Here is a 72,089-nt window from a genome sequence, read left to right as displayed (position 1 = left end):
GCAAGAACATCACTGCAATGTTCCAAAGAAGTCTGACATTTAAGAAGCTTTAACTGCCAAACAGCTGCAGAACAAAGACGGGATGCAGCACCGCTGACGTACAGTGCTTCAACTGAAGATGAAATCCACTCCACCGTGACTGCAGTGCTGCTGTCACTGTCATTTAAGAATCACACAGCTTGATAGACCATTAACTCAATGAACAGAAAACAGAAGTCCTTGTTTGTGCCACCATCAGATTTATACCTCTAGTTCCCCTTGCCACATTTGCTAAATCTTCCGTCGGGAACCTTGGGGTGGCTTTTGGGTGCTCACGTTAAATCTTGCACTTGCTTTTATCATTTAAGAAATATTGCCAAGTTCCATTGTGTCACACTCTGAATTGGAAATTTTTATTCATTTCATCATGTCTGGATTATTGTAATTCATTGTTCACTTGTCTTAACAAAACCTCCCTGGAACATCTGGACATTGTTCAGGCCACTGCTACAAGGCTTCAAAGTTTTCTAAATATTCATATGTCATACTGTTGCTAATTCATTTACACTGGCTCCCCATGAACTTCGGAGTCCACTTTAAGATTCTGGTTTTGACTTTCATGCATGGACAAGCACCAGTGTACATCAGAGATCACCAGATCCCTGATGTCTGTGCAGCATACAAGGCTGAAAGCTAAAGGCGAGAGAGCTGTGACCCCCAAACCCTGGAACATCCTCTGATCTTTAGAGATGTGGACTACGAGGTCTCTTTGAAAAAGCAGCTAAAAACTCATCATTTTAAACTTTCTTTGGGTTGCTTTGTGTTTTAATACTTTAGCATTTTTTGTCTGTATTACACTGAGCAATAGTTCTATCAGGCTAAAAGACTAAATGGAAGTTGAGTGGAAAAGTACATCCCATCCTAACATAACTAATTATGACGGAATGTCGTTATATAATTTGTTGTATAATGATTAATTTCGTTGTATGTATAATGATAATAAAGTTCTATTCTATTCTATTCTATTCTATTCTATTCTATTCTATTCTATTCTATGTCAAAGATTTTCCTTCCAAGTAGAGGAAGTTAAATTATGGTTTTCAATTAAAATGGACTATTTTCTAAAAGATGAAAATAGCTAATCCACTGTTGTTTACAATTCCATAATTACATTTGATATGTGGTATGCCTAAAAACATGCTCTATTTTAAATTCAGGATCGTAATGGCTGCTGTAGAGTGAAAGACAGGATACACCCCTGACAGGTCGCCAGTCATCACCGGGTTAACTCAGAGACAGACAACCAGTTTCACTCACATTCAAACCTACAGCCAATTCAGAATCATCAGTAAACAAACATTTCTTTGGAGGTGCTATGAAGTGACAGTGCTAACCACTGCACCAGTCATATATGTTCTGTTCTAGTGATGGATGTTCATGTTAAACATGAACTACACTGATCAAGAATAATATTATGACCACCTGTCTAATATTGTGTTGGTCCCTCTTTTGCTGCCAAAACAACCCTGACCCATCAAAGAATGGACTCCACTAGACCCCGGAAGGTTTGGGCGCTCCTGATAACTTTCATGATTTTCTTTTACAAATCATTGGTTACACAGTGATATCTGAGAAGTGAAATGAAGTTTATAGGATTTACAGAAAGTGTGCAATAATTATTTAAACAAAATTAGGCAGGTGCATAAGTTTGGGCACCCTTGTTGTTTTATTGATTTGAATACCTTTAGCACTAATTATTGGAACACAAAATTTGTTTGCTCAATGACCCTTGAACTACATACACAGGTGAATCCAATTATAAGAAAGGGTTTCTCCTCTTTGCATCTTCTCAGAACAGAGTAGCAACATGGGAGCCTCAAAACAACTCTCAGATGAGCTGAAAACAAAGATTGTTCAACATCATGGTTTAGGGGAAGGATACAAAAAGCTATCTCTGAGATTTCAGCTGTCAGTTTCCACTGTGAGGAACATAGTGAGGAAATGGAAGAGCACAGGCACAGTTCTAGTTAAGGCCTGAAGTGGCAGGCCAAGAAAAACCTCAGATAGGCAGAGTGAAGGATGGTGAGAACAGTCATAGTCAACCCACAGAGCAGCTCCAAAGATCTACAACATCATCTTGCTGCAGATGGTGTCACTGTGCATCGTTCAACTATTCAGTGCACTTTGCACAAGGAGAGGCTGTATGGGAGAGTAATGCAGAAGAAGCCTTTTCTGCACACACGCCACAAACAGAGTCGTTGAGGTATGCTAAAGCACATTTAAAGCCAGCTTCATTTTGGAATAAGGTGCTGTGGACTGATGAAACTAAAATTGAGTTATTTGGACATAACAAGGGGCGGTATGCATAGAACACAGCATTCCAATACAAACACTTGGTACCCACAGTAAAATTTGGTGATGGTTCCATCATGCTGTGGGGCTGTGTGGCCAGTACTGGGAATCTTGTTAAAGTTGAGGGTCGCATGGATTCCAGTCAAAATCAGCAGATTCTTGAGAACATTGTTCAAGAATCAGTGTCAAAGTTGAAGTTGCACTGGGGCTGGATACTTCAACAAGACAACGACCCTAAACACTGCTCTAAATCTACTAAGGCATTCGTGCAGAGGAACAAGTACAACGTTCTGGAACGGCCATCTCAGTCCCCGGACCTGAACATTATTGAAAATCTGTGGTGTGATTAAAGCGGGCTGTCCATGCTCAGAAACCATCAAACCTGACTGAACTGGAGATGTTTTGGAATGAAGAATGGTCCAAAATACCTTCAACCAGAATCCAGACTCTCGTTGGAAGCTATTGGATGCATTTAGAGGCTGTTATTTCTGCAAAAGGAAGATCTACTAAATATTGATGTAATTTTTTCTGTTGGGGTGTCCAAACTTATGCACCTGCCTAATTTTGTTTAAATAATTATTGCACACTTTCTGTAAATCCTACAAACTTCATTTCACTTCTCAAATATCACTGTGTTCGTCTGCTATATGATATATTTAACTGAGATTGTTGATCTGAACAACCAATGATTTAAAAAGGAAAATCATGAAAATTTTCAAGGGTGCCCAAAGTTTTGCATACCACTGTATAAACAGCTCCTATTAATTCTGCAGATGGAAGTTACTTTCTGTCACCACACCACTGTAAACCTGTTGGTGAAATTAAACTTCTGTATTAGTTATGTTGGTATAAACTGTGACAATAGACATACAGCTGCAAATATTAAATGATCCATGAAGAGCAAACGCTAAAGAGTTATATTCTTCCAGAAAAACAATGTTGAGAACAAAATCTGTTCCAAGTACAGGCAGACATCACCCAATGGCACATATCTTTAGCAGAGCTTAAAGTGAAGACTAACAGCTCCCCTCTAAGAAGACTTATTCAAACACACTGAAACACATGGAACCATTTTCCTGAAAAAGAAAAAGAAAAAAAAAAAAAAACAGGAAAATCCTGAGACCCACACAAAGATTTTCAGCCCATTGTACGAATCAATTACTCCAAAGCGTCCATGCAGAGCAGCTTCAAATTGATTCTTCTAAAACAATAAATCTATGTCACATAACCTCAAACACAAGTATGCAGCATGAGTACAGGCAGCAGCTACTGCTTTGACTGCTCGAATGTCTCTGTATGGGCGATGGTTCTCCTTTCATTGAAATCATATGAGTCCCAAGGCACGATGCCTCCTTCCCAGGACTTAAATAGGAAATCAAGATTGCAACCAGGCTGTACGGTGACCAGCTGTACATTAAAGGTTGATTTTATTATGTAACCCACTAGATGGCTTGCTGCTTGCTGGAAAATCTGCTCCTAGCCTGAGGGTGGATAATGTTTGGAAGTAGTCAAAATCTGGCATATTTTCATATGAATAAATATGTTTTACTACTTACTATCACTCAGCAGTAAGTGAAAGCGTTTAAAGTGACTGCTGCAAATGCAAGTCATCTTTTGCTTCTGTTTAGAACAAACAGAGAAGAAAGTGGGCAGTTTGCATGAGCACACATTACAGCTCACAGGGAGAGAAAGCACTGCATACAAAAACAATGGTTAAAAGGGAATAGTCCATCCTGAAAGGTATTTTATCACTACACCAGGTACTAAGGGAGGCAGAATTTTGTGTTGCATGGGTTATATGGAGTGCTATTCACCCGCTATAATGCTAAATGTGCAGCAGAGACAGAACAGCAGAACTGCATGTGTGCAGTTCCACACACAGGAGGGGAGAAAGGGAAGAGATAAGGATACTTTTTCCAGTTAAATACCACTGTAAAAGCACTGAACTACCAAAACTACATGCTCTGGGCTCATAGACTCATGGAAACTTAAACAACATACAATTTTCATCAGCGCCCTATTCCTGCGATGAAGCAACTACATGCTTTCAGGTTCACACAAGCATATAAGCTAATGGATAATGTCAACAATTGCTCGAGCAGCACCTCAAATTTCTTGACAATGTAGCTAGCCAAGCTAAATTGCAAAGGTTCAATCATGCATCATTCTGTGAACACGGTGAACTGTGATTCTTTGATCTCGTGCTATTTTATTTCTTTAAGCTGGAACTGGGAAATAAGCTCCGCAATCAGCAGTAATGTGTCTACAAACAGGTGTCGAGAGAGATGCACCAATGCGACAGTAAACCTGGTTCTAGGTGGCAACAAATGTGCAACAAAATTCTGAAAATAAATTTATCCTCTAGATGAGATTTATTTCAAAAATACAGACAATAATCCAGGAGACATTTAATTCAGGCAATATTTGTGACAGTTTGTTACATACTGATATATTAAACTACCCAAGTAACAACTAAACCCTGCTTCTGGTGCCATTGAAAGAGCTATTGCTTTTGGTAATATGAATGGATGAATGATGAATAAATTAATTTATTCATTACAATGTTTTAAATTATTTGTCAAAATATTTCACTAAAGTTAAAAGTGTTTAAAATCTTGTTATGCTGATGGAAAAGATCTGTGCTGGCCAAAAAATGCGGAAGCCATATTTAATAAATACCTGCCTCGGTTGCAGGGGCATTTCCAATATTTCTTAATTGGGGTGACATTTAAAAAATGCGAACATGCAAACTCTGTGTGGAGTTTGCATGTTCTCCCCGTGTCTGCGTGAGTTTCCTCCGGGTTCTCCGGTTTTCTCCCACAGTCCAAAGACATGCAGTTACTGGGGTTAGTTTAATTGGTCACTCTAAATTGCCCATAGGTGTGAATGAGAGTGTGGATGGTTGTCACAAGATCACACTGATGGGAGATGCAGTGTAACAAGCTCACAATAAGAAACTAAGTGCAGACACACTGAACAAAAACACTGGTAACTAATTTAATATGAGGCATGTGAGGAACATCAGAGACATGTTCTGTACAGGCAGCAAGAAATAAGCTCCTGACCATTAGAACTTATATTGTGTGTTGTTTCAGTTAACATCATTCTGACAGATGAGTCACTATTAGGAATAGAAAATGAAAATAATGAAATGATGTAACATAACTGAAGGACCAATCCGGACTATAGCACAGTTTTCTAAAAGTGGCCTCACAATGGCCTCCAGAGGCTGTAAAATCAGATTGCTGATAAACTAACAGCAAAGGTTATCTCTCTTAAAAGCCATTACTACAGGATAGAACCATGGGTTAACTGCTACAGGCCCTTTGAGCAGTCATGTTTACTTCCCCTTCCTTCCTCTATCCACAGCACTGTGGGACATCACGTGATCTGAAGGAATTTACACTGGGATGAAAGCCGGGTATTCCATGTCTGGCTAAAATGAGGTTTTTCCAACACTAGAGAGCAGAATAAATTCTGAGCTGTAGTGGAAAGAATCAGAAACTGAGTGAGGTTCTGAGAAGCTCATTAGAAATTAATGGAAACTGACATAATACAGGCGGCAGATAAAGTTATTTTTTTTATTGCTTCTATTAGCAGGTATTTAATCCAGTAGAGCTACTGGTGGACAGACATGAGTACAGCTGTGGAAAAGGGAGAAGCCACCGTGGTCAATGCTTTTCAGACAGCTGTCATCATTGTCCCTGAATCTTTGAAAGTAATGGCGTAAACGTTTTGTCTAACTGTAAGATGTCAGCTGCAGTGATTGCCAGTAACATTACCCAGATCCTCGGTTCACTTCTTGAAAGACAGAGTTATTATTTTCTGTGGATACAAAGGCTAATGAATCTGGCAAGGATGGGATTTGTGGAATATTCCATTGAATCCAACCCCTCCATTGATTGGGAATGTATGACGTGTATTAGTCATGCAGTGTGTTTTATTTTTCCTGGCAGTGGTGCTCACCACTGCATTATCACTCACAAAACTGCTGTATCGAGTTCGTCTAAAAACCTGCCTCAGGCCATTCACAACCAACAGATAAGCCCATAATGTAAACAAGCCATAAATGCATCTGAAGCTTTGACTCTGCAATAAAAGCTTACAAGGAGCAAAGTAGAAGCCCCACATTGAGCAATATAGTTATAATAGAGGCAATGCATGCTGGGTGAAGGGAGGAGGGGGAATGATAACTAATCCATCACCCACTAATTCATATTCATCCACCTGTCAAATCCTAACAAATAAAGTGCAGTTGATTTTACCCTGAAGCTAATGATGGGCATACAGTACCAGTCAAAAGTTTGGACACACTGGTACTGTAGAAAAGAACTTTAGGGATATTCTAGTTTTAAATCATTCAAAAAGTGTGCACATTAACCAAAAAAGACAATTTTGATTAATAAATTTTAAATATTTTTCATTTATCCAGGACAAGACAAGCCCTGGGAAGAGGAAGAATTTGCTTTGAAGGGTCTACAACCAGAGGCCAAAATCTGGCTCTGTAAATGGATGCAAATGGCTCCAGCTTACCCATCCTCAACCCCAAAAGTAAACTGTCATCCACCAGTTTCTTTTCTGCAAAATATTTCCAGGAATCTAAAAAGTTGATTATGAAATGCAGATTGTTACCAGAATCAGAGTTTGACATATTAATAAAGTTCCCCTAAATAAAAGATTCCCTCATAGTTCTTTGTGAATTGTTTCTTTGAAATCTTAGCCAGTTTTCTAGTAATTCTTTAAGTAGTCTTCAGGAATAGTTCTCCAGGCTTCCTGAAGGACATTTGAAATAAAAAAAAAAAAAAAAAGAAACCATTCCTATTCAGATCCTTTCCAGATGGTACTTCATGGTGGATCCAAATCTGATGGTACTTTTCTGTGGTCATAATTCCAATTTTGACAAAATCCCCACGATCACTGTCTGAAATGCAGCCCCAAACTATGACAGAGCCGCCATCACATTTTACAGATGGCTGTAGATGCTCATTAATGTATCTCTCTCCTGACCTCCACCGTACATACTGATGAGGATTTAAACCCCAGATTTCAAATATGGATTCATCCATTGCCACTGAACTTCAGAGCAGTTCTTGTGTAATCTGACATACCTCAGTCCTTCCCCCTGTTGTCCTTTATTAGGACAGCCACCCCTCCACTGAGACAATTTCTGATGAGCCTTCAGTGAACAGTAGATGGATCCTGTATTTGCTGGATATTTTCCTATTTCTTAAGGTCATGACTTTCAGATACTGTTCACTTGGTGTACACAGAAGCAGAAGTGACAGGTTTAAAAAGCTGGCTTCCACTTGTTCATTTTCCTCAAACTGGGAGGAGTCATTTCATATTTCAGTTAGGGTCACCAGTCTGATTGACAGGTGTCTTGACACAAGCAGCTGAAGCTGATCAGAGCCTGCTCGGCTTCTTCCACTGCTTCGAGTTAAAGGTAGAAATTTGTACTGGGTCAGCTTGACTGTTTCACATTCTTGTCACTCACATCAGTGATCATCATGCTTCAGTACACGCAAAACCTAATTTAAAAAGTCCATAAAAGCAAGTGAGGCATATTCATATTTAAATCAAACCTTATATATAACCCGCTGTAGCTGGAAATAAACCATCCAGGGGCATGGCATACTCTGTCTCCTTCAGTGCACTGTTCTGTCTGTACCTCTAATGCTATTTAAACCCTGTCCAACACAAGTTTAAAAACTTTAAGCCCAGTCAAACTAAACAGCTGGAACAACTATTGAAATTCAGTCAGCTGTGGAGAAATTGTTGATAAACCTATCCTGATAAATAAAAGTCAACATGGTGTCTGTGAAGATCATTGAAACAATGGCAGCTGTTAATAATCTATTTACATGTAACTTTACTACAGCCTCACTGCAGTCCCACTGATTCTTTGAACCCTCATAAAGCACTGCAGTTTCTTTTCTATACAAAAGGTTACTGCAGATGGCCTCAGACACACATGGAGGCAAAATAAAATTGACATTTGGAGTAACAATCACTGAAATCTTTTCATTTTGTAACATCTCGTGTGCCAAGCCACACAGAGACTGATGCCTCCATGATGGGTTTTTGTTATAAATGAAAGAAAAACACAGTCATGACCTCTGGCAGTAACCATCATCGAGGCAGACAATAGAAGACCTCAAATTTCATCAACACGAATCAAAGAACTAAACAGCAGACAAATGGCATCCAGGCTGCTTACTGTGACGATTAGTGCTCTAAATATTTGGTCCTGGCTGAGCCTTTGTTTTACCAAAGAGACAGCAGTGCCATCACACAATGACTTCTCTTGGGTGCTCTGAAGCGCAGAGTTTTGTGCCTCATTGTTGTCTGAAGTTTGAAATTTGTATTTCAAAAAGAAATATGATATTCCACCATTGCTGATTATTCAGTAGAAGTTGCAAAGAGGAGTACGGGCTACGATGTGCTGAACAAATATGGAAAACTGGCTGTGTTGGCCCTGTGACTTGAAAAAAGAACCAGACTCCCCCTTAAACCAAGGCTTAATAGCACTTTTAGTTTTGCTACTCACTCCATCTTAATCAGCCTTCAAAGCTTTTCCAAATAATTTTTACATGAACTCAAATCTCCCACTATAGTATAGTATAGCATAACTAAGGTTATGCTGCAATAAGTATGAAAACGCATTTTAGTTAGCTGAAATACAAGTAAAAACAGACTCAAACAATATTGTGCAGTTAATTGAGTAAAATAAAAATATCAATATAGAGATATTGGTGCATTCAGTTTTCTTTTTATTTAAAAGCTTTGTTTTCATTAGAGATTTGTTTCAGTAAGTTTCCTGAGTGGGTAGGCTTCTTTCATTTTAATTTTTGTAAATATTATAAGGGATTGGTATTTGTCAGGGCAGATTTAAGGTCTGAACAAAAGCCTGTACCACAAAGCAGGATTTGGGCTTATCAGAGTAAGTTTAGGTTAAACCTTGAGTTTTCAGTGTAAGGAAGGTGGTTCACTTTATACTGGTGTACCTCACCATGGTAACTTGGTAACACACCTAACCTGCTTCAGGTAACACAAACAACAAATGCTGCTGGATAATGTAGTGGCAACGCTGCTACATTATATGAACGGGGGTGACTGTGTCCATCCTAAGATAGATAGAAGCCTTAATACTGTGTTTACTGGATTTTTGAATAAAAATCTTGCCAATCTGAGCAATATGGCATTAATATTGGTACATATTAATTATACAATATGTCGTGCATTTGTGCATTGTTCAGAGCTAAAATAATAACAATAATAATAATAAGGACCCTTCTGACATCAAAAATACATTTAGTTGTGTCATGAGCTGCTGAAGTCATTATCATCACACATAAACTGAATTTTAAGTATTTAATCATTAATAAACTAATAAAACTATTTCCAACAACAACATCAAAACAGACTGGGCTGATAATCAGTAATACATTTTGGGATATTATTGTATTGTATTGTGTACAGTTTGACATTAAACACAAGTTAATATTGTGGATCATTTCGGTAATTTTGCAGCCAAATTAGCCAACGAGCAGTTCCACGAGGATAAGATTTTTGATAGTGATAATATCAACTAATGAGATACAGTTAGCCAGCTAGTTGTATGAATCTGGGGATGGTTAGTTGGTAATCTTAGCTGATAAAGTAATTTTTAAAAAATGCTTGCTAAGCTTGGAATTTTGATAAATTAGCTAACCTTATCTAGTCAAGGCAGTATTTTAAAACACATGCTTAAGCATAAACAGAAACATGATGGCAAACTCTGGCACCAGGTCATGGAAACAGTAGCTCCCCAGCAAATTTTTGATTTGGATCATCAAACGTTGGATGCAGATTAAAGGCAGAATAGGGGGATTGTGTGATTACCAATTTCTCTGTGTTAGCCCTGTGATGAACTGGACTGGTGACCTGTCCAGTGTTACAGAACAGTTCTCAAGAACTAAGGTCAGCTTATGAAACTGTTGTAAGCCTATCTCACTGTAGACATCTTAGATGAAAGGATTAAGTGCAACTAAAATTTGTTGTATTAAGTAATTTCTAGCTCTTCAGACAATAGAAAATACTATCACCACATTTTTAATGTCTTAAGAGTTTAAAAATGTGCATATTATAACATTATATTATAGTTGTTCTATTTTTAATTGAAAGTAGTCAGCAATCCTTTTAGGTCAAAATCATCAAAGGTGACCCTACCCTAGCCCTATCCTCTATTTTTGAAAATGGCAACACTGAGTATTTTTGGACAAATTTAAATAATTTTTTAAATGTGTCAGAATGATTATTTGTTAACTGGCAAGAAAAGTGGTAAAACAATTAAAAAAAAAAATATATATATATATATATATATATATATATATATTATATATATATATATATATATATATATATATATATATATATTAGGGGTGGGACTTTAACGCGTTAATTTCGATTAATTAATTACGGGGAAATTAACGCGTTAAAATTTTTAACGCATTTTAATCGCACTTTGCACCGTGGAACGTTTCTCAGTGCGCGAGTTCCCGGCATACAGATTATATCGACGCACAATGTCCAAATTAGGGGCTGCATCCTGTGAAGGACCCGGCCCACGTCTTTCGCAGCCCACGAACACCACAAAGGCCGGAAGTGAGCGGCTAGCCTTCATATCAGCAGCTGTCACCTCTGCGTAGCTCATGTCGCCTAGCAACGTGAGTGTGAAGCACAGCTGTGTAAAAGCAGCTGTTAAATGGAGAACGAACTTTTTCTCCTTTTTGTGGTTTAATTTTAAGTCTTTAATTCAAAATAAGCTGTTAAAACAAGCATAACACATTTCAACATCAAGGAATACAGCTGAGAGAATGATTAATTTCCAACTATAACAAGTGAGACATTAATGTTGAATAAAACTATCCAGTTATGATGCTTAACTTTAATTTCAGGAGTTTGCTTATCACAGGAGCACTTCCACCCTTCATTGGTCTGTGTAGTAGACTGGTGGGAAAATAAACAACATTTTGAAGTTTAAGCTTATGTATATTGATTCATTCATCAACTAAACTTAAATTAATATTTCTCATGTCAAATATTGAAATGCGATTAAAATGCGATTAATTTCGATTAATTAATTACAAAGCTTGTAATTAATTTGATTAATTTTTTTAATCGAGTCCCACCCCTAATATATATATATATATATATATATATATATATATATATTTTTTTTTTTTTTTTTTTTTTTTTTTAGGGTTACAGTTAGGATTCGGTTTCATCACTGATGGTGACTTAGACCTCACAGGGTTAAATTAATGTAGAAATCAATTTAATCCATTCACATTCACATCAAAGCAAACCAGCTTTTTTGGAAATGTGATTGGATGAAATGAATATTGGAAATTGGATAATCATTGTAATAATTGTTTTATGTTTCTTTTAGTGAATATTGGAACAATGCATGATGCATTTGTTTGACTGGGTTAATTTAATGGAATACACAATTATAATCTGTCAGATCCTCCCATTTCTTAATGATGATGATCACTTTATATAAAAGTCTGTTAATTTATACACACTGTATTTTTGCTGACATTCTTTGCTTGGGAGTTCTCAAATGGGCTCGACATTATGAATATAAAGTGATTTTCCAATCTTACTGGCCAAAGCCCACATACATTCATACTTTTCCTCTCACACACCACTGCTGCAGCTGTGTTGCTTTAAATCTGTATTCTGTTTGTAACTTCTTCATATTTTTCTAATATTATAGCTTTACCTCTCTTTGTAAAATCAGTTGTTCTGCTGTGAGCAGACTTATCTATATTTGTGACTGCTCAGATAGTGAAGTCAGATAACAGAAAGATATCCTGGGTCCAGATGAAGTCATTTCATTTATGAGGCGGAAAGAGCCTTATTTCTTTGAGGATTAGGACCTGATAGAAGAATGTAAAAGACAGGCCCAACAACCAATGCTGGCATGGGGCCTAGTCAGTTATTCCAATCACAATTCATAATGCTATGGAATACCAAACTCCATAGGATACTTGAGCTGTCAGAAATAAATCCTCAAAGTTCAGTGACTCATTCCAACTTAGATTTTTTTATTTACATTTTATACTTTTACAAAACAACTCTTTTAAAGAACAACAGGACTGCAAAGCCAGAACATTAGCAAAGATTGAGAACAACCATAAACTCTTAAATACAGAGTGGTCTTGTCAGTTTTTAACAGCCAACTGTGGAATATGATCCAGATAAAACACTCAACACCACAAACGTCAGTTCCCCGGATACAGTGTGTGCAGGTTGCATTACTATCTGGGATGTTTTTGTACAGTTTCTCCAAACTACAGTTTAAATACAATATCAAAGACACAAAATACAACAATCTGTCTCAAAGCAGGTTGTAATCAAGTAGCCTACAGTATAAAGGATATGCAACATAGTAGGAGTGTATATACTAGATATTTATATATATACACACACACACTGCAGACAGTCACAAAGTGAAGACTACCAAGGCCCCTCATACTCCCAGACTAAGCTGTTCTATTCACATTTAACAAGAATATCCAAAGATGCCATGAAACAGCAACCAGAATATAAAAATCACCAAAAATATATATATGCCATTATGAAGAGCTACCAGTTTTTTTGTTTCTTTGTTTTCTTTGTTTGTATTTTTATTTATTTTTTTACTTTTAAATAAAGTGTATGGACTGGAAAACATATAGAACATCAAGTGTACATTGAAAAAGGCATGTGCTGTATATAATCAAGACAGCTTAAAACATTGCACATAAAAAAGGGATAACGTACAGAAGAGAAGGGGCATGCTGAACAACAGATCAGATGAAGAGTCAGTTCCAAATAAGGCCTTGACAGAACATACCACCAACTCAACACATGCTCTCTTTCACTTCACAGAACAATATGAACATGCAACCTTCCAAAACAAACATAAAAGAGCTGAACAGAACCAGTTTGATATCAAAGCCTTGTTCACAGATTAAATGGGGTTCGCGCCTGGTTTAATTCACCTTCAGTTACATTAGATTAAAACAAAATGATACATTCTTATTTTCTTTATCATATATATATATTTATGTAATTCACCTAAAGACAAAATGAAAACTTTTAAAACAACACCGGTCCATTTATTGCACACCATCAGTTCACAAAAATATTTTGGGCACTTTTGCGTTTCAACAAACAGCAGCATTTCATTATAAAAAAGGTGGTCTGAATACACACACCAAACACGACAGATGAAAGCATGACACACACATGGAGAATAGAAAACTTTTTTTTTTTTTCCTTTCAATTTTGAAATTGTGCAACTAGAGTTAATAGGTCCATTTACTAAGGCTAGCCTCTTAAATGCACAACATCATACAGTGTTGTAAAGGGCAGAACAGCAAGACCCCTTTGCTAAATAAAATGGACCACTTTGAATGATTATCTCTTTCTTTTAATATGTGCAAGTACTGATTGCCATGGCAAATCCCCAATAAGAGAGAGAACATTTGGTCCTAGAGGAAAAAGCTTGGTTTGTACCCAGATAAAAAGGGCAAATGGCACAACATTTAAAAAGGGACTGAATGGATGGCACAGGGTTACACATTTCTCTTTAAGACAGCTCTGATTGGATTACAATGATCGGGCCCTCATCACAGCAATATTCAAATTCACATTTATAATCAATCTTGTTGTGTGAGCTCTTTCATCCTGTTGGGGTCATCCTAAATGTGAGCTGTTTGTACTTCTTTTTGTTGTTTTTTTGGGGGGTGGGGGGTGGTGGAGACAAAATGAAACTAAACAAGAAACCCAATCACAGTCAGTAGCATTCAACTCACAGATTATCACCACAGGTGTCATTATCTTCTCAAAGTACAAGCACAACAAAGTCCAAATACAGAATTACAAACTTGTTGGCACAATGCAGGTAACAGGAGCTGCAGCTCTGACCCCAAAATCAACATTTAAAAAAGTGAAGTTAGTAACATCAAGAACTGCCAGCATGGTTATCATTTCGAATGATTCAACTCACAGTATTTGCATTCACACGTTAGCAGACTCTGAATACGTCAAAACAACATTATCACATTAACACCCAACAGCCTCCTGATCTATTCAGACTGAAGATTGGCCATCACAGATGACTGTCATCCTCTTTTTGGGTCACTTCCTGCTTCCCAAGCTACACAGATACAGTAACTTTACACTCACTGAGCAGTTTATCAAACACATGCAAAGAGATATACCTACCACTGTGACCTAGCCATGAGTTTTAGACTCCACACTTTAAAGTCTCAACATTAGCATTTTTGACATCACCATGTTAATGATCATATTCAGATGAGAGGGTGGAGTGCTAAATGATCAGCTAACACTAGCAAACTTTGTTAGCAAGTTACATTCACACACGGATTCAACACACAGGCATCTGCTAATTAGTGCTTAAAAAAAAAAAAAAAAACTAGTAAAATACTAGACTCATCAAAAGTGAAACACAAACTTCTTAGACAGGCACCATGACATATTGGTCTGATAATTTCATTAAAATGGACCAAAAAAAAGGCACCAACAGGAAAAAAAAAACAAACAAAAAACAACAACAAAAAAACAACACTATCCATACTGTTGTTGTGAATCCTGTCGAGTCGGGCATTTTAAACATGTGACTCAATGGCCATAAGAGGAACTGCAGCTTTTGGCACTTCCACAATGGAGGTTAAACTAATTCATTATCTTTGCCATAAGTTCTGTTCTTACAAAGCTTATACAATGGTTATAATTCTACTTCATGTTTATTTCAGTGAACGTAGTGGATGATTTTACCCTTATGATGTATATTAGTGACAAGAATAAAAAATTATTAAAATTGTTAAGAAAAGAAGGAGAATTTATGGCAGAGCTGCTGTATTGATAGCATAAGTGTTCTCAGTAAATTGCTCAGTGAGTGATAATTGTAGTCAGGGAAACTTTCACAATGTAGTTTTTGAAACAACAAGAAAGAAAAAAAAAATCTGGTTGACCTCAAAGCCACATAGAGCTAAAAAAAATGACAATCATGTTGTACCTAAGTGTAACATTGCTCCAATAGTCATGCAATATCCTAAAACACCAGCAATGTACCTGTTGGGAAAACAGGCATTTGAAAGCCACATGAGATCAGTATCAACATCTATGAAACAAACTGACTTTAGAATCCAATGAACAGCCTTTTGGAAAGAAGGCTGGGATGAAATGCTACATTACCATATCACAGAGCCCATTTGGGAATAATACTGCAGTTGTCAGACAACCATGTGACTCAATTCTTTTCTCTTATTTATTTATTTTTTTTATCTTTTTGGCTGGATTTCAAAGTAAAAGTAAAATGTTCTACTGCTTGTTCTAATCCAAATTAATCTAAACTCCTAGAGCTGAGATATTTGGAGCTACAAAAAATGAACAGGAAAATCATATACTGCACAGATGGGTTTTGGTAATACTTTGCCAATATATTTCAAGTCATTTAAAAATGAAATGTACTGTGTTCATATTAATCAAAGAAATGCACATACGCACACCTGACATATCATTTCACAACACCCAACATTCACAGCATTCAAATAGTAAAACTACAGTACAAGCTATTGCAGTATAGATATTACATTTAACAGTTTGCCTATAGCGACGGCACTAAAGGAATAACACAGTCTCTGCCGATACAAACTAGCATTAGCACTACAAAGGAAATACAAAGATTTTTATTTCCAGAGCTCAGTTTGCAAAGACTTGATTTGTCACTGTTGGCAAAGCAAAGACTTTTTCTTTCTCTACCTGTTACTTTGTTAAAATGGGAACTCTCAGGCACTTTCCAAAAGTAGAGCAAGGCTTGAATTTAACAGACGTCAAATTGGCTAAGACAGAAATGACTTCAGCTTGTGCTGCATTCACGTCATATGGGAAAAAAAACAACCTTACTACTTTAAATGACTCTTAAAAATACTTTTTACTTGCATTTCTAGCAAGATGAACCCCAGACCTTCTGAAATCTTGTATCAACAGCCAAGTTTGGGAAATATAATATTTGAAAGAATACAAAAACAACTGGCATTTAGTTGCTGGATTTGGCTTGGTGTTCAACATGAACTCAAATAAGTGCATCTGTGTAGAGAAACACCACCAAGTCAGGAGAAGTCTTCAGAAAACTTCAATTGCAGTGTCTTGACAGTTCCACATGATGAGGTGTCGACGTGCACACAAGTCGTCCCTTTCAGTCGTCAATCATCTCAACAAATATTCCCATATGACATGACTGCAAAATAAGACGTAATGGGCAAGTAGAAGACTTGAATCACTTTATGGTAATGGAAGCCACCTCCTTGGCCTGAGCATGTTGCTGCTGCTGCTCCTGCTCTTCTTCAAACAGCTCTGGGGAACTGTCACCCACACTGTTGTCCATCTTGGTCTCCTCTGTCATGGCTGCCGTGTCATGGGCATCCATCTTGGGTGAGGCAGGGGCTTCCAGGGTATCGAGGGGCTCGGGTGACAGGAAGCCAGAGGAACTCTCACAATTCTGGGTGGAGGAGGAAACCTGGGAGATGACGGGCATCTGTACTGAGGAGGAGGACGAGGCAGGGGTGGCGGTGGAAGTGGAGGTGCTGCCTGGGTAGACCGGGTGATGTGGGGGCTCCTCCAACTCGTACTGCACTCCCAGCGCCTCCTCCTCCTCCTGTACCTGGCTCAGGTAGTCGGGCACGAGGAAATCACTGTGTGGACCAAGAGAACATGTTGAGTTCACTATCTTTTAATTTATTACCTGACAATAACTTTAGATGTGACTTTAACAAAGATACATTGGAAAATACTTCAATGGACACAAAATCTATTTACAATTGGTGTCAATACACAGTAAATATGTGATGTTAACATGTCTCCCCATTTCACGGTGATGAGGTCTTTGTTCCTGTGACTGCCAGCAGCACAGAAATGTACAGGTATGCCATGACATCTGGTACCTTCTCTCAAGAAGACCTGGAGGAACTTTAGAGCTCAGGTTTGGATATTTATATATTTTATCCTGACCATTAAAACTGAACCAATAGAGGAGATTCTCCAGTAAAAATTTACATCTAAAATTACATTTCAAACCCTGATTTATATACAATGAAATGCAACAAATGTTAACCAGGCAGAAGTTTGCAGCAAAGAGGAAATGATTCATTTATGAGGTGAGAAAGATAAAACTCATCTCCAATGAATTCTATTAATACTTTAGTTATTTTAATTAGGATATGTTCTGCTAATTTCCAGCCCCAAATTATTATCGGACTTGAGCAGCTTTATATGAGTCATAGTTCAAAATAATCCTTATTTATCTTCCTCTGCCTCAGTTCATCCTCTATCTGAAACAAGCTATTTTTCCCTTCACCCTCTCGCTAAAGCTAACTCTCTACTGATTGGCTTCTCTTCATAAGCAGAGGATTTGAAGAGAGGGTGGGTGGAGCTTCAGCCACAGCCAAGCTATACACCTGAAATGACCATATTACTAAAACTATAACATACAGAGCCAAGTATAAAAGACTGCCTGTAACTGAGAGTCTACAGAAGTCTGCAGCCTGAGCTTTAATGATTACCAGGACATACAGTACTGTGCAAGTGTCTTGAGCCACCCCCAGCCAGACTTGGTCATTTTAAAGTGGTCTTGAGCAATACTCTCCAAGGCTTTCAAAATTTTTTATTTAGACATTTTCTGCTTTTTTACTCATTTCCAGTCCAGTGCTTTTATCTGACAATTTTCAGAGCCAGTTAATCCAGTTAACGCTGTCCTTCATCATTCAAGCAATAAAAGGCACCTAACGTAAGGAATGAACCAGTGGTGTGTCTACAAATAACAGACAACTTGGCAAAGAACCAATTTGAAATTGTACCTTTAGGCACTTTGTTACTAACAGCCTGTCACAAAGACACAAAATTTGTTCCCATTTCTTTAGTTCAATCTATACAGAATGCCAAACATAACATAGCTTGACAGGCATAAAATTATATTTTTGCACCAACAAGATGATTCCCGAAGAGCTATTATCTGATAACATGGTGTGCAGTGCATCCTTAAAAAATTCAGAGTAAAGTGGAGAAGTCGGGGGCAAAAGAAGAAGTAGTAGGACTAAAAGCTATCTGCAGCAGATGAACAGCATCTGAAAGTCATGTGCTTAAGAAACAAGGGAAAAAAAATCCAGCAAAGACCTGATACAGGACCTGAAAGATACAGCTGTCCCTTTATTTGATCCATCTACTAATGGTCTCAGTGGAAGGGTGGCTCTCAAAAAGCCATTCTTAAAAAAAAGGGAACCAAGCGCTGATCTATGCAAATTACACTAGAATTTAACTGAAAATCAGTGCCAAATCAGGTGGGGGGTACAACAGCGAGTAGCTCTCTCATGGTTTGGGGCTACATTTCAGCCAGTGATGTTGGGGATTTTGTCAAAATTGATGGATTTATGAATGCAGAAAAAGCACCGTCAGATTTTAATCCATCATGCAACACCGTCTGAAAAGCATCTGATTGGCAACAGCTTTTTTCTTTAACATCACAATCATCCTGCCAATGCAGGGTCATACACATAATCATACAAATAATAAGGAAATAATTAATAGGTCTGCTCAAAAACTAAAACATACTTATAGTTTTTGCATCATCAGTGTTACAGATTTGTTATTTGTATTTGTTTTCCATGACAGCAAATTGAAAATGTCTGGACTGTTGGTCAATAATGTTTATTAGTTACAACCCTGCAGTCTTAGTAATCCTGTATTTTGATCAATTCATAGCTTTGTTTTATTGTAGTCACTCAAATGAAGGTGAGAAGGAACAGAAATTGAATCAGAAGTATTCACTGAGCTATCAACAAACGGCTGGCAGTCATTTATCCTTACTGAAAACACTGCCGTACCTGCAGCTGGTATTTATGGATTTCTGCCAGGGTGTGTACGCAGCTTTGGTGCATAGAGGGCAGGTCTAGAAAGGCATTAAAGAGTTTTAAAAAGACTTGTTACCAAAGCTACAGTAAGACATTACTGATTCTGTTTCTGCTATAAAATCTAGTGTAGCTGCACTGAAAATACCTTAAAGCGGAACTATAATGTCCAACTTCATATTTTTTCCAGTTACAGTTCAAAATAATCCTTCCTTATTTTAAAGTGTGTCATGTTGCAGCACTTCAGCCCCTCCACTTTTTGAAACCGACAGCTCCCTTCATCTCCCTCTCGGTAAACTTAAATGTGATTGGACCCCCCCCTCATAAACACTACATTTAAGCAGCAGGGGTGTGCCTGGAATTTACTGACATCATACTGAGCCAAAGAAAAAGCTGTCACAAACCAAGTGTTTAGGGAAGTCCAAAGCTTGAGGTTTTGGCTCCCAGGGTTTAATTGTACAAGTAGTGATGTCATTGTGCAGTATAAAGATGATAGAAAAAAGGAAAAGGTCATCTTAAATGTCACCACTATCCATAAAAAGCTAGCAAAAACAAGGAAACATTTTTAGACCATTTTTCTGTGATTACAGCATTTTTTACATTTTTATAACTAAAATGAAAAGAAATTTATGTACCATATCTTTGTGATGCACATCCTTTTCCCACTTTCGTCTGACACAGTCTTGTAGCTAGAATTTCTTTAGTATAATAATAACAGAACTGATTCAAATGTTTAAGGTTCTTTTTCTAAGTGTGGGATCTGTGGTTTTATCATTTATACGAGTGCCTGATCCAGGCTAACCATAACATGAGACTGCTGCAAAGAATACCTAAATTTAAGAGAGGATACAGAAAATCTTGCTGGTCCAAAATGATACTGAGCTCAGTTTTCATCACAGATTGTGGTATCCATGGATCTTCGTCAGAAGCTCTTTAAAATGTGTGAATGCCCTTGGTCCTGCAGCTTCACATGTACAGACTATCAAACAGAAGGAATCAGAGCTCAAAATCCAGAGTAAATAATTAAGGTTGAGTGTTACTGTCCTCTGTGGCATAGATGACTTTAGTCTGAACACCAGCAACTTAGAAAAAAACATACCTTTTTATGTGAAAACTGAGGAAGGGAGTTAAGAGTGTGACTGAACTGCAAGAGAATTTTCCACACTGTTATGATCTCAGACATAGACCTTCTACTATAAAACGCTTGAGGAGTCAATGGCCCTTTTAAGCACTCCCAACCTGAGAGGGCTTGAGTTGATTAAGAAGTGGAAAAGTCGGAGAACTAAATACACACTCAGAGACACTGTGTTCCAACTTTTGTGGGCTGAACTGTTGATGAAAACAAATAACCCCCTTGATTTGGTTAAAGCAGCAGAGATGACAAAATGATCAAAATTGTGTTTTTCAGGTATTCCATGACCACATACAATATCTGCTACAGTATGCTATGGTTTCTCAGGCATTCAGAATACTACTTTTGAGTTATAATTTTGGCAGTTAATCTATTTATTAAGGAAACTCAACTAGCTTGTTTTTGCACACTAGATATACCACTTTATCCTCTTACTTCTGGAATGTTGTCAGAGCCGAAACAAATTTGAGGTATTTGCAATTTCCTCTCAATGACGAATGTTAAAGGAATATTTTGACATTTTGGGAAATTGCTTTATTCCCTTTTTTTACTGACAGATGAGAAGCTCAATACCACTCATGTCTGTGCAATAAATGTGAAGCTACAACTAGCAACTGTTTGCTTAGCATAGAACACACTGATTTTACTGATCTAATTTACACTGAGCTCACCAAGGCTGCAAAGCAGAGCAGGGAATACCATCAAGCTTCAGTTCACACAGTATACGTGCTATTATTTACTAGTTTATTTTAAAAACCATTTCATCTACAAGCATATGCATCACTACAGTCACAAATAGATTTGAAATATATGAGAATGTTATTGAATCATTCCTTAAACATAAATATATACAAATTATCCTTCTCTGCTTTATGAGTAGTATTTTTTCAAGAATACTTCTTGGCTGGGACCAGTTACAAGGCACCCTCCAAGAACACAAAAGTCGAGAACACATCTTCCTGTAAAATTGCAAATAGTTCTTTTAAAACCAGTTATGTTTTCTCTAAATTTCATTGGTAAGTTTTAGAAGGGCTGTTTGGTGGCTGGTAGGTGGTCTGCACAGCACATTTCTATTGTACCGCCACACTTGGTTTGGAGCTAGATGGCCACAGCCCCTCTAGACATCTTTTCTTACATGCCAGAGAGCAAAACAAAAAGATAGGGTCAAGTATTATAACCAAGGTCTTAATGAGTATTCACATTTACGTCACAGACAGTGGTAATGATTTTTTCATTTATGTCACAATGACATCAAATAAGCCTTATTCCCAAAATGTAAAACTGTCTCAAACCAGTTAAAATTCCCCAGTAAATACAGATACTAACGACACACTTGATCTAAGCATTGAAATCAACTGCAATCATTTGAAAAACAATTCTACAAAGCCAAAGTCACGACAACGACTCTGTGAACTTCAGCTATTAAAAACTAAACTGAACTTTTTTTCTGATCCAGGTGAGATCTGAGTAAATAATGGGGGCGGCGCCCCCTGACTCCTCACCTGCTCTGGAAGTAGTTTGCTAGTTCGGATGCCTCATGGTTCAGACTCCTCAGGTGTACAATTAAATTGCCAGAGTTGGTGAACATGGCGCCGCACGTTTTGCACTCATAAATCCGCGGCTTGCGGATTATGTGTCGGGAGACCCTCATGTGGTGCTTATATTCACCGAAGGACGTGAATGTGGCGCTACAAATCTGGCACCGGAAACAGCGTTTACCTTCGTGCTTCAGCCGATGCATCTTTAGGGAGTAGGCCCGTGTGAACTTTTTCCCACAGCGGTCACACTGGAAAGGTTTAATGCCTGGAAGAAGGAGACAAAACCCATGCTTGCTGATCTGTACATTAGCATCACACAAGTGTTAGCATCCATGTTTGTGAGATGAAACATAAGGTTAATTTATACAAAAAGTCCCTGTTAATTATTCTTTTAAATCACTGCTTCCTTGAATACCTTCAAAATAAAGTCTCCTATCTTCACTGAGGTGTTTACAAGGTGCAGGAAAGTACAGCAATTTCTATCATTTAACCTTTTATTAAAATATCCATTAGTAACTTCAATACTAATGATGACTCTATTTAGAATTTTAATAACATTTTAAATCCAATTCCAACTGGTCATATACAAACATTTGTTAAATTCCATGTAATTTCTAAATAGCAAAAACAAAAATAAAATATGCAGCTGGTCAGTTAGCTCAACACCAAATGTGAACTAAAAATGGGAAAATTTGCTTTTTAAATGTCATTTTTCCAATTTTGGCTCCAAAGTATTATTTTTACTAATATAACATTACATTATGTAATGTTATATTATGTTAGGCCATATATTAAAAAAAAATGTGCAAGTAGGTTATAGTTACATTGTCAAGGATTATTTGATTACAGGTTGATACCAGTGATCACACCAGTGATCTGCTGGAGGTCATTTTGTAGCTCTGGCTCTGGCTCATCCTATTACTCTTCGCACAAAGGACCTTAAGGACCTTCTGCGGTCCTGTTCCTGTCCAGTTCTCCTAGAGTAATTGCCTATATCCTGGAATCTCATTCATGCTCTCAATATCCCAGAAGTTTAATTGACTTGGTACTATACTTTGATTTGTGTTCCTTTAATTTTTTTTGAACTGTATATAGCAATACCAATCAGTGAGAAGCCAACACTGGTCGGTGAATTCTGCCAACCAACATGTTAACTGGACTCTGCAGTATTTTTATCTTAGAATTTACATTAACAAAAAAAAAAAATGATTATGAAAAAATGGTAATTAACCTTATTGAATACAAACTAAACATAAAGACACCTTAAAAGAAAAACCCCACAAATTTTACACAAAGCGTGTTTCAAAGTGTGACAAAGCACTGCTACAAGTTGTATAAAATGAATGGATGAAGTCTGATAAATAACCTCAAATGATGTCATATTCATCTGTGCTGGTTGAGGCTGAAAACCTATGAAAAATGTGGTGGTGTGGAGTCAGTAAGTAGTGACAATATTTAAAACCTGTTTGCCATTAACACAGTCGTCAATGCCACTGAACTGATTACAGTACTCTCCAGAGGTTAATTTTACTATATTCAGTTAATATTTACTGCATTATAATAGTACTATACTACTATACCATCATAGCACTTACCATGACATTACACCACTACTTCGGGGTGGCTGTAGCTCAGGAGGTAGAGCAGGTCACCTATTGATCGGAAGGTCGGCGGTTCGATTCCTGGCTGCATGCCAATGTATCCTTGTGCAAGATACTTAACCCTAAGTTGCTCTCTGATGCAAGCGTTGGAGTGTGAGTGCTTTAGATAATAAAAGCACTTAGCTAATCATGGAAGTGCTTGTATGAATGGGGTAAATGGGTAAATGTAAACGTGTTGTATAAGCACTTTTAGTGCTCAGGCAGTAGAAAAGCGCTATATAAGAACTAGTCCATTTACCATTTGTACAGCGCAAACTGCCTTCAGAATATCATTTTTATTTAGTAGTGCTTAAATCCCTGCAATGATACTGTTTATATTACCTACCCTAGCAATGTCTAAAGCACTTGAGCAACACAATGGTAAACATCATGTATTCTTTTCATTATCCCCATTTCACCTACCGGAGTGTATGAGCATGTGCTGTTTTAGGTTTTGAATACGTGTAAATCGAACACCGCAGGTTGGACACTGAAAGGGCCGGTCAGGGCCATTGGTGCCAGGCCGTGCTGATGGGCTGATATAGAGGTGGTATGGATACTGAATGCCTTCCAACCTGAAACACAAAGAGACAATATATCAAAGTGGTAATCAAGCGACGATTGGAAAGGCAGTGTAACCACTCCACATGCACAAAAGCGGGAGAAGTGTGTGCATGAACAAGGATGTGTGTGCACTTATCAACCAAGTGTTTATTATAATAATGATAATATTAATTTAATGTATTAAGCATGCAAATTCAATGTCTATCAGCACAAAACCCTAAACAAAGTATATATGTGTTTATATGGATAGCTATGTCATGTGTAACAACCGATCAAACTGACCAATAAAGTAACTTTCCTGTATCCTTCTCACCTAATATTTCTTCCTTAATTACGTCATGTTTTCATTTGTATTAGAAATTTGCAACTATGTGATTACTGATGATAGTCACACGCGCCAGACTAAGTAACGTTTAACGCTAGCAGGTTTCCTGTTAAATGCCATGCTAGCATTTACAGAAAATTTATCACTCATTTGTAGCTCAAGGCTTTTACAATATACAATGACTATTCTTAATATTACAGTGCGTCATTTAAACATGACGTCTTAATTTATTATCTAACCAGGTGTGGCTCAGACGCTCAGTCATGAGATCCATGTCTATATGTTCTTTGTTACTTTATGATTGGTTCACAGCAAGTTTGAACAAATCATGATACCTCTCATCATCTTCTGCATGTCCTCCAGCATTAGAAGTGCTCTGCATTGACGGTAAGCCCTCTGACACGCCCTCATCCATTGACCCTGGGAAGAAGAAGGAAAAAAATTACTCATGCTAGCTGTCTACTGAATTTCTGACAAGAGAATAAAGCCTAAAGCATGACATCTTGAACAGGGTTAGACTAATATACTTTAGCTCTTTGAAGGCTAATCCCCTGTTTTAGGATTGATGCTGCAGGATAACAAAGCACTGTGCTATTCAACTGTTTAGGAAAAAATGATGAATGTTTCCATTTTCTTCTTTTTATTTATGGAAAGGCAGAAAAGCCTTTCAAGTAGAAATTGGACCACTGGACAATAAAACTTTCCACTGAGACCAATACAAATAAAAGTCCTGGGGGTGGGAAGGCAACTCTGGGAGCAGGATGAGGCAGGTTTGACTGCACATTTTTACAAGCAGCACTGTCTTAACTGGGTCAGGACACGGCCTTACTATAACAGTGAATACCACTGTAACAAATGCACGCCGACATGTACTTAAAGTGTATTTTTTAACCAAATATAATCAATGTACATATAAATCAACTATTAAACATGCAGACAGACTACAAATAAGGAAGGAGAATGACACTCACCTATGGAGGAGGACTGTGGACTGATAAGCAGTTCCTCCTGGACCTGTTCGCTCCCTGGCACCGTCTGCTGGTCACTCAGTGAGCTCTGAGAGGCACTGACTGGCTGTGATGATGCTTCTTGGACCTCTTCATCACTGAGACGCTCCACCTTCACCCTTATGTCTTCCTCCTCTGCTGCCACTGGTGAAGACACTGTCTTTGAGCTCTCGCACGTTAGGAAGTCACTGAGCCTACGGCCAACCACTACCTCTGAGGTCCCCGGGGTGCCCTGCTCTAAACAACGAGGGCTCTCCGGGAGCTTTGATTTGTCTGAGTGAAACCTCCGGTCAATACCAAATGGGAACGTCCAGGGGAAGGCCAGGGAGGACTCCACAGGCTGGGCTGTGCTGTCTGAGAACGAGGGCGATGGGTTGGGAATCTGAGGGGAGGTGGTGACCATCTGTGTAGTGCATTTGAGTGGACTCTCAGGGGACGCCATTGAGACGAAGCTTTTGCGTTTCCTTCGTGATTCGCGGCATATGGGAACGTTTCTTTCCATCACACTGCAGTCAGAAGATACCGGTGACACACTGCCATCCAGTGGCGTCAGGGCACAGTTTGACGAAGCACTCTCTGGTGCTGATTCGTGAGGTTTATCTGCTCCCATGTTGTTGTTGTTATTATTGTTACCCGGACTCCACAGAATACTTGATTTCATGAACTCCGAACACGTGCTAGCCACAGCAAACATCTGCATGTAACTTGCAGCCGCCAGGACATCGATGATATTCTCTGTGCTGATGGAAAGGGTAGATGTGTAGGCGTATTCCAGCAGGGGAGCAAAACCACTAACCGTCACATGGTGAAGGTCCAATACAAACTTGTCCTCCTCCTCTGGCCGGCCCACCAGTTTGGAACGGAAGAATTCACTGCAGCAGGCCAGAACCACTTTGTGGGCCAGGAAGAGCTTGTCTTGGACTCGGATGGTGACATCACATAAGTGACCCTCATTACGCAAAGCGTTGAGCTTCTCAAGCATCTCCTGGCTGTGTGAGGTTGAGCTGTGGGTGAAGGTTTTCACCCCCATATTGGAATCCCTTTTTATACCGTGTAAAGGATATGTGTCCTGTAGAGAGAGAGAAAAAAATTAATAAATACTTCAGTTTGCAAAAGGGAAGCGTTACCGCAGGAGTCCTGTTTCCTTCCTTGGGAAAGGAAAAAGAAACAGATCACAGTTAATGAATATATTTTTACTAAGCTCTAACATATATTCTTGTGTGTTAATTTAAGACCTTTTTAAAACCTCAATAATTCAAAATTAACACAAAACACTATGAAAGTTATATATTGTAAACACTGAGAAAATTATATATTGTACTTGGTAACCTAACCAGTTATAAATACTTGTTAGGTGTACAATTTTACAACAGTGCAATAAACCCTGAAATACACTAATCAAAGATTTTTATTGCCACAGTTACATGAATGTCTTTGGATTTTAGACTGTTGAGCATGCAAAACAAGGAATTTGGTAAATGGACTGATACTTATACAGCACTGTTCTGAATAATAACAACAGCACTTAAAGCGTTTTTTTGTCAGATGATGCTGTGAGACAGGCAGGGCCGGACCCAAACAAAGGATGCGGAAGATGGAACTTAACTCAGACAACTTTAATTATGAGTTTCAAAAACATGAAAAATGCAAAAGCCCAAAACTAAGGTCCACAATACAAAAACCTTGGATAACAAAATGAAAATAACGGTCAATAGAAAAAACTGATACAACTTGAGGGAGACACTGACAACAATGCAACAAAGAACTGAGAAGAACTGAGAGTATAAATACACACAAGGTAATTAGGGAGCATGGAGACAGCAGGGAAGAGCAGGTGAACCAAAGGAGATTACTGAATGCAAGGCAAGAGGAACAAAGGACTGTCAAAATAAAACAGGAAGTGACCAAACATGATACAAACACAGACTTGACACAACACGGGGAAGCACGTACACAGAGGAAATATCAAAACACTGAGATCCAGACTACGACACATGAACTGGACACAGATGCAACTAAACGGGGATGACAGACACCAGAAACAGAACGCAGAAGACCAAACACAGGAGGGAGGAATACTGATGGCGAACTGGCTAAGCAAATGAAAACATGATCAAAATATACTTAACAGCTTAACAGGAGCCTATACAAGATATAACATAAACACTAAGTGAACCAAGAACCCATAACACACTTAAAAAACAAAACTCAAAGTCCAAAAACTCAGAACATTTTTTTTTTTTTTTTAACTACAGGTCTCATTCACCCAATTACACACAAACATTCATACAGTGCTTCTTACTCGCACTCTGATGAATGCATCAGGGGAAACTCTCAGCCCCGTATCTTTCCCAAGGACACCGATATGCAGACTGGAGGAGCCAGGGATCGAACCACCGATCTCCAGAGCCAAAGCCATCCCACAATTTGTCAGTTTGATTTGTGGTTTTCATTTATTACTATCCAAGATTTCTGCCAGTTAACTGCAAACTTCATGGATCTAAAATGAACCCCTGCTTTGTCTAAATATCTGACAATTTTTTACTTACAAGTTAACTGGAAGTCAATTACGATTTTGACTATTATAAAAAGAAAATACGAGTGACAAACGTATTACCTTTCTTGCACTCATTTTTGAAACAAAGCTCCTGTTCATTATAATTTTTACAGCTCATCCTTAAAAACTCAAAATAAACCACTGTTTAGTTCAGCTCCAGACAAGATGGCTGAAACAGATAGTTAAGGACTATCTAGAAGTAGTAAAACACTAATTTATGCAGTAAACTTGTGGCAGAATTATAAACAGTTGATTTTGGTCTCCGGATCAGTCAGGGTCTTTCACCTGGACTGTTTCTGTAGTGCGTGAAAATTTGCTGTCAGCTTCATTTCTCTGTTTTGCGCCCTGAGGCTGCTGTGCAGGTGTTCCAAGGCGTATGAGTTCACTGTCACCTGGGATTCACAGACATCCTGTGGTGGAGGTAGGTCTGCGAGGACTACTTATCCTTGCAAGACAGGCTTTACGATCAAAAGCACTTATTCAGGGCTTAACTCCTTTCTAGAAAAACTGTGATCACAATCCCCCTCCCGTCCCCTTTTCCCATGTGTTTGTTTTTCATTTCAATTAAATCTACAATTAATGAAAAACCATGTAAAAAGACAAATTTTAAGAGGTCAGTCAATGCATGGTGTCAGTTAAATTAATGCATAACTGTAACAAATAATCAAGATTACAATACTGAACAAAATAATCATCATTATTTTTCCATGATAGAGAAGTCTTGTCAATGTCAGTGTCAAATTTATTTATATAGCACATTTAAACAACCAAAGTGCTTCATAGGCAACCAAAAATAATATACACAGAAAACAAAACAACAAAAACAAACAAAAATCCAAACAAAATATAAAAGCTAAAAAAAAAAAAAAAAGAAAAAAAATTACAAAATGTCAAGATTTCGCTCAAATTAAAAGCCATAGAGTAGAAATGTGTCTTGAGCAAAGACTAGAAACTGTCCCGGCAGTTCAATATGAAATGATGAGGCATTCCACAGACTCTACACAACAATTGAAAAAGCTCGGTCACCTCTATTTGTAATTCTAGATCTAGGACTATTTAGAATAATCTGATCAGCGGACCTCAATGCTCTGACAGAACATGAATGAATAAGATCAGACAAATACAGAGGTGCCAGCCCATTTAAAATCATAAAAAAATCAATAAAATCTTAAAATTAATCCTAAAATTGACAGGAAGCCAATGAAGTGAAGCTTAAACTGAAGTAATATGCACACACTTTCTCGTCCCTGTTAAAAGTCGAGCAGCAGCATTTTGGACCAATTAAAGCTGATGAAGAGATGACTGTAGTAAACCTACATACAAAGAATTACAGTAATCCAGTCTTGTCATAACAAGAGCATGTATGACTTTTTCAAAGTTATGATAAGAAAGACGGGGCTTTGCTTTAGCCAACAATCTCAACTGGAAAAAATTGTTTTTAACCACAGAACTAATATGTCTTATCAAAATTAAAGGAGTTATCCATGATCACACCAAGATTTTTAACAGATTGATGGATGCATGACCCTAGGTGGCCAAGAGAGGTAGCATATTCCTTCAATTGTTCAGCAAAACCAAACATAACAATCTCTGTTTTGCTTTCATTAAGATGAAGAAACTTCATGTTTAACCAATTCTTCAAGTCATTAGAACAGTTTAACAAAATCTGCAATGAATTGGGAGCATTAGATTTCATAGGAAAATAAATCTGAATGTCATCAGCAAAGTAGTGAAAGGAGAGCTTATACTTTTGTCTGTACAATATCTAAAAATTGACCCCAGGGGTAAAATATATAAAGAGAACAGTAATGGGCCCAAAATAGATCCTTGAAGCACACCACGGGGAAGTGAGGCTACAGAAGAAAAATATTCCATATTTTATCCCATATTTAGAGAGAAACCTCTGCCACGCAGAGAAAATTTAAACCAATCAACACACTGTTCAAGACGAGACAGAAGAATTGAATGGCTGACAGTGTCAAAAGCTGCTATTAAATCTAAAAATACTAACATAGCAGGATTTCCTAAATTGACAGCTAGGAGAAAATCATTAAGAACTCTTAAAAGGGCAGTTTCAGGACTATGGCGAGACTTAAAACCAGATTAAAATTTTTCATAAATGTCAAATTCAGCTAAAAAGGTTTGTAGTTGGTTAACAACAACTTTTTCCAAGACCTTAGATTAAAAAAGGGAGCTTAGAGATGGGCTGAAAAAGTGAGGACAAATGGATCTAAATTCTTTTTTAAGAGCATGTTTAAAAGAAGTTGGAAAAACACCTGAACTGACAGAAGTGTTGACCGGAGTTAAATCACTAGATCCAAAGGTGCTAATTAAATAAAGGAGCAGGGATACTGTCGAAAGCAATTTCCAGGATGAAGTTGCTTGACTATGTCTTTTAAATAAGCAAATATAATTGGCTCAAACTCATCAAAAACAGCAAGATGTAAACGGGATATTAAGGTGTCAACAACAGGTGTGGAATGCATAAGACCAGAAATTTTATAGGTTAAAAAAAACTTGAGGAAGTTTTTGCACAGCATATTAAATGATGGCACTCGATCAGTGGTCATAGGGTTAATACGAGAATTAAAAACCCTAAAGAGAACTTGAGGCCTATGACTACTAATAGCAATGTGATTGGATAAGAATGCAGACTTTGCCTTCTTTATAACATTGATAAATAAAAAAATGTGTACCAAAGAATTTCATAGAGACTTAGAATTTGTCCCTTTTCCATTTTCTCTTTGCTTGTCTGCAGTTACTTCTGAGAGCATGAATATTCTCATTCAGCCAAGGTTCAAAAAACATGCTTTAGAGTGTTTCTTTCTCAAAGGAGCAACACAATCAAGGATCTCATGAGAAGTGCAGTCAAATATAATGGATAATTCCTCAACAACATATATAAAACATACATGTATATTAAAATCACCAACAGGTAAGAAATGGTCATATTTCAGTGCAATTCCGGTGACTAAATGTATAAAATGCTGAACAAAGTCTGTGTTAAATATTGGAGGAGGATGCACAGTCATAGAATGATTTGCCTCAAAAAGCTGCAGCTCAAAGCTGGCACAGCTATCAAACGGTACCTCACAGCAGTGGAAGGAGAATCTAAAAATTGAAGCTAGCCCCCCCTTTTACCGGTTGGCCGTACGAGAGCTGACAAAGTCACAACAGGGAGGAAGAAGTTCTGAAAACAGCACAGTCTCACCATCATGAATCCAGGTTTCCACTGGAAACATAACATCCAATTGGTGTGATGTGAAGAAGTCATTTCAAAATAACTGTGTGTGAGATAACAATGCCAGGGTTCTATCCAGAAAAAAATTTCAGCCCGGCACAGGCTAAGTAGCATTAGCAAGCCAATGCTAAATGCCGTGCCAACTTGCTAAATCCGTGACGTGAACAGTTGGATAATATTTTGCATGTAATATTCTGTGATAACGTTTGGTCCTATGGGTCACGGAAAGCACCTGAATCTGATAGGACCATCTGATTTGATGACAACAGGGAGCGTGGATCCCTCTAGTCTGTGTTACACTGCTCTAAAATAAGATGCAAGGAGTGTGCAAGGTGCGCACCCGCTTGCTAATTGCAATGATAGTTACAGCAAACCAGCGAAATTCTCAGCACGGCTCGAGTCGACCTCAGCATGGCGCAGCGCCGTGCAATCAACCACTGGCTAGAACCCTGAATGCTGTGCATGTAACATTCAACTTATGACATTTTCACAAACTAATTGAATTGGCTCAGACTTTAAATACACTATCTCCAAAATAATACCAAGAAACAAGGCTTATAAGATATCTGAAGAACTAATTTTTCTTGATTTTAATTCTAGATGTTTTTACTGATATGCGGAACCCCGACAGATTACATAATTATTGTTTAAATCAACGTCAGTGTGTCAAATGATTACAAAACAAAAAAAATCCAGGTCTATCTGTCAGAGACTCGGGTGTGGAATCACTGATTAACAATCAAAAGTACAGAAACAAAATGAGCGGTCAAATATCATTCTGCAAAACACCAGGTCCAATGCAGAGATTTTTTTTTTGGGGAAGGGGGGGGGTTCAAGTGCTCTGTGTGTACAAGGCAGTGGGTAAAGGTAGAGAGAGAATCAAAGGTGCTTTCTGAGGGGAAGGTAGGGCAAGGGGGGATGAAAGCAGACAACGGTAGAGAATGGGGAGGACAAAATGCCAAGTTATGTAACAACAATCAAAGCAGATGCGCAGCGATGCGAGCCAGACCCATGCGGAGGCCAGCGCACTACAGGGCGTTCAAGCAGCTGTCTGCGAGACATGTGGATTCTCTGAGGCATGAGATTTTCCATCAAACAAAAGCTCAAGTGAAGGGGCTCTCACAGGGAGAGTGCACTTTCCTTCACACAGCCAGACCAAAGGAAAATACTCTTGGGCTATCTTGGCCCAGTAAAGGCAAAGTGAATTATAGAATTGGGCTGCGGTGGTGCAACAGGAGTCTGAACCAGCAAACAGTGCATATTAGAAAAAGAGCTTTATTTCCACCATCTCCTGTCAGAAAATTATTCAGCTAAATATTTCCTCTAACTTGTTATAAGGAATGTTCTTTAAAGTGTGTGAAACTGAGAGGGCAAAGAGACATTTCATAATAAAAAGGAAATATTACACAAATACTTATTTTAAAAGCAGATGCATGTAATTATTCTAATCATGGAGTTCCACCTGTTGTACACCATGAGTACATCAGGGAGTTGGCCACAAATGATCATATGCTTAGTGAGTACCTCAGGCAGCAGAAACCAGAGAAAGAAGAGGAGCAAGAACAGGAGCCATCATGGAAGGACAGGCCCCTCCATGGCATGTACCACCGGCAGATAGAACAAGTGGCTGATATCAAAAAAATCCTACCAATGGCTGGACAAAGCTGGGCTGAAAGACAGCACAGAGGCACGAATCATAGCAGCACAGGAACAAGCTCTAATCACATGAGATTGATAGAGGCTGGGGTCTACCACACCAGGCAAAACCCCAGGTGCAGGCTGTACAGAGATGCCCCTGAGACGATCCAGCACATAACAGCAGGTTGCAAGATGCTAGCAGGCAGGGGATACAAGGAACACCATAGCCAAGTGCCTAGGATAGTGTACAGGAACATCTGTGTTGAATGGCCCGGAAGTCCCGAGGTAAAAATGGGAAACAACCCCAAGGATGGCTGAAAATGACTGAGCTAAGATCCTGTGGGACTTCCCGATACAGACGGACAAACTGGTGATGGCTAACAAACCAGATATAGTAGTGGTGGACAAGCAGAGGCAGAAGGCCATAGTGATAGATGTAGCAATACCAAGCGACAGAGAAGAAGAAACATGAGAAGCTTGATAAATATTAAGGGCCAGGAGAAGAACTAGAGAGGATGTGGAAGGTGACGGTAACAGTGCAGGGTTCTAGCCAGCGGTTGATCGCCCAGCGCTGTGCCTTGCTGAGGTGCCGTTGCGCTGGGCTGTAAAAATTTTCTGGCTAGAACCCTGCAGTGGTTCCTGTGGTAATCAGAACACTTGGGGCAATAGTAAATGGACTAGTTCTTATATAGAACTTTTCTACTTTAACTGAGCACTCGAAGCACTTATACAACAACAACATTTACCCATTCACATCCATTCATACAAGCACTTCCAACTGAATCTAAGATAAGTGCTTTTACTTTCCAACATTCACACACATTCATACTCCAACGCTTGCATCGGAGAGCAATAAAAAGGCCCATCAACTTGGGGTTCAGTATCTTGCCCAAGGATACTTTGGCATGCAGGCCGGAGCAGCCAAGAATCAAACCACCAACCTTCCAATTAGTAGGTGACCTGCTCTACCTCCTGAGCCACAGCCACCCTGCAAATAACTCTCAAACTGGGAGAGTGGCTTCAGCAGATTCCAATAACAACATCTAAGATCTCTGTCCAGAAGAGTGCAGCCCTAGGAATAGCTTAAGCCACGTTTCCATACAGAACGACTTGGCACGGGTCGACTCACTCAACACAACTCGCCACTGTTGTTTTGTTTTTCCATTACAAATGAGGACCACCACAGTGTGGGTGGAGTTGATATAGCAGCACGGGCAGTAGTCTCGAGGTAATTTGTATGGCACTCAAAACACAACACAACAATAGATGAGATAGAGGCAAGTAAACAGCTAATGACAGTTTAATATCACCATCATGCATAAGTCCCTGTACAATATTTTAATGGATAAAGGTTAACATTGTTAAGTATAACCCTATACCACCGAACACGTCATAATCGGCTCAGTGTACTTCAAAAGTGCCGCCGTTCGCGGACTTATGACAACAATTACCATAATAAAACCACAGTAATGCCCTATGTTGGTTGTGAAGTGCAGCTTTCAGCACTAACTTGGATCCCTATTAAATCTAGAATTAAAAGTTCATTTTCTCACAAATACCTTTATGGTCTGACCCATCATATCTTAAAAACCTCTACAGCAGTGATTCTCATGGGTGGCACGCACCACTTGTCAGGCACAGGGTCATAACAGTTGGGGGCGCAAGCAACAAGGGAGAAAAGTTATGTAGAACTAATGTTTAACATTAGAATAATTTTCACAATGGAACAAATAAATTCACTTCAGTTACATTAGTACAGCAACTAGTGAGAAATCTAGCAAGTTTCTCCAGCGACTTTTGAAGCCGCAAAACCTGAAATCGTCCACCATCACTGTGTTTTGTGTACATAGAGCTGCCATACCACATCACCATGGGGCATCCCTTTCCAGCCAAGGGGGACTCCCCCACACCCCTTTAGGGACTTTTGAGACAGCCACCAGCACAGCTTAAGTTATTAAGGTATTGAGGTAGTGTGTGAAAATATTTCTTCCTGCAAAGTGGGGAATGATGAAAGAAGAACGACTGCTCTATAGTATCCCAACAGAGCACTTCGCTCTCAGACTGCAGTTCCTAGGGTTTCTAGAAGTCGAATGTGAAGCAGAGCCTTCAGCTATCAGGCTCTTCTCCTGTGGAACCAGCATCCAGTTTGGATTCACAAAACAGACCCCAAGATAGACCTGTGATTGACAAGTCATTACCCAATAAGCAAGTAGAAAATGCCACAGCTAATCTTCCTTTTTGAAACACAGTATGACCAAGATTTACAAAACCGATTTAATGTTTTATTTAGTATGGCCCAAAATGGGTGACTAAGACAATGAACACAGCAGCAAAGTGTTTAAAGTGTTTTAAAGTTAACTTAGATCAGTGCTTATCAATTATTTTCTGTTATGCCGCCCCTAGGAAGAAGAAAACCTTTTGGTTTATATGCCATTGCTGTTTATTTAGGAGCATTTGGACCAAGATATGACATCAGACTTAAATACCGGACTACTTACTGCGCACACTCTGACAATGAGAGTGCCACTGCCACCTACTGTTGTGGATGTGCAATTACACTTTATTCTAGTACGGCAAAAAAAAAAAGCATGTTCACCCCCCCCCCCCCCCCCCCCCCCCCCCCCCCCGGTAGCGCACTGCGCCCGCCCCTCTATTTGAGAAGCACTGACTTAGATACGCTACTTTTGGCTGGTCCCTTGTTCACAATGGATCACCACAACAGGTTTCTCTGCATGCTTGATTTGGCAGATTTTTTTTTTAAACACCAGATGCCCTTGACACAACCCCAAAGGGATGTGTGTCTCCTCTTGTGATAAAACCAGGGATCTCTCACTTGTTAGGCAAGTTTGTAAACCACTACACACTTTAAAGTTAATTTGGATCAGTGGTTCTCAAATTTTTTCCATCATTCCCCACTTTTCAGAAAAATATTTTCACGCCCCACCTCAATACCTTAGTAACTTGTGTTTTTGTGCTGGCGGCGGCCTCAAAATTTGCTAAATGGAGAGGGAGGGGGGGCTTAGTGCTGTGGTACCGGAGCTCTAAATACACAAAACACAGTGACGATGGAGGATTTCGGCTTTCACCCCAAGTCAACAGAAAAACTCGCTAGATTTTGTTGCCAGTCGCTGTGCTAATGGAACCGAGGTGAATTTCTTTGCTCCGCCATAAAAATTATTCCGATGTTTAACGTTAGACTTTTCTCCCAGGTGGCTTGTGCCACACCTGGTGGACGCGCTGCACACTTTTTTGAGAATCACTGATTTAGGTAATGCTGCAAAATTAAAAAAAAAAAAAAAAAAACTTGTTGAATAGCCCACAAGGACTTTGCTCTTACTTCCTTCGCTGTTAACCTTCAATACTGGGTTTAACACTCAGAAAGTGATAAATTACATTTAAATACGAATTCTTTAAGAAAAATGTATAACAGCTTCTTAAAAGTGAGTATGGTTCTTTCTTTGTAAACTTAACATCTCGGTTTTGTTTTAATGCCAAGCCAATACTGGGTACAAACACTGAAGCTTGCAGGCAACTGATTAAACAGTAACTATATAACTAATTCACAAAAATGTTTATGGTGGCGATATGGTCGCGGAAGCGTGGCCTCCAGCCTGCACCTGTACTCATTACATCACGTACAACCTAAGTGAACACAAGTGCAAGACTTGAACACACAGCAAAAAGCTTAGGGTGTGAAAGAAAACAAGCAGCAGAAAGGCAGGCGCCTGCGTCTCTCTGTGTGTGAAGCTTGGTATCAAGTGGGCAAGATGCTCCACAAATATGACTGCAACAATCACAGTTTAGCAAACACTAGCTAACAGTGTCAAACTGGTGCATCGAGTCTGCCAGGAGGGGATTTGGATTTTCAAAATAAAAGCCAACTAAACGCGGCAGTTCATTTGAAACGAACGGTTACTCTGGGGCATGTTAATTGTTAGAATTATCGATGTCGTTCAATATTTACCGTGTCAGATGGTAAATGATTTTTGTTACTTTTATATATTATTATAATGCAAAATACATTATTATTATATTCATATGTTGGTCACAGCTACGTAACTGTTAGACATGTGGTGTTCTTTGAGAATCTGAAGTTTGTGAACTGTACTGCAGTGTAAGTATTCATCAAATACTGCCACAGCAATATACAAAATAAAAGAACATTTTCAATATAGTTAATTTATTTTGAATCGGACTCTGCCGCGTTTCCGTTTTGAGCGCAGATGTGCCTCTGCACTTTGACGCAGCTGCTCCACGGGAGCTAACTGCTACTAGCCACCAAGCTAGCGATAGCTGACACAACACGGCGCTATTGATTGGTTCGTTTGCCCTTATCAATGGAGAGATAGCAAAATAATCAGACAAGAGTACACGCAAAACGGTTAGTGTTATCAGACACACCGTACGAAAGGAGTTTACCTTCTCGGGTGAGGCCTGTGATAACGGCCGGGCCTCGAGTTGCAAACAGCTCAGCTGACAAAGCAGTCGGAGACAGCGGTGTGCCCTGCCGCTCTTCTCCGCTCCCTTCACATTCCTCGTTCTTCAGGCAGTTGTCAGCCTGCCAGCCGCCAAAAGTCGCACTTTAATTAACGCTCACATGAATTCACATTACAACAGGTTGGTGTTAAAAGTTGTCGAGGTTCTGTTTTTATTCCTTTGTGCTCCCCGCTGTCCTTTCTGCGCTGTATTTGTACCCCCACAATGCAACGCGCATCTCCTACTGTACTGTACACTACTGGAAGAAACAGGAAGTCTAACATTCAACAATATGTGCACACCTCAGGGGCAGTTTAGGGGTCTCCACTATTTATATTCATCTGTGAAGTTTATATGGCCTCTATGGAGCTATATATGTGCATGTGCAAATCTGTATTTTCTTGTTTTGTTTTTGTATTATCACATGAATATTTTTTAATGTAATTTGATCATCTTTTATTTCCAGTCTATGATTGTGACTTTTGGAAATTATCATCTAACCAAGCTCAATCCTTTTAACACAGCAACATTCTATGTCATTTGCGTTACAGTTTTTTTTAGTCATAAAAGCAAATACAGGCATTGTGTGATGCCTATTTGCTGTAGCTGTCTTTTTTTTTTTAATGTAGTGCAGTACAGGAGCTCCTTTTCACCATGTACACCTCAGTCTTCCAGGTCACACCACCTAGAGAAATACTCTTGACAATTCTGCAGTGGTTGGATATAGTAGTGATGGGGAAGGGGAGGAGTACAGAGCACTAAAAAAACAAATTTTTGTTTTTTTAGTGCTTTTTTGATTACCAGAGAGATGGTAATCGACTTCAGAAGGAAGAGAATGGCTGCACTATCCATGTATATGCTGGGACAGGATGTTAATGTGGTGGAGGAGTTCATCAACAACAGGTTGAACTGGAAGACCAACAAAGAGGCTGTATTCATAAAGGGAATGAGCAGGCTCTGTTTCCTCTGTTGTGGGAGGCTGTGGCTCAGGAGATAGAGCAGGTTTTCTACTGATCAGAAAACTGATGGTTCGATCCCTGGCTGCTCCAGTCTGCATATCCTTGGGCAAGAGACTGAACCCCAAGTTGCTCTCCGAAGTGTCTGGATGCTATATAAAAAAATGCTTAGATGTAGAAAAACATGCTTATATGAGTGGGTGAATGAAGACATGCTGTATAAAGTGTTTGAGTGCTCAGGTAGAGTAGAAAAGAGCTATATAGGAACCAGTCTATTCACCATAAGGAAGCTGAGATCCTTTGTTGCGTGCAGCAAAATGAGGGATCTTCTATCAGTCAGTTGTGATGAGTGCAGTGTACTTTGCTGTGGTCTGCTGAGAGCTGGTGAAGAACACTGGAGCATCAGCACTGTGGTGAAGACCTCATGGATAATCCCGATTACCCTCTGCGCCACTTAGGCACTGGAGCACCTTCTGTAACAGATTGATTCAGCTTCTCTGCCACAAAGACAGATACAGAATATCTCATACCCTCTGTAATGTACAGCTGTGTTCAAAATAATAGCAGTCCAACATGACTAACCAGATCAATCAATATTTTTGGTAGAAATCATATTACTACATGGCAAAAAATTTACCAGTAGGTGTAGTAGAGTCATAGAAAGCCAACAGGCCCAACATTAATGAGATGCATGCTCCTGAATCTGTGTAACTGGATAATTAATTAAAAGGGGCATATTAAAAAAAACAGCAGTATAGAGTCCAATCAGTGAGGTCATTCATTCTGTGAAAAAACAGGTGTCAATCAGGTGGCCCTTATTTAAGGATGAAGCCAACACATGTTGTACATGCATTTCTCATTGAAAACCTGAGAAAAATGGGCCGTTCCAGACATTGTTCAAAAGAACAGCGTTCTTTGATTAAAATGTTGATTGGAGAGGGGAAAACATATAAAGAAGTGCAGAAAACAACAGGCTGCTCAGCTAAAATGATCTCCAATGCTCTAAAATGGAAAGCAAAGCCAAAGAGACGTGGACGAAAATGGAAAACTACCATTCAAATGGATTGAAGAATACCCAGGATGGCAAAGACTCAGCCAATGATCAGCTCCAGGGTGATCAGAGACAGTCTGATGTTACCTGTGACAATTAGAAGACACCTGTGTGAAGCTAATCTGCTGGCAAGAAGCCCCCATAAAGTCCCACTGTGGAAAAAAAAGGCATGTGCTGAAGAGGTGGCAGTTTGCCAAAGAACACATCGACTGGCCTGTAGAGAAATGTAGAAACATTTTGTGGACTGATGAAAGCAAGATTGTTCTTTTTGGGTCCAAGGGCCCCAGACAGTTTGTCAGACGACCCCTAAACACTGAATTCAAGCCACAGTACACAGTGAAGCATGGTGGTGCAAGCATCATGATATGGGGATGTTTCTCTTACTATGGTGTCGGGCCTATTTATCACATACCAGGGATCATGGATCAGTTTGCATATATCAAAATCCTTGAAGAGGTCACGTTTCCTTATGCTGAAGAGGAAATGCCCTTGAAATGGGTGTTTCAACAAGACAAAGACCCCAAACACAGCAGTAAGCGAGCAGCATCTTGGTTCCAGACCAACAAAATTAAAGTTATGGAGTGGTAAGCCCAATCCCCAGACCTTAATCCAATAGAAAACTTGTGGGGTGACATCAAAAATGCTGTTATTGAGGCAAAACCAAGAAATGCAGAGGAATTGTGGAAAGTTGTCACATCATCCTGGGCTGGAATACCTGTTCACAGGTGCCAGAAGTTGGTCAACTCCATGCAACACAGATGTGAAGGAGTTCTCAGAAACAATGGTTAGACAATTAAATATTAGTTTAGTGATTCACAGGAATTCTAATTCCTAAAGATTTTTCAGTTCATAAATTGAATTTTTGAGTTTATAAAGAGAAATGCAGACACTGCTATTTTTTTGAACAGCCCAACATTCATTTTTCTTAATTTCCTGTAAAGTAATTGGAAAATGTATACATTTTTCTACATGTTTTAATTTAGAATATAATGTGCAGTGTTCCCAATGCCTGGAAATAAAAACTATTATAAGGATTCTGAGCTTTATTTTGAACACAACTGTAATATATATGTCTGGTTAAGATTCATCAACCTTTTTTCTTTTCTTTCCAACTGCTCTAAGAAAATTATTTTGTTATCATAAAATAATTAATTAAACATCCATCATTTAATTATGAGAAGGACTAAAAGTTAATGCCCCCCCCCCCCCCCCCCCCCTATTAACAGGAGAAGGACAGCTTGAACAAGAAGCAGAACAGTATTCGTAGAAATTTTACAAACTTGCATTATCTTTTTGTAGTTTCAGTTGTCATGTTGTGCCTATGTGCAGTTTTTGTCCTTTTTTCACTTTTAATTGTGTTCCTTGTTGTCTGTTTGTAGTTATTTCAAGTTTGTCACTTTGTTTCTAGTTAGCATCTTGTCACGTTGAGCCTCATTGACCTCTCATTTTCTTTATGATTTTTCTTTTCTTTCTGTAACCATTTGATTGACTCTCAGACAAGTAAGTTTCTCATCATTTCTTTTAAATTCTTTTAATTTCTTCATTGTGATATAGCTCAATAGTCTGCTAAAGTATTAGATGTCAATGAAAAAAATCAGTGAAGCTGAACTGTGGCTAACATGATTGTGGTCATGCTGGTATTTTTAAACCATCCTGATTTTCACAACAACCGAGCTTAGAATATGGAATAACAGGCATTAAAACAGGATGTTGTTAAGTTTCTGGGGTTGCCTATTAAATTGGGTTCCTCCCTAACCACAGCTATTGAATATATTTTCATATGGCCATCTTTATTTAAAACATTTGAGCAGAGAAGTTATTCCAATGTGGGAGGATTTTTACAGAACTTTGTAAGAGGTTTCAGCTTGTAAAATTTGCCTCACCCACCTTTTAAAACCACCAACCAACCTAGATGAATTCCACTTGTCTGGACGTCTTCGGAGGGTTTTAGTGTCATACAGTCTAAAAGTGAACTCTGGTTCTACTTTAAATATTTTGTGGAATTAGTGGGTCCTTTTTACATATTGCTACTGCTTACTCACCATTCTGGAGAAAAGAATTAATGGATGAAACGTTTGTGCAATACCACTTACATATTTTTTTTTACATTGTTTTGAATCTATATGTTTTTAGAAATGTTTTGTAATTGTCATTTTGATTGACGTGGACGCTAAGTCACAGTAAAACAGAATCATTTATTGACATAAATGTGTTTATTTGACCATTTTATAGACAATAATCTTAAAGACAGCAGCATCTGCCATGTTACTTACATGTCCAAGGTAAAAACTTTACAAAAATAAATAGCTTAAAAAGGAAGCTGTAATAATATAATAGCATAGTCCTTCACTGAAGGGATATAGGCCTAATCCGCCATCTCTTTTGTTTGATAACATACTGTAAATTAACAACAGGAATGAAGAAATCAAATATACATACATGAATTTGAAAACGTGTGAGCATTTGCATATGATGCATTAACAAAAAAAGTCTGAAAATTAATGTTATTTTTCATATATATGATAGATAGTATGCTTATCACTAAAAATACCTCCAAATAAACACTGCTGCATTGCAGACTGCTTCTACCACTGTTTTCCTCAACTGCATTGTGATGCACATGGACATGGAACAAGGCTAAAATTACATTGCTTGGAAGAGTAGAGTTCTCATTGGTTTTCTGATCAGGAAAGACCAGACATATTTTATACAATGTGTAAAATGCCTATGATGTAGTTTGTAGTTGTAGTTTGTTCCGATGTAGGCTTTAAGATTTAGGATTTAGCACAAATTAAATTAGTATGTGTGCAGAAAGGAGAAGCAATAACACACAAGCACATTTCCCAGAGGCTTAAAATCCCAATGCTTCATTCGTGCGTCTGTGCCTCATTAAAAGGTAAATGGCTCGATCAAAAGGGGGTTGAGTGTGTGAATGACAATTGGAGGTATATTTAAACTGTGCTGGTGATTGACAGCAGGTTTCATGCCATTGTTCTAGCCCCACCAAACTACTGATTATAGAAAAAAGCATCCAAAAAAAGTTCTCTTTTTTTTTTAAATGTTGGACTAGTTTTTCATTCTGGAAAAGTTACACACACACACACACACACACACACACACACACACACACACACACCGCACCTTCTTCTAGCAACTGTACATAGCATCACATGTACATCCTGAGGTAGATTTCCATTGTTTAAAATTTCAATAGTGGTTGTTAAATGTCAACAGAATGACAAAGCAATGTTCAGGTAAAAGCCTTTGATGTGACTTGATGCAACCAGTTGATAACATGAGCCATGAGTTCATGGGCTCCGGGATGTAGACATATTGTAGACATACATTACATTTTGCAGGTGAACAAGAATTTTCATAATCTGTCTCTTTGTGATCATTTCTTAAGTTTTGGGGATTGTTTTGTGTCTGTTTGTAGTCATACTGCAGATCTAATGGACCCCTGGCCCTTTTCCCCGGTGCGCCCGCCTGTTCACTAATCCATCCATTGTTCATAAGTGCACTATAATCAAAAATAACAAGTTCACTGTACTCATGTTCTTCACAAGCAGTCCTGGTTGAAACATTCTCCAGAGACTGGCTCTGGGATTTTTTTTGGATCACACTTCTCTGGCTCAACAGTCTTCCCAGTGTAGTCTATGCAGAAGATGCTGCGGCGGCGCTCCCCCTGACCACAAGTTCGTGAGCAGGCAGACCACGGTCCCATCTGCCATATGGGACATGGCAGATCTCCACAAGGCCTGATGTCTATGGGCTTCAGGTCTTTGTCGCATTGGCTGGAGAGGAAGCCTTCACTGTCCATGCATTCAACATTCCTCCGGGACCACCCAGAGCCACAGGTCTTGGAACACACAGACCACTCACCCAGCACCCATTCAGGCACACCAAATGGATGGATCATATGCAAAGAGAGGGACAAGCCTTTTTTCTCCTTGGATTTGTTGAAAGTCGCATCTTTAGGGATGAAAAAAGTATATTTGACCTTGGGAGGGTTACCATCACCTGCAGTAGTGAAGAGCTGGATGGTAATGGCCTCCTTCAGCTGCCTGAAACTCTGGATCCTCTCTAGTGTAGTGGAAGAGCCACTGTACTTCAGTACTGCACCAAGCACTGGAACATCCTGCTCCATCGTGGATACAGAGAAATTACCATTAAGGATGTAACCACCACTCTCTCTCTTTACAGCCAGGTAGTACCCATCATGCTTGATTCCTCTGTGGCTCCGCTGTTTGATGTCAATGTTAGTAGCGCCAATGGGAATTGTGATGATGTCACTGTATCCATAACTGATAGGGAAGACAAGGAACCAGGTTAAGATAATAGTACTCGGTTTATACTGTGTTGTCTTTAAATAAATAATTCAATAATTTAGGCAATATGACTATCTGCTTTATTTTAAACAGTTATTAGGGAAAAAATGATCTTGTCTGTGTATTAAGCACAGTGTCCACATGAAAGGAGATAAACTTAGTTTGAAATTTAAAAAAACAAATTCAAAGCAGAGAGAAAGAAGCTACACTGGCACTATTAAAAGTTCGAAAATCAACCTACCAACATGTATGAAACTACTAATCTAATCTAAACTATACTGAATAGGACAGAAAAAGCATAAATAGAATTAAAAGGAGAATTTGGAAAATACAGAATAGCTAGTTTGTTAACTTGCAGCTCAAGATGAAGTACAATTGTCTGTCTGGTTTATCGTGTGCTCTGTTTACACACTGCTGTGCACACAATAAATGGGTGGGCCAAAAATATGTGGAGAACCTAAATTGATATTTGGGGTGTATTAATTCTTGTGAAGGGCCAGAGTTGGTGCAAGGGCCTTGAGTACAACACAAGGGATTTAAATTAAATTAGTACTTTTTTTAAACAAAATAAGCAAGCAGAATTTGAGAATATTCAAATTATAATTGGCACAAATATGAGATTGGTCTTACAATAGAATTAATTCTAGAATGAATTCATAAAGTCATTCAAATTGATTATTCACCAATTACAGTACAAGAAAACACCTACATTTCACAGGCTCTAAGCCTTTTTGTGCATCCAGTGCTATTACTTTATCGTTTTCATATATGAGGGCTGTGGATCTGAGTGCTTACTTTGCTTTGTTGTACGATCCTGTGATCTTTCTACAAGTGAGTCCGCTTCCTCCACACACTCCACACTTGTCCACTCGCTTGTTGGATCCTATCACCTGGTCACAGCCTGCCTTCACACATTGTCCTTGGACGCACACAGATGTGGTGTCAGGGCCACAGGGCGTCCCGTCAATTACCTGCAGGGATGTAGCAAGTGTTGGCAGGGGTCACACTCAAATTATAGTTGAGCTTTTTTTTTAATGATTCTTTGATCAAAAACATTAAATTAAGTTTAACATCTTGTCAGGGTCTTTATGATCACAATGTAGGGCCTGATTATTATTCTGACAAAGGCTATGACATCAAGCTGGAACCTCAGGAAAAAATATAAAAGAATCTTTTTTAAAACCACTATTTCATTCCCATTTTCCCTGAACTAGAGTTTCAACTATTAGTTTTCCTTTCATTTCATTATCCTGTGCATTTACTGCTAAAATTCTATTTGGATATCAAATGAAAATAAAACCCACCATGCCTGAGATATGCTGCTGAGTGCATATTATTGTACCTTGGATTCAAACACCTTGAATTCACTGCTGTCCCGGGCCCTGCAGAATAGCTTACACCTGTCTCTGGGAGAAACGCCAGTGTACTTTGGTATCCACTGTTTCACATTCCCGCTGTGGTCCAGGTAACTGGGGCTGTTGTACTTCTCACACTGCTCCTCTCTGAAACTTTTACCTAACGTGAAGAAACAACAAATTAAGAGACCCTACCAAAACATTTTTCTAAAATATTAATTGCATAATCCAAATATTCAATCAACTTTAGATTTGTATTTGTAAATAGGAACAATGCAGAGAAATAGATGACCTCCTACCAGAGGTGGCAAAAGTACTGACATTCTGTACTTAAGTAGAAGTACAAGTACTTATGTTAAAAAATACTTTAGTAAAAGTCGAAGTACTGGTTCAACTTCTCTACTTAAGTAAAAGTAAAAAAGTACAGGCTCTGAAATGTACTCAAAGTAAGAAAGTAAAAGTAGTTCTTTGGAGGATGTTTCTACAAGCTATTTTTGTGTAAAACTAACCGAACCTCATTATATATTATTGTAATAATATAAAATAATATTACATGAGAATACAAACGTTATTCCAATCTAAATTTTAATCCTAATGAATGCACTCAGCTTGAAACTGTTATGTAGGACACAAACTGTGAAAGGGAATTTAAACACAGCTCTGTTCTCTGTGTCCTCCATAGTAGAGGGTGACTGTGCCTCCACCTAAACACCAACATGAGGATACTCAGGGGTTACAGTGGGATTCAGAAGGTGGAGGAACCCTAAGATCAGCTGTAGTGGCTCTGCATGGGGAGAAGAATCACAACTTTCTATTGTGAGCTGCAGTAAATGATGTTGGTGTGCAGGCTGTGATCAGCTGACCTGCTGCTGCTGCTCTGAGGTTTACTGCTCTGTGTGGATGAACTGAACTCACAAAGATGTAACCCAGTATTTCACAGCTATCTGAGCTGAGCTCCATCCCCTACACTGACAGCATACAGGCTGTAGAAATGTTGGATTCAGTGAATGAATCTCAGCATCAGCAGCTTTGATTCAAACTCATCTCTGCTGCACTGATGTAACCTGTAACTCTGACCATGAACACAAACACTGTGCTCCAGTCCAACACAGAGCTTTACTGTAAATACAGTACAACAAGCTAACCTAAACTGCAGTATTTTCATAGAATCTTTGAATTACACAACGTCAGCATACTTCAGTTTATTTTCCAGTCCTTACCTTTAATTCTAACCTCTCTTCTTCCTCTCCTGTCCTCTTTCTCCATCTCTGAGTGAACTTCTCTCTCTTTGCTCTCGCTGAAATACAGCAGCTCTTCTTTTAACTAGCTGTGTGACAAACTGCACACACTTTGTGTGTTTGCTGATATTTGTTGAGCATTTAGAAACGTTGCATTTACCTGCCACACGTTACTCCCTTCGTGCTCGCTCCTCTAAGCTGTTTATGTGCCGCAGCGCAACTTACGGACTCGGTCCGGCCCGCTGTGACCCCTGATTATAGCGCTATAAATGAGACATTAATTATATGGGTTTGCGTATTTAATCCCTTTGTACGAGATAAGCCCCGATGATGGAGGATACGCCAGTACGATTGTCTCTTATATGTTATTATTCCTCCGTTTAGGCTCAGATCGTTTGATGTTTGACGGCGCACTGACCGGAAATGCAAACTTCTCTCTGACGTGTTAAAAAGTAACGAGTCTGTTTGGAAATGTAAGAAGTAGAAAGTACCGATACTTGTGTAAAAATGTAGGGAGTAAAAGTAAAAAGTAGTCAGAAAAATAAATACTTAAGTAAAGTACAGATACCTGAAAAATCTACTTAAGTACAGTAACGAAGTATTTGTACTTCGTTACTTCCCACCTCTGCCTCCTACACACTGTGGATCAGGCTGTTGCTGGCTTTACAAATAACATATTGCATTTAGTTGACCAATAAGACAACCATTAATAAGAAAGCATTTACTGGGCCACCTACACATTACACCTACAGGAGCTGTTCAGCCATGGAAACCAATGCTATGAAACTCTCAGTGCAGTTTTTTTGTGATGATTGAGTGTTGGCAACTTTTACACACTATGCGCGCTGGCAACCTCACTCTGTAACTTTACATCCCGTGGATACTTCATGGCTGAGTTTCTGTGGTTCCTAGATGCTTCTGCTTTGCAATAAAATCACTTACAGTTGATGGCAGAGTACCTAGGAGGGAAGAAATTTCATGAACTGACTTGACGCAGTGGTGGTCCTATTGTAGTACTGCGATGGAATTCAGGGAGCTCTTTAGAACCACCCATTCTTTCACAAATGTTTATAAAGGCAGGCTGCATGGCTCAGTGCTGCCTTGATACACAAAAGGACTGAAAACACCCAAATTCAAAGATTAAGAGCTGTGGCCCAATAGATTTATCCATATAGTGTATATTTGTATTTTTATTATTAGTTATGTCATATTTACAGTCAAAAATGTCTTCATTTTTATACATTTCTACATTTGAGCTCAAGTGTTAAGTAAGAACAGAAAAATTATGAGATTATACGGTTTGGACATATAGATCTACATCTTTAAGGTTAAGGGGAAAATGGAAAAAATTAGGAGTATTTATTGAATTTATTAGCAGAATTAGCATCTCATTTTCCAAATGATAGGCATTTAGTGTTAGGCCAGTGTATATTATAGTATATTTTGTGTCAGCAAGTATGTGAGGGTCTGTAAATTTTGAATGCCGGGCTCTAAGTGGATATCGTGATGCCTGTTGATTTTTTTTTGTTACTTTGTGGACTCGTCTACCATATGCTACACTGCAATGCCTTCTGCAGGCAGACTCCAAATGGACTTGAAAAAACGATAACAGGAATCATCATCAGTGACGTCCATGGCTACGCTAGCACCGTCCTCAAGTAAGTATAATTCTTCTAATGACCACCAGGGGGTGTCTCCTTTGGTCTAAGAGAAAAATCCTGAACTGTGCCCTCACTACACATCGTTTGGAAGTTTACAACATGATTCTTAATTTGTAAATTACTGTCCACACTAGAGTCAAAAAGGAGGATAAGGCAGGGTCTGCTTCAGGGTGGGGCTACACTGACATGTCCCTATTGTATGGGTGGTCATTCTCACCCTGCAGTCCTCATACCTGGTCACAAGATGGCTCAAATCACAGTGTTTACATCTACATCTTTATATGCAGTCTGTGGTTCAATCGAGAAACATAACACAAAGGTGAACACTGTTTTCAACTGAACGTCCCACTGTTGCCTCCAGTGCTGTCTCCCTGTCAGCCTTTGTCTGTGATTGTCTGAGTGGAAACAGGTGTGCTTGAGTCAGAGCTGAACCGGACCAGCTGTACCTCATCACATCAAGCTCTCTACAAATATCCAGCTCTGCCACTACCAGATCGTAGCCTCTCCTTCAGTCAAGCTAAGTGGTTAGCGGTCTGCCTTTTCCGGCTACCTGTCACAGAATCTTGGCCCTTGTCTCCTCTCATCTTCTCCGTCCACAGCACCAGATTTTGAGTTTTTGATTTCCAGTGTAGAACCTGTTCTGCACATTTCCACCAGAAAACTGTTGCAGGTTCCAAAAAAGCTGGAACCATTCATAACCACAACTTTTTTAATTTCATAACCACAAAATTACAAAGCTGAAAGTTGGATCTGCTGACATCAGTGGGGATGGGAGGGGCAGGAAACTAAACAGTGATTGGCAGATGTCTATAAGCCCTAAGCAGAAAAGAGGTACCAGACTGTATCAAAGTTAATGTTGCTGTTTTTCACCAAATCATTGGCTTTGGCTGAGGTTGAGATTTCTATTTTGGCCTAATGTTCACTTCTTTACAGCCTTATGGCTCATTTGTTGTGGCAAGGGGTGGGTGTGCAAGATGTGGCCCAAACATCTTGAGGTGGGGTTGGCATGGACTATGTCCAGCCTTTGCCCAAATATCACAGCACATCTAACATCTGGCCCATATAAAATGGACCTATGTCTGTGGCAGTGAGACTCACCCTGAGTCAATGCTGTCAGTCAAGGGTAAATGTAGGAACATAGAAACTGCAGATGTGGGACAAATATTTATTGCTATCTCTGATGTTTTTGATAGGGGCCAAACAGTATAAGAAGATTTTATTTTCTTTGTTCATCTAAAAATTTAAAGTGAAACCGGTATTATGCTGATCCTTACCTTCGTTGTTATCACATGGCTGTATGTTGCAGGACTGGTACTGAACCCTCTGTCCTTCACAGTAATTCCCTCCATTCTGAGGCACAGGGTTAGTGCACTCCCTGTAGGAGAACTCCACCCCACCTCCACATGTCCTGGAGCACTGCTGCCAGGGTCCCCATGAGCTCCAGCCGCCGTCCACAACCATCTGTGGTAAAACACAGAGGGAAAAAAGAGCAGAGTAGTTGGTTAGTGCTCTGAGCCAAAGGCAATGTCAGCTGTGCAGCCTAAACCACAGTCTGGGCTTCTGGGTTTGAGGCCGCACAGTGTGTTGGCATGCTGCAACTAAAGGCTAAATCTGTGTTGAAGTTCGGCACGCGCCTGCTGTCTGACTCTACCCACATTCCTGCCACATGTGTCACTCACTGCTAGTAGAACCTGCCATGCTGCAACGTTGTACACTGTGTGTGCGTGTGTGTGCGTGCATGTGTGTTTGCAAGCAAGGGTGTTCTTTCCAGAAGTTTTATAAGTTTGGATCACATCCCAACTGCCGGCATGTCTGGATTCATAAACAGATGTGTGTTCATAACACAAGGAGAAGATATCAAGGCAACCAAGCTCAACTAAAACACTGATAAGTCTAAATGTTCTTTGAGGAAATCTAAACAGGCCTCTTGTTGTATAAAGCACTTTGAGTGCTCAGCTAGAGTATATAAGAACTAGTCCATTTACCATTCATGAAGCAGCTGCATTCTCACTCACCAAAGTCAGTGAGGGCTGAATGTGCAATGTGTTCTTTGAGCCCTTTATTGTGTATTCATGTTTTTCAACTTGAAATTACACACAGCAGCATGTATCACAAAGAGTCAAGTTTCAAGAAATTTAACAATTTATATAAAAAATGGCAGATTTTCAGTTGATGTTTTGCATCATGGAGGCTGTGAGTAAAAAGTTCTCTACCATAGGGGACACACTGATATATTGTAGAAAATATCTGTATGCCGATATCAGCTGAACATCGGCATCTATCGACCTTGTTGACTGATATAAACCAGTAAGATGTGGCTGATATTTATCTGTTGTTTGCACAGTTCTGCAGGCTAAGTGTTCAAAGTGTGAAACTTTGTAGCAGTTATTTTTTATCATGAAGATTTCTTTGATCAAATTGAAAATAAATAACAAAAACAAAAACATGAAAGTATTGGAATCTGCTATTAACCATTTTAAACATCACTATCATCTCAGAATATAACAGTTGGTGCATCTCTACTGGAAACAATCTCACCTTCAGGTCTATGTAGGAGGTGCACTGTGATGCTTGAAATATTAAGATATTTCTATTTAAGAAATATGCAGAAATGTGCAGCCAATAAGTGGAACATCAGATTAGGAATAAACTGTGAAATGATGCTTGCCATATTTTCTCAGTTCATCTGCAAACCCAGCGTGAGCAAAACATTGGAAATTTGCTGAGGATGACTGCCTCACTAGAGTTTGAAACCTGATTACTCACTTGAAAGAAAGTGACTCATCAAACACTATGAACATTCCTCAGTGGCGAGTCAGTGAAAATAAGCAATATCAGCATGCAACATGCAAGATGATGGGAATAAGGTCCAAAAAGTGTAAGAGTAAGTAACTGTGGCTCTTCTCCACAGCATGTCTTTTGTCCTCTCTCTCTCCCCTCAGCCCAGTGATGACTGCCCCTCCCTGAGCCTGGTTCTTCCAGAGGTTTCTTCCTGTTAAAAGGGGGTTTTTCCTTTCCACTGTCATCAAAAGCTTACTCTTCAGTGTAATTATTGTAGGGTCTTTAGCTACAATATAATGTGCCTTGAGGTGACTGTTGTGATTTTGCACATATATAAATAAAATTAAATTAAATTAAAATACATTCTTCAGAAAAAAAAACCCCACTAACAGCTGGAAGACACACAGCACAGGTGGCATAAAGGCAGCAGGTAGACTGAGATAAATCAGGCGTGGCATATAGTTGGGGCATTTACCCACATCTACCTGCAAACTGCGTTCCTTTCTTATCTTCCATATCATGGTGAGCTTATTTTTAAGGGCTTCAACTGTCACAGTACATAGCAAGCCTACCAATACCCTTTCATTGTAAGTCTGTAATGTGTCAGTTGTCAATAAGTGCTGCATTGGTCAGCAAGTTGGGAGGCAGTGTTTGTGTTAGTAGATAGAATTCCTGACAGCTATTGTTAGCTATAGAATTATATTTGAACAACAATGACACATCTTTATTGAGCACTGAAGAAAAGGTTACAATCACTTTCAAGGTGTGTTAAGATCCTGCTGTAGGAAACTGTAAGAGGATCTGGTCACATTTCAAAGTAAAATCAGCCACCCAGACTAAATCACCCACATAGTTAATTTTGATAATGCTAGCCACCATAAGCTACTGTTCATAGCTGACCAATGAACACTATATTGAAAAAAAAACAAGTGTAGGGTGACCTAGTAGCTGAGCAAATTCCCCAATTCATAACTACTCTTTTCCCTCTTTCTCATCATTCTCTACTGTATTGTTCATGAAAGTAAATCATTTTATTGTTATTGAATTGGACTTTTCGTCTGTGAGGCTATTTATAAGAAAGAAAGAAAGAGGCTTACCAGTGGCTGCATCACCTCCTGGATTGGCCTGCACACTCCATAGAGGCAGGTTCCATTGGGGTTGCAGGGGGTGCCATCAGCCCAGGGCAGGCTTCCATTCTTGGTAGAGCACTGCAGTGTCCCGTCCTCTTGACACCACAGCTGACTACAGATATCACTCTCTGAGGTGTTGGGGCAGTGGATGAACTCCTCTCCAAAAATCTGCTGGCACTGCTGGTCCAGGTTGTACTTGGTGCCTGGCAGTTCTTTTGGTAGGGGCAAAGTAGTCTCTGGGACATCAAGCAGGCAGTCTCCTGTGGTTACAGTACAAAGCAACACTGTATGATACTGATTATATTGTGGTTTATGGAGATTATGGGCTTTGCAGCACTGTGACAATTGTAAATATGTTGTGTGTGGTATGACAACAGTAGGAAAATATTCAGAGCAAGCTGTGTCCTGACTATAAAACTGAATAATTTCACTTTAACTAATGTAGTGCATGTTTATAGGCAGCCTAACGATCTGAATCTGGACGCTTGACAGGTAATCTAAATCTGATTTTTATTTTATTTTTTTTTCATTATTCATCTAATGATCTTTATTACATTCAAGAAGCTTTTGTCTGGAGTTGTCGATGACATCCGCGGTTCGGAATGAACATTCTCAGCCACATGAGTTTTTGTTGGAGACATTTTCCAACTGATAAAGAACATATTTTGCTGACACCAGCTGTTGCTTTTGGCTGAGGAGGTGGGGAACAGGAAGAAGTCCATAGTATGACTCAGTGGAAAAAAAGGTTCACTGATAGATCTAGCAAGAATACAAACAATACAAGATGCACAACACGACATGGGGAAGATGGAGCAACAGAGGTAAGGTAACAGAAACAGAGTGAAATGAGGAGAGCAGGATGTGGAAACCTAGGGCAAGATAAATTGAGCGTCAAACCCATAATTTAAGGGGAGCGGCGTGTTTAAGCAGGAAAGCCTCAGTTCACGAGAGGCAAAGCGGAAGCGTATGTTTTATACATCTCTGAATCAGCCCTAATAACAGAGCCACACTGTTGTGGCAGACAGCCACACTGGCAGAAGATATCTACATTAATTTTTGGCACTGTGGGGCAACAATCTCCAGTATTCCCTACCGTGCCCGTTGTCAAAGAATTCAGTGATGTAGAGAGCGCTGCAGGGAGACCAAGGCATGGTCTTGTTGAGGCTGACGAACAGAGGAGCCATCAGGTAATGACCTCCCAGATCCCCAAAGAGTCTCTCACATGTCTTGGAGTCGTCATGAGGCATACTCAACACATGACCTGCAGGAGATGGAGTTGGAAAGGCAAGAGTGTGACATTTGGAGTTCTGCAGGTGTTCATGAATGTCTGAAAACACATCTTGTCTTGTTTATTCTTGTCCGCATTTAAGAAGCTTTTCTATAAATATTACATTCACATTGGCAAAGACAGCAAGAGTGACCTAACCAAGCTCATGTGCAGCTGTGAAGGCAGCTTGTAGGCCATTGTCCTCGATAACCGAGCAGCTTCTCTTGGGATCGCACATCGTCCCAACATCTGCCACACCCAATGTGTCGCAGCTCTTCTGGCCACAGATGTCCTGAAACACAAACACAGAACAAAAACACAGAAAATTCAACACTAAGATCAAGATGAGGAGGATGAAATATTGGAAATGCTGATAAAAAAAATAAACATGTCCATTAACTGAAAGACAAATCCTAATTTTTTGAGCAATTCTGTTTCCACAGAGCTGCCTACTTTCCTTCTGAAACAAAATAACTTTAGTTGCCAGGTCCTTCCATACATTCACACCAATATGTGTTGTTTCTGGGTTTTTTTAAAACATGAGGACCTCAAAATGGGAGTAGGTGTACAACGTAGTATTCCATGTAGGCATGTAGTCATGGTCTACATGAGCTGCTGAAGTTAAAACCAAGCATCAGAATGGAGAAGAAAGGTGATACGTGCCACTTCTGTCAGGTAAGAACACGAAACTGAGGCTATACTTCACCAAAATTGTACAACAGAAGACGGGAAAAATGTTTCCTAGTCTGATAAATCCCGATTCCTGCTTCGAGATTCAAATGATAGGGACAGAATTTGGTCTAAACATCATGATTGGATGGATCTTTTCAGCTTTCCATAATTAACTCATCATTTTATAATTACTGTGTTGTTTTAACTAGCTCAACATGGTATCATTGACTTTTAGCCGCTTGTTACAATGTTCAGTTCACAGGATTTTTAGAATGAGCCTTTGGGGAGTGAAACTTGCATAATTAGTCCTCTTACAATACGGGGACGTTTGACAGAAATCTATGCATTTTTGTTATTATTTTGGATAAACAGAAAATGTGCATTATGCTTGAGTAAATGAAACAGTAAAAATGTTAAAAAAAAAAAAAAAGAACAGGTTTAACACAGAGCTGGGGAAAACTTCTTTTGCAGGTGCCAAAAATCCTCTATGCAATAAAAACCCTGATTACTTTTAACTGCTTAGACTCTGTTTACTTGCTGAGTTTTCATGCACACTGGGGTGTTACAACCACCTCCTCATGTGGATGCATGTATATTAACTCTGCCCAGCACTTTGAGTGCAGTTTTGTTTGACTACTGTCTGCAAAAGACAATGTAATGCACTGAAGTGGCATACAGCATGCCAAGAGGAATCCGGCTGTACTGGTGGGAAGGTGGAAGGCCCAGCAAAACATAAGCAACATACCACAAGTTGGTGGAACAGCAGTGGCACAGCAAAAACCATCTGTGACATACCTCTGATATGCTACCACAATAAAAGCTGCACTGCTGCTAAAACTGCTTCAAAGGTATAGAACACTACTTTTCACTCAAACAAAATACAAGACATACATTGATTCAAACTCTCCAATTACAACACAGTAAATAACAGACTTCCTAATATTTAATATGTGCCACATATTTGCAAGTGAAGCATTTTTCCTAAGCTGTCAGACTGGACTATAAAAGAGTTAAAGGCATTATTCTGTCAAACGGTAAATAGAGTTAGTATATTGTCTATCCTTAGTGACTGTTATATAACTGTCACCATTTAATTAAAAAAAATTAAAAACATGTTACTCAGTGTTTCCATCATTAAGAAAAGCAAATAAATATTCACACAGCTGTCCAGAGCTATAATGTGGGAAAACTGACAGTGTGCTGTATCAGAAATGTTTCTCCGTTTCTGTGTAGAATGGAGAGATCCATCCATGGCCTCACCTCCTCAAAACAAACAAACAAATGAATAAACGCACACAAATCAGGACCTTCTGTGATTCAAAAGACATCTGGACTTGGAAACTGGCTTTGAATGCAGTTCAGTGTGCATTTGCACACCTCATTCCACAAGGGCCAAAACGTCTTTAATGCAGATGCAAGACTAGATGTATGGGTCAGAGCTCAAACTGTAGTATTGCATTTTCACATCTCACACACACACACACACACACACAGCAAGACCACAAAAATGCATGAGTAAAATGTTTCCAAATCATGTAACTGAGAGTAACCTTTTAGTTTTATAACAGCCAGTAGTAGCGTCAGTCTTCCCTTTTGACTGTAGGATGCACGGCACATACTTTCAACCCGACCAGGCCGTGCACTAAAGCCCTGACCATTTTAAGTGGCTTCATTTTGTCAGGCCTGATTTGTAGGGGCACTAAACTTAGCTCATCCATGAGGAACCTTCCGTCTTCTACATTTCAAAGCATATCTCTGCAGAAATGGAAAAACAAACACAAACCCAGTTTGCGTGAATGATGGTTTCCCCCAAACCAAAGCCACTTCAACAACACAAAACTGCACAAACCCATATGTTCTGTTCATTATTTCTCAGATCCAGGGTCAGATTTACATGCTAACGTCATTCGGTAGGTGGATAAATGCCAAGGCTGTCATCAAGTCAAGCCTCAAACCAGCACACTAAAGCTATAAAAATTTAATAATAGAGAAGTTCCTTGCCTAATGTATTGTCTGCTAACACCTTGTCAGCATGCACATACCAGATGGAAGAAGGCAGCCAAATACAGCAGAACAAGCCAATTGCAACTCAAACCCTGAGGACTTGTGAACTTATTTCCTGTTGAAGCATCCATAAAGAACAGTTTGTTTGCTTTGCTTTGACATTTCCTCAGCTTGGAAAAGATTACAGTTATTCCATCTCCACAGTCTGGTTTCAGCATCCTTAATTCAGAGCTAGAAAGGCTTTCTTTTCTGTGCTCACCGTGTTTTATCTCTTCTCTAAGCCCACATAACCACAAGGTATGGCAGTAGTTGGTTTAAAGTGAGAGGCTGTTTCTACTGGGATTCCTCCACCTTTAACTACAACTGGCTCTAAAATGCACCTGTGTTACTGTATGGCACTTTGGCTTCAGATAATTGCCGTGTGGTTGACTGCACTGGCTGTGAAACCACATTATGCTCCCACAGCTGGCCAGGCACCGAGTTCCACCAGGGAGTATTTTATGACTCATCCTTGCTGGGTTCTGAATGGGGAAACAAAATCTGCCAGAATATGATGGGTGAGAGGACCGTCCATTCTAATAATACACTGTAAAGCACTCACTCTGCTGCACGTGTTGTGTCATTCACTAAACCACGCTCTGTAGAAAAGCTTGACTGTTCTAATCTATTATGATGACTGTGTGAAGATGTTTTGTGCTAATACTGAATAGCTGCATTCAACTTTTTTCTCTTTTTTGTAATCTTTATAAATTAATGTGTTAGCCAAACTACATTAACTGCTAAACATATCCAGCTGAAACTTAAAGAGGGCACATTATGATTTTCCTTATTCCCTAGTCCCTATTTTCAGAAGTTTACATAGACTCATAATGGAAATGAATATCATGCTGATTATGGGTTTTAATGGTTTGTTTGAACTTTTCTATTTCCAGGGTGGAATGATTGTACGCTATACATCATTAATAACTTTAACAAGAATTAGGTGCACACATATGAATTTATTTTGGATTTTCTCTAATCCACACAGGATCACAAGTATACCCCCAAATATAGACATACACTCAATTAAATTTCTTAATAAGTGGTGCTGAAGTTTCTACAATGTCTTTTAACTCGACAAGGCCTATTAACTTCTTGCTAGTGATCATGATTGACTACAACTGGTAGTTTTACTTTGCCAGCATAAAAAAGGATTTGTTTGACAGCACTCATTGGACAATGGGAAAGTCAGAGGAATTCAGTGAAGATTAAGAAGGAGAATTTTGTAGATTTATATGAGTTGGGAAGGTCTCTTGGAGCCATTTCTAAACAACTGCAGACTGCAAGAAAATTAGTTCAAACAGTTGTAGGTAAGTACAAGTTATTTAGGTGTACTGTATCACTACTTTGCCAAAGTCTTGAAGAAGACCCAAACTGTCACACTCAGATGAGAGGATTAGGAGATTGGTTAGGATGTTCAGGAACAACCAAGACTCAAGCCTGCCATGAACTGGAAAGTGCTGGAACATCATCATCCCTGTCCACAGTGAAGCAAGTTTTACACTGCCATGGATTGACAGGGTGCCCACATGGATGAGAAATACCTTCTGGGGAAAAGTTTTATGGTCAGATGAGACAGAAAATTGAGCTTTCTGGCCAAAATGACAAGAGGTATGTTTGGAGGAGTAAAGGTGAGGCTTTCATACCTAAAAACACTGTCAAGCATGGTGGCGGTAGCATCATGCTTGGGGCTGTTTTGCTGCCAGTGGTACAGGTACACTGCACAAAGTGGGTGGAATAATGAAGAAGCAGGACTATCTTTGAGTTCTTCAACTTCACCTCAAATCGACAGTTCAGTTTATCAGACAGAAGGGCTGCACCAAGGCTTGTTAGAACATAAATAAGGACTGTTAAAACTCCGAATGATGCAAAACTACTTTAATAGAAGCCAAGAAAAACTACAGAGTCTGAAATCAGCATAATAAAGAATTAGCATTAGCTCTATTTCAGTGTACATAAATTAATTCTCCTTATTAAATCGATTATTAGCTTCCTTTATTGCTTTTGATGTTAGCAGGTAGAGGTGCACTCTTTTTACTAGAGTTACTTTACTTTACTAGAGTTTACTAGGAATCGTGTGGAAACTCGTTGCCTTAAACCATTCTAGTTTTTACACAAAAATGAAACTAAACATGTTTAGTAGTATTTACTAAAATTGATTAGCTCACATAAATAGGAAGGAATTTATATGAGCTCATCAATTTTAGTAAAGATTACTAAACATATTTGATACATTGTACTAAGTTAAAACAACTAAACATGTTTGGTTTCATCTTTGTGTAGAAACTAGAATGGTTTAAGGCAGTGGGTTTCCACACAATTTTCTAGTAAACTCAACTCATTTGGGTTAAGAGTGCATTCCTACAAGCACTTCCATGTGTAAGTAAGCTAGGTGCTTTTTATTGTCTAACATTCACACACATTCATACTCCACAGCTTGTGTTCAGTATCTTGCCCAAAGATACTTTAGCACACGGCCCAGAGCAGCCAGGAATCAAACCGCCAACCTTCCAATTGGTAGGTGACCTGCTCTACCTCCTGAGCTACAGCCGGGGGTGGCTGTAGCTCAGCCACTGCAATACGTGACTCGGCATTGATGTCTCTTATAACATTGTTAACCGAACATTGCAAACTTTCTTAAGAAATAAAAGTTGTGGCAGAGCTGTTGCATTGAACTGCATTAGATAATGCAGATTACCAGTCCGGAGCCGCTGAACTTGCCTTGGTGCATGTTGCAGCAGGACTGAGTTTGAATATGCCCCGCCCCTTCACTTCAAAAACATAATATCTTTAGTAATCTCTGCTTAATGCATGCTCTTTGTGGATTACAGCTCAGCGTTCAACACAATCATCCCGGACATTCTCACCACCAAACTGCACACCCTGGGCCTCCCCCCTCTCACATGTTCCTGGATCAAGGACTTCTTAACCAACCGGCCCCAGACTGTGAGACTTGGCCCCCATCTCTCCTCCACCCGCACACTGAGCACTGGCTCCCCACAGGGCTGTGTGCTGAGCCCCCTCCTGTACTGCCTCTACACCCATGACTGCAGTCCGGCCCACAATAACAACCTCATCGTCAAATTTGCTGACGACACCACAGTGGTCGGACTCATCTCGAAGGGAGATGAGGCAGCTTACAGAGAGGAGGTCTTGAAGTTGACAGCCTGGTGTTCAGAGAACAACCTGGTACTGAACACCATGAAAACCAAAGAGATCATCATCGACTTCAGGAAGCACAGGACTGACCCAGCTCCCCTCTACATCAACGGCGAGCATGTGGAGAGGGTCCACACCTTCAGGTTTCTTGGTGTCCTCATCTCTGCTGATCTCTCTTGGTCAGATAACATCACAGCTGTTATCAAGAAGGCTCAGCAGCGACTTCACTTCCTGAGGGTCCTCAGGAAGAACAACTTGGACTCAAACCTGCTGCTGACCTTCTACCGCTCATCCATTGAGAGCCTGCTGACATACTGTATCACAGTATGGTACGGCAGCTGCACTGAGGCAGACAGGGTCAGGCTTCAGAGTGTAGTCAAGACAGCACAAAGAATCGTTGGCTGCCCTCTCCCCTCCCTGATGGACATCTACACCTCCCGCTGCATCAGCAGAGCCAGGAACATCATCAAGGACAGCTCACACCCTGGCTTTGACCTGTTTGACCTGCTGCCCTCTGGCAGGCGCTACAGGTGCATCAAAGCCAGAACAAACAGACTCAAGAACAGTTTCTTCGCCAGAGCAATCACCACCCTGAACTCACACACTCACCCACTGTAACTGTGCAATATTATATTATTCATACTGAACAATATCTGACATTCCTATATTGTGTAATATCCAGTATTCATTCACTAGTGCAATATTCATTCACCAAGTGCAATATTCATCATCTTTATTATTATATGTATACACATATTTACTTTTCTTACAATGTACAGATGCACCAATGTATGTATATATTTTTATACATGCTATTTTTTGTATATTTTACACATTGTTTATTTCTGTATATCTCTTGATTATATTGATCATACTAGATTATAATATTTTCATAATATTTTTATTTTAGAGAGTTTGATTTTCTGTTACATGGCACTGAACAGGAGTGGTCCTCCAATCTCATTGTACATCCTGTATAATGACAATAAAGGCATTCTATTCTATTCTATTCTATTAACAAGTCCATTACACTCTATATTTTAGTAGAAAAGTACAGTTAACTAATTTGATTTAGTAATGGGACAACATTTTTACCAAACATGAAAGAATAAGTAATGATTACTAAAAAGTTTAATTACAATCAATATCTGGGTTAAGAGTGTGAGTTTATGTGAACACCTTTTGCATGTAAGACTTGCCCTTCATAGCAGTGGGGATAACTTCATGTACCTTTCGCAATACACACAGGAATTTGGCCAGTTGGTTCAATAAAAATAATTATTAGTGTAGCTTTAAATTTTAGTTAAAAATGACCTAATGTTCTGAAGACTTCACGATAATTGTGAACTTTTCCTGTAGGTTTAATTGATTAGGTAAATTGTCTCTCAGTTACTGGATGGCTTAGCAGTCATTGGCGCATTCCAGCTGTCATCACATGATCTTAAAACTTCAGTCACATGATAATAAATGGTTATATATGGGTGGAGAAAAGCCCTGTCTTTATTGAAGGATGGTGCCTTCAAAGAAGATGTACTTAGTGTCCCACTTGGTGCAAATTATTCAATTAACTGATGCAATTAACCAAATCGATGATCTCTGACCTTGTGTGATTGAAAGCTACAAAAAAGTTGTGGTAAGATAACTTCATTTTAAGATATTTATTTTGTTCAAACCTCATGAAAGACAAATTAAACCTCCACAGTGAAGATCTGGCAAGTGTTTAAAGTCTTATTTGCAGATGACAGTCTGTTGTATGGCAACAGCTATAAAAAAAAAAGGCGGGGGGGCGTCTGTGCTTGTTTGCTTGTTGCTTACCTCTCTAGTGAACAGCATGGCAGTGTCATAGTGCTCTGGATGCCTCTGACTCGGTGTGTTGAAGAACTGCTGCCAAGAGCAGAAGTTCCGCAGAGCCACACCTCCATTGCTGGAGACCTCCGGTCCAACGTTCTCGTCTTCCACCACCAGCATCTTCACCACCACCATGTTCACAGAGTTCTTTATGCTGGGGTGCTTGTAAAGCTGGGCAGCCATGGACATGAGGGTGAGAATGTAGTGCTGTGGAGGAGAAGACATTTAAAATACTTGCATAGAGAACAATTCATCCTAAAGCTGAACCATGCGGGTTGTCCCTTGTAATGGCTTTATCCTCATACAAGTGATGGTAATATAATTTTCTTTTTCGTGTAACTCTTGGCAAGAAAGCAAACATTAGTATTCTCCCCCCAAAAATCAATTTTAGCATGACACCATAAATTAGATTTGAGACTGACAGGGGTACATGACCTCTTAATATCAGCCTGTGATCCATCTAGGGTTAGGGTTGTGTTTCGTTTTAGCCATATGCTAAGCAGACAGATTTCACAGATATTACAGTTCAAACGAATAATGTGGAAAATTTGGCAGCTAAAGATGTTTCAATTTAGGCAAAAATTTTATTTAAAAAAAGGGGTGGGCATTTACTGAACTCAAACTCTAACCCTGCCCCTAATGCAAGAGCAGGCGCCAATAATGCATCTCCAATAATGTGATTTTAAATATTGCCAATATTGTGTATGCATATGTGTTATGTTTTTTCTTACACTAAACCAGGCACTTAATTGATGTAAAAAACAAACAAACAAATAAGAAACAACCCCGTGGCCTTCTGATATTTACTGGCTATTATCTGTCATAGTCTAGAGAGGCCCAGTGCATTAGTTGGGCCATAACACACTTTGCCCCATTGTTGCATTCAAATGGGAAAGAGAGAAATTTTCCAAATGAAGTAATTACACAAAAATAAAAGCTTAAACAGATATTGCTCCGCTATATAGTAATACTTTACTGTAACTATAGGCAAAGTACATATAAAATTCTCTCCCAAAAATAGATCTGTGAGCAGTGTAACTAGACAATATTTGTCTCCAAGATGAAAATTAAACTCTAAACTGGACATACCTGGTGTTTAAAGGCATGTATGATGGTACTGTTTGTCCTTTGATTGTAATATGTACAGTCCTTGGTATTATTATGTGCATTTGTGCATTTTTTTCTGTGGAAAAATGGACTTCATACAAGCTATAAAGGCAAAAAATTAGGTAAACAATCTGACATGTATTTGCACCCAAGGCTTGTAATCACTTTTTCAAAACTAGAAGCTTTATTTATTGCATGACACAATCACAGGAGAGCGAGATGGCCAGGGATTTCCACAGAGCTGTTGTGACATTGTGTTTTAGAGCCAGTAAATCACAGAGAGTGTGAGGAACTTTGCCATGATCTGTATTCTTGGTCAAATCACTTTTTCTAGGGTGGGATGATATTCCTACGTGGAAAATTTTTCCACATGTGCTGTACGCACACCCATGGAACCACATGTTGATTTTTGCCTGGGGCAACCGAATCACTGAAACCACTCCTGTTCATAGAACACCGCTGGATAAAAATGAAAGGGGATGTGTGATTTGGAATGGAAAATTCACTGGAAGCCAAGTTTATCAGTGTAACCTTTCTCTTCACCTTGTGTTTGGTTGCCCGGGTCTTTTGGGGGAACACTATGGAGAATTTGGCTGCTCAGGACAGTGTTAAATGCAATGAGAATTTGGCTGGTGCAGACTCTGGCTGAGTCTTACTTTGTTGAAGGAGTTTGCCTTGGTTAGAATCAGGACTGATATGGAAAACATAAACATTTCACTTTAAATATTGGATTTTATACAACGGGAAGGGTCTTTTTTTTTTTTTTTTTTTAATGAATACACAGTAGAGACAGAATGGAAAAACTATTGTAAGCTCTGTGAATCTTTCTGATGATGCTGAGGCTTTGCTGCCAACTGGTGACCAAGTCCTGAGGAATGTGCGGCAGCATTTCTCGCATTTCTTTTGCCTGACCTCTCTCTCAGCCTGTGGAAAACAGGGAGCTCATCGATATCCTCCAAAGGTCCATCATTGCCAAAACATGTTTTATGTAGCAGCAGGGAAAAAAAACACATCCCTACCACTAAGCCATTATATTTTCGAGGCTGTGAATCCTGACTTAGCAGGCAGGATGGGAAAATAAAGGGGGTAGGTAATGGGATGACGTCTACAGCAGTTTGTTTATGGGAGAGTCTGAACTGAAAAATTAAAGGAAAGGGTTGTTTGGGCGCCTAGTAAGTGTGTGCGTGCAGGAAAGTATGAGTTCATGGCGTCTGACCTTTATTTCATCTCCATAGAAGTGGGTCATGGTTGAGTCTGCTACCACCAGGGTCTCTATGAACCGTGGCGCAGAGACAAAGCGTCTCCGGCGTGGTTCCCTCTTTGCGTGGCCGTCGCCGTGCGTAAAACTTTCCCCATTGTGCTTCTCCACTGTCGCGTGATCAAACATGAGGGGAACACCGTGGTTCTCGTTGAATGTTCTCCTCTTGATGACGTGCAGCTGTTCGGAAGAGTCTGGCCCCAGGCCGCCACGGAGTTTTGGCTCAATTAAATACTCTTTGCCCTCGGTTATGAAGGAGCCAAAGATGCCGGAGCACAGACTGACAGCCACGAACGAGTCCTGATCTTGATCTACGTTCCCAGAGTAAAAACAGCTCCTCAGGTGGCCCTCGCTCTCCTCTGACTTGTTCATAAGTTTCTGGAGGACGTGCTGGGCACCTGGAGCGCTGCGTAAAGCCCTAGCATCTTTGGCTTTGATGCGCTGCATAGTGAAGGAAGGCGCGATGAAGCTGGTGTCCGGCATGAGGTTTAGAGTAAAGTCCTTGCCAAACGCACTGAGGATAAACCTCGGCTGCTCCTCGCTTCTCTTCCAAAAGCGCCCGCTGGTTCTCCCAATTATCCGAACAGGTACAACATCCTCTGATTCAAACGGAGAGGCAAGTGCCGCGTTGACCATGCACAGGAGTAAAAAGACGAAACACACAGTGGTACACATATTCTGCAGTAAAAAAAAAAAGAACGCACTAAAGAGCAGTAATATAAAGACTTTAACAAAGATGTACTTTTATCTCTGGCCAGTGGCACGTCTCCTCCAGTGAGAAAGAAGAATGTCTCCTCTGAAATTAAAAGTGATCTTCCAGTGCCAGTCAAAATATGTCATTCAGTTTCAGTCAGTCTGAGCTGCCGTTTCTCCTTCCCTGACCAAGCTTAAGTCTTGCTGTACCACTCACCAGCACCGCTGCAGTCTGGACATATCGGGGGGTATTTATACTTTCCGTTCTTCCCTGGACATGAGGGGGTTTATTTTTGATATCCTCCGTTGCTGGAAATTCTCCTCCCACTCGCACTTCATGAGAAACTCGAGGATAAAACGGGTCCAATGAGAATGAGCCGACACTCCCCCCTTCTGAAATAGCTTGACAACCGTTCTGCTATTATTAACCCAGCGTGCTGTATGGCAGCGACAGGACATCTATACTACGCATAGCTGGGAGTCCGCTACGCGAGTTATTTCGGAGGTGTGTGAGTGGCAGGCCCCCACAGGGCCCGGAGCCTCCTCCCCCCACCCTCGCCACTCCACTCTAAATCCGCCCTGCTTTATCCCCCGCACAAAAGACGAAGAAAGGCGCTGAGTTTGCTTGGAACAGACCGCGAACACTGGGAAATCTCTAATCACGTTAGTGGAGATAGATTATTATTAGTATATCTCCACCATAGGTTATTTGAATAAACCTTCGTTTTAAGTAGTAAGTTAAAGCAAGATTTTCCACAAAGTAAATTTAAAAAAGATAACTGTTGTCGAATTTTAAAGGTACCAAATACAATAATTAATCAAAAACAAATGCCAGAAAGACCCCTCCACCCCAGCAGTAAAAAAAAAAGAGCTGAAGTTCAAGAGATGTACCAGCAGATGACGCCAAAACACAAAGAACAAGATCCTGAGTGACCTCTTCACAGCACTAGGCATCACTGTTTGCCCGCAACTAAAGTTTGTATTTTCACTTTTTTTTTTATCAATTGATTTCCCTATACATTACTGTTTTCCATTATATTTTGGAGTTTTCTTTAGCAATTAAAATATAAATCATGGCACTCTTTACATCAAGCAAACAGTTTAAATATACACAGAAAAGGTTTTTTTCTTTTCTTTTTTTAAATTTTCAAGACGCTGGAATAATACGGTGTGCCACAAAAGCAGCAGTTGAAAGATGTGACTCTAGCTGTGTAGTTTTTATGTCCTGTTGACCATTCAAAATAACTAATAACAGCTGTCCAAATAAATGTCTTTCACGATAGTGTCCTGAGTTGCAAAACTAGATTCCAGGAGCATTTTGATATCAGTGTCCGCAGATTAATAACTCTCTGTCAGATTTTCTTGTGTATTTGCTTTCCTCGAACTGAGTCTGAACAGATGCATGTCCAAAGGCTGGCGCTGGGAGCATATCCCTTACTAAGGTACTTCTGCTTCCTTTAAGTATTTCTGTGTTTACATTGTGCTACGTTCTACTTCTGTTCCACTAGGCTATAATTTGGGTGCAAATATTGTACTTTGTGCTTCATGTTTATTTGAAAGCAGATTTGAAAATATAGATCTAATAAAATATAAAGCTGTGTTTTTAAAGCCATCCAGCAGTATTTAAGTAATTGAAATCACCTCCAGCTGGAATGTGTACATTAAAATATACACATTAACGAATGAGTACAGTAATTTGTATACAATCACGTAATAAATATGATTCTACTTGAAGTAATGTTCTGATGCAAAAATTGTATATGAGGTTGAAATTCCTTTATCATTATATTTATATCTGATCAAATGGTGTCCTGTGCTGAAACGTTTCTTAAGCAGAGGGTGTGGAATTCATACTCTTGTAGCACATGCTGTACAAGAACAATAATATTTGGAGAGTTACAAGTGGCTGCGTTCTGCAGCAAACCGAGGAGCACGACCAATGACGGCTCTTCTGCGCAAGTACTGTTTGACAGTGCTGGTCGTGTTAAGCGCGACTTTAAAGCTGAGCAGCTCAGAGAAGTTCGCGTCCAGAGAGGAAACGCTGCAAGATGGGAAAGAAACTGGGATGCGAGAGTGCATAGGCTTTTTAAAGGACGCACGAGCAGAGCTCGGTGCCATTGCGCACAACTTCTTACTGCATGCAGACGCACCGCAGAATTGGAACAGCGGATTGTCCTGAACAGGAGCAGAGATGGCGATATCTGGCTGTTTATTCGTTATTTTTACACAATTCCTACTTTATTTGAAACTAACATATTGCATGGAGGTAGATTTCTGCATACCTGTTCGCCTGAATCATAAAAAGCCTGGAGTGTATTTGCACCGGCGAGCAGAGCAGATGAATGAAGATGAGATTGTGTTTAGACTTAGCGCATTCAAAGAAGATTTTTACCTAAATCTGTCTCCAGATTCTAGTTTCATTGCATCCGGCAGTCTCCCACCCCAGATCAACTCCACGGCATCCAGCGCCTTTGCAGCCGCTGAATTCAGGGAATGCTTCTACTCCGGTGATGTTAACGCAGACCCGGACTCCTTTGCTGCGCTAAGCCTGTGCAAAGGTCTGCAGGGGGGATTCTCTTATAACGGCATGGAGTATTTCATTAGCCAGACCGAGACTGAAGATGCAGCACCCGCTTCTGTGCATGGAAACTCCTTCGACAGGACACATATCATTCGCCGCCGGAGACGCGCTGCGCACTCAGTTGGAAACTTCACCAGCAGGTGTGGAGTTCCACCTGACACCAACTTCACCGTCTCCCTGGAGAAATACAAGTACATGAGCGAACTGGCGATTGATGGCTTAACTGAAACTGTGCTGAATACCTTGGGGAGGTCTAAAAGGTTCGCCGCCATCCCCAGATTTGTGGAGGTGCTGGTTGTGGCAGATGAATCTATGGCTAAATTTCACGGGGACGACCTAAAGCATTACCTCCTGACCCTCATGTCAGTAGCAGCCAGGCTTTACAAGCACCCCAGCATTCTCAACTCCATAAACATAGTGGTGGTGGGCTTCATGGTGATAAATGACGATGACAAGGGACCTAAGGTTTCCAGTAATGCTGCCCTGACTCTGCGCAACTTCTGCTCCTGGCAGAAGAAGTTAAATAAACACACTGACAAGCACCCAGAGTACTGGGACACAGCCATTCTGTTCACTAAACAGGTAAGTTAAAGAGCAGAGAGCTGCATTAAACATAGCAGCAATGCTTCATGTTGGTGCTGCAGAAAGTAGAAATTTAGCATCTATTTGTAGTTGATTTATATTTTGTTTATATGTCGTTGCAGTCATTTCAGTCTTTGCAGTCTTTCAAGGTCTTTTGCGTCTCTTTGTAGTTGTTTTCATATCTAAGGCTGCTTTTTGCTCCTGTGCAGTTTTTTTGTTTTTTATTTTGTGGTTATTTTACATCTGTGTCGTATGTCTTGGAGTGTTTGCTTTTACACCTCTTTATGTTTGTACAGTGTCTCTTTGTAGCTGTGTTGTGTCTCACTAAGTTAACCTCTTGTCTGTGTTTCCATTGTGCACCTCCTTCAATTTGCTTGGTGTCTTTTTGTGTAGTCTTAGTGTTGCTGTGTAGTCATTTTTCATCTCTTTAAAGATGTTTTGTGTCTCTTTGTAGTTTTGTGTCTTCCTAGGGGTTCTTGGTGTTGCTTTCAAACATTGTTTTCCTCTCTAAGGCTGTGCGTATTGTTGTAGTCATTTTGCACCTCTTTGTGGTCATTGTAGTCTTTGCAGTAGTTTTGCACTTCCTTCAAGTCAGTTTGGCTTTTTGCAGTGGTTTTCAACATCACTTTGGATTCGTTGGGGTTATTTTTGCTTGTTTGAGGTTGTTGCATGTTTCTATGTTTGTTTTGTGTTTACTTTATGTCTCTTTTTTTATTCTCTTTTTTGTTTTGCATTGTATTATTTTTTCAAAGTGTCTCTGTGCAAGAATTTATTTGCATCTCTAGTTTTGCTGCACACACTTGTGGTCATTTTGCAGCACTTTTAAACTGTTTTGAATTGCTGTGGTTGTTTCACATTTTTGTAATCATTTGGCATCTCCTTATCAGTGATTAATATTGTTTTAGTGGTCAATCTCACTTTATAAATTAGGCCTCAGAGCTTTCTGACCCATTGGGGAACTTCACTTTGTGACCAATAGGGGTGGGATGCTCGATACGGATGTGTTGGCACTGTGTTGAGCCTATGAAGTGAAGATGTTTTGGGCACTGCTCCAAAGTGTGGTTCAAAACACCCACATCACGTGACCACAGGTAATTAAGGTCTTGGTGTGTTTTACCTCAGTTTCGAGAGGTGGCTTACCTGCTTCTAGGTTTAGAGTGTTAGAGTGCAGAATGAGAGAACTTTTGACAGCCAAGTTAGTGCAACCCACAGTACCCACAGTGCAACTGCTGATGGCACTGTAGAGATCAAAAGCTACCTCACTGATGCTTTTGTTCCAAGGGCACATGATCCATTAGTGTATTTTAACAGGAACAATGTGTTGTATATACACACCTTTGGCAAAAAAGTGTGCCTTTTATCCCAAACCTAACCCAACCTAACCTATCTACAAAATAAGCAACAATCAAGTCAACAAAACCTGGTGTCATTATTACAATAAATACAGGAGCTTTTGTTCAGTATATTTTATTTTATAAATTGGTTTGCTGTGTATTGAATTGAATTAGTAAGCAACTTAAATAGACTTACAAATGTTAACACAACAGAGGCAAAATAATACTTGGTGAAACACTGATTCTGTTCATAAGTTTTATCGACCAAATTTCTAGGCGTAGCCAAGTTGCAGAAAGCTTCCACCTTTGTGACCTCGGGATCTTCTCTGCGTTTTGCAGATGATGTGGTTCTGTTGGCTTCATCAGGTGATGGCCTCAAGCTCACAATGGAGTGTTCACAGCCAATGAGAATGAGAATTAACACCTCTAAGTCTGAGGTTATGGTTCTCAGCAGGAAAAGGGTGGAGTGCTCACTCCAGGTCCAGCAAGGTGTTCTGGGCAGGTCTTACTAGGAGGAGGCCACAGGGTAGTACGCTGGAGAGATTAGGTCTCTTGGCTGGCCTGGGAAAGGCTGGGTGTTCTGCTGGATGAACTGGAGGAAGTGGCGGCAAGAGAAAGGTCTGGGCTTCTCTGCTTAGGCTGCTGCCCTAACAGCTCAGTCCCAGACAAGTGGTAGAAAATGGATGCATGGATGGATGGATGGAAACACACTGTTCATTCCAGCCACAGTTTTCTGTCTATAGCTATTTCAGTTTTTCTTGCTTTTTTTGTGTGGAGTTTCTCCAAAACATGTGTTGGTTTGATAGTATAATATATAGTTTTGTTTAGAATTGTGCAATGCTTGTCTGTGTTGCTGTTTCGTAGAATAGCATCATCAAGATGCAATGACAGTAAATGTGGCCTGTAGATGTCACTGTGGAGACGGGTGTCAGATTGTTTTGAAATCTTGATGCAGTTCTTGCACAACTGCTTTGAATGTTTTAGTGATTCACAAAGCCTCACTGTGCTCATCACTAGTGACCACTAGGGTCAATAATTCATTCATGAACATGTGTGTTGGTGTAGCTGCATCCCAGTGAGTAAAAGTAAGGGGACTTGCACAGCTCTGCAATTCCTCTTCCTTTGCTTCTATGTTGGCTGCTGCAGTGAGTTAATGGAAAAGCCCAACTGAGCCAGTTCTTTCCATGATCGATCTCACCTCTGCCTTCTTCAACCAAATAAGAATTGGGTTACCATCTGCCCATAGTGGCCATCTTTATAATATCAAAAAGTCAATAAGAATTCAGTTAGAATTCCAATGACTCTCTAATTTATTCAAGCTGATGTAAGCTGGAGCTATCTAAAGCATTCAGCCTGTTCACAGCTGTCAGATAATCCCATGTGGCCACCAGAGCTATAAACACTGGCTGGCAATTATTACTTACTTCGCTTTGTCTTTCCCTCCTTGATACCTGGTCATTATTGCTGCCTTTTTTATTTAGGTCCACTTTGGCTCTGGCTGACCATGTGATACACATCGGCCTCATTTGTTTAATACATAGCAACATACAAAAACTTCGTCCTTGTAGGCCACAGTGACTCCTAATGCTGCACTGGAAAATATAGTGTAAATGATTATGAAGTCCAAAATGTGTGGAAAACACATGGCTGACAGAGTGTGCTTCTAGCTTTGTGGGACATTATTCTAACAGTTCATCATCAACTGTCTTTATATTTACTTGGAACACACAGGAACATGAAACCTGTTTGGATAGAATATCATTTTTGACCAGACATATTGAAGCAGAGACTAATTACTAGAAACCTGTCTAGTAAGCCTCCTGACCGAACACTGCCACAATGTTAATGATAATCAGTAAATTGTGACTATTATTCTAAGAACAATTGAAGTAGAAAAATACTTGAAAGTAGGTTGTTACATTACACAATTACTGCAATTAAAAAGTATTATGTCCTTGTCATGTTTCTAAGTTATCAAAAATAAACACCACTTCAGATAACCAGCAACAAGCTTGTTCATTTCTCTCAAAGTGACAGTTTTAGTTAAAAGCTAGCAGTTGTTGTTTCTGTGCTTTAGCACTGATTACCCAGCCACATGCAGTGACTTTGTGGATCTAGAGAAAGCATATGATAAAGTGCCAAGAGAGGAACTGTGGCACTGCATGAGGAAGTCAGGAGTAGAAGAGAAGTATGTGAGGTTGGTGCAGGACATGTATGAGACAGAGGTGAGTTGGGCGGTGGGAGTGACAGATGGGTTCAAGTACAACAGGGATTGGCTCTGAGCTCCTCCTTGTTTGCAGTGGTGATGGACAGGCTGACAGATGAGGTCAGGCAGGAGTCCCTGTGGACATTTACAGACAACATTGTGATCTGCAAGAGTAGAGAGCAAGTGGAAGAGGCTGGAGAGGTGGAGGTACTCTCCCTATAGAAGAAGAGTGAAGGTCAGTAGAAGCAAGACAGAATTCATGTGTGTGAATGAGAATGAGACAGATGTAACAGCTGCACTTCAAAGAGTAGATGTAGTGAAGGTGGACAAGTCTAAGTAACTGGGGTCAACCATCCAAAGCAACGGGACAGTGCACAAAAGACATGACATGTGTCAAGGGTAATTTGTGATGTGTGAAGGACAGCAGCAAGAGTAAAAGGGAATGTTTACAAGATTGTAGTGAGACCTGCTACAATGTATGGTGGCACTGACAAAAGACAGGAGGCTGAGCTGGAGGTGGCAGACATTTTCACTGGGAGTGACCAGGAAGGACAAGATTAGAAATGAGTACATCAGAGGGACAGTTCAGGCATGTTGAGTGGTTTGGAAACAATGTTTGAGAGGCAAGTTTGAGATTGTCTGGAAATGTGCAGAGAAAGGAAACTGAATATATTGGACAAAGGAAGCTGAATATGGAGCTACCAGGCAGGAGGAAAAAAGAAAGACCACAGAGAAGATTCATGGATACAGTGAAGTAGAACATGCAGAGGGTTAGCGTGACAGAGGAGGACGCTAGGAACAGGGTGAGGCAGATGATCTGCTGTGGGAACCACTAAAGGGAACAGCCAAAAGAGGTTCTGGCATCATTTGCCTTAATAGGTATCATCACCACCAGTGTTGTGGATCTGTGTTCAGCTTGCACATCCTTCAAAATATGAAGCAGCTGACAGACATCTATTATCACCTTGGGAGAAATAAATGCAAATTATTCCACAGTGTAAAGTCCAACCTCTCTGCTGTCTTGCTAGCTAACTTTAACGTAATCACTGACACAGCTGTAGGATTGGAAATATTCTACTATGCAGCTGCATCCCAGTGAGTCAGAGGGAGAAAGATACTTTTACAAATAACTCAGGGATTTTCTTTTTCCTTCAACTGATTACTGAAAACTAACATGTTGCATAACTCATCACTTTGTAATGCATTACACCAAACAATGATTAGACGGCTGAAATTTATTAGTTAGCAGCAAATACAGTTTATACCTGAGGCTAATGGGAATGTCTTATATAATGGGAATGGGAATGTTTTATATAAATCAAGCACAAATGAATCACAGCATGGGCCATTTTCAGAACTTGGTCCACTGGTGGCTATAGCAAAGTTAGCAGCTGACCAACCAAGATATTACAGCTCTTCTAGAACATAAATG

General features: G+C 39.6%; 3 protein-coding genes across 4 annotated transcripts in view; 1 reads left to right on the top strand and 2 right to left on the bottom strand.

Moving 5' to 3' along the window:
* Positions 1-13,330: 13,330 nt before the first annotated feature.
* Positions 13,331-37,626, bottom strand: zbtb44 (zinc finger and BTB domain containing 44). Of its 2 annotated transcripts, none has more exons than XM_030744122.1 (6): positions 37,351-37,626; positions 25,460-26,564; positions 24,824-24,908; positions 24,023-24,174; positions 21,924-22,224; positions 13,331-17,081 (listed from the first exon to the last, which is right to left on the bottom strand). In XM_030744122.1, exons 2-6 carry the CDS (start codon positions 26,523-26,525, stop codon positions 16,667-16,669), a joined length of 2,019 nt encoding a protein of 672 aa, XP_030599982.1. In that variant the 5' UTR covers positions 26,526-26,564; positions 37,351-37,626; the 3' UTR covers positions 13,331-16,666. The 2 variants fall into 2 exon arrangements, with proteins under 2 accessions (XP_030599982.1, XP_030599983.1); XM_030744123.1 differs by having other exon boundaries at positions 16,923-17,081; positions 22,141-22,224.
* Positions 37,627-41,641: 4,015 nt separating this feature from the next.
* Positions 41,642-64,408, bottom strand: LOC115791238 (A disintegrin and metalloproteinase with thrombospondin motifs 8). The gene is made up of 9 exons (XM_030745399.1): positions 63,220-64,408; positions 60,864-61,103; positions 53,334-53,466; positions 53,001-53,168; positions 51,875-52,167; positions 49,271-49,457; positions 45,085-45,257; positions 44,538-44,713; positions 41,642-43,718 (listed from the first exon to the last, which is right to left on the bottom strand). Exons 1-9 carry the CDS (start codon positions 63,934-63,936, stop codon positions 42,974-42,976), a joined length of 2,832 nt encoding a protein of 943 aa, XP_030601259.1. The 5' UTR covers positions 63,937-64,408; the 3' UTR covers positions 41,642-42,973.
* A 1,737-nt stretch (positions 64,409-66,145) lies between these two features.
* adamts15b (ADAM metallopeptidase with thrombospondin type 1 motif, 15b) overlaps positions 66,146-72,089 on the top strand; it is a 22,735-nt gene continuing 16,791 nt past the window's right edge. The window contains exon 1 of the mRNA XM_030744692.1: positions 66,146-67,117. Within this exon, the coding sequence (XP_030600552.1) occupies positions 66,146-67,117 (972 nt within the window). The remainder of the gene's footprint in view (positions 67,118-72,089) is intronic.

Source organism: Archocentrus centrarchus, chromosome 13 (genome assembly GCF_007364275.1).
Source record: "Archocentrus centrarchus isolate MPI-CPG fArcCen1 chromosome 13, fArcCen1, whole genome shotgun sequence".
Taxonomy (NCBI): domain Eukaryota; kingdom Metazoa; phylum Chordata; class Actinopteri; order Cichliformes; family Cichlidae; genus Archocentrus; species Archocentrus centrarchus.
This window is presented reverse-complemented; position numbering and strand designations above follow the sequence as displayed.

Bases quoted from the DNA above. Each gene is read 5' to 3' on its own strand.
- zbtb44 (XM_030744122.1), bottom strand. From the start codon at position 26,525: ATGGGGGTGAAAACCTTCACCCACAGCTCAACCTCACACAGCCAGGAG. The intron at 24,909-25,459 runs GTGAGTGTCATT...TCTTCTTCCCAG, and splicing joins TCCACAGTCCTCCTCCATAG to GGTCAATGGATGAGGGCGTG. The intron at 24,175-24,823 runs GTATCATGATTT...TTTGTGTTTCAG, and splicing joins CATGCAGAAGATGATGAGAG to GTTGGAAGGCATTCAGTATC.
- LOC115791238 (XM_030745399.1), bottom strand. From the start codon at position 63,936: ATGTGTACCACTGTGTGTTTCGTCTTTTTACTCCTGTGCATGGTCAAC. The intron at 61,104-63,219 runs GTCAGACGCCAT...TCTCCTCCACAG, and splicing joins TCTATGGAGATGAAATAAAG to CACTACATTCTCACCCTCAT. The intron at 45,258-49,270 runs GTAAGGATCAGC...TCTTCACGTTAG, and splicing joins GCCATGTGATAACAACGAAG to GTAAAAGTTTCAGAGAGGAG.